This window comes from Quercus robur, chromosome 9 (genome assembly GCF_932294415.1).
Source record: "Quercus robur chromosome 9, dhQueRobu3.1, whole genome shotgun sequence".
Taxonomy (NCBI): Eukaryota; Viridiplantae; Streptophyta; class Magnoliopsida; order Fagales; family Fagaceae; genus Quercus; species Quercus robur.
In genome coordinates, this window is record NC_065542.1 from 22,369,388 (window position 1) to 22,441,476 (window position 72,089).

General features: G+C 34.9%; 5 protein-coding genes and 1 long non-coding RNA gene across 6 annotated transcripts; 5 read left to right on the forward strand and 1 right to left on the reverse strand.

The window, feature by feature from the left end:
* Positions 1-4,822: 4,822 nt before the first annotated feature.
* Positions 4,823-9,106, reverse strand: LOC126700851 (uncharacterized). Its single transcript, XM_050399030.1, has 7 exons — positions 8,915-9,106; positions 8,013-8,828; positions 6,787-7,008; positions 6,408-6,575; positions 5,866-6,219; positions 5,078-5,266; positions 4,823-4,978 (listed from the first exon to the last, which is right to left on the reverse strand). The coding sequence occupies exons 1-7, from the start codon at positions 9,104-9,106 to the stop codon at positions 4,823-4,825; spliced, it is 2,097 nt and encodes a 698-aa protein (XP_050254987.1).
* Positions 9,107-12,805: 3,699 nt separating this feature from the next.
* Positions 12,806-19,080, forward strand: LOC126699608 (protein ALP1-like). The gene is made up of 5 exons (XM_050397531.1): positions 12,806-12,892; positions 12,978-13,022; positions 17,552-18,105; positions 18,189-18,420; positions 18,492-19,080. Exons 3-5 carry the CDS (start codon positions 17,563-17,565, stop codon positions 18,941-18,943), a joined length of 1,227 nt encoding a protein of 408 aa, XP_050253488.1. The 5' UTR covers positions 12,806-12,892; positions 12,978-13,022; positions 17,552-17,562; the 3' UTR covers positions 18,944-19,080.
* Positions 19,081-22,597: 3,517 nt separating this feature from the next.
* LOC126700852 (MDIS1-interacting receptor like kinase 2-like) lies at positions 22,598-23,647 on the forward strand. The gene is made up of 3 exons (XM_050399031.1): positions 22,598-22,739; positions 22,870-23,148; positions 23,229-23,647. Exons 1-3 carry the CDS (start codon positions 22,598-22,600, stop codon positions 23,645-23,647), a joined length of 840 nt encoding a protein of 279 aa, XP_050254988.1.
* Positions 23,648-32,052: 8,405 nt separating this feature from the next.
* LOC126699607 (cytochrome P450 89A2-like) lies at positions 32,053-34,028 on the forward strand. The gene has a single exon (XM_050397530.1). It carries the CDS (start codon positions 32,158-32,160, stop codon positions 33,685-33,687), a length of 1,530 nt encoding a protein of 509 aa, XP_050253487.1. The 5' UTR covers positions 32,053-32,157; the 3' UTR covers positions 33,688-34,028.
* Positions 34,029-45,849: 11,821 nt separating this feature from the next.
* On the forward strand, positions 45,850-63,916 carry LOC126699611 (uncharacterized). The gene is made up of 2 exons (XR_007646836.1): positions 45,850-46,015; positions 63,338-63,916. It is a non-coding gene; the product is annotated as an uncharacterized LOC126699611 (long non-coding RNA).
* LOC126699609 (F-box/kelch-repeat protein At3g23880-like) lies at positions 51,299-53,337 on the forward strand. The gene is made up of 2 exons (XM_050397532.1): positions 51,299-52,598; positions 52,761-53,337. Exon 1 carries the CDS (start codon positions 51,358-51,360, stop codon positions 52,555-52,557), a length of 1,200 nt encoding a protein of 399 aa, XP_050253489.1. The 5' UTR covers positions 51,299-51,357; the 3' UTR covers positions 52,558-52,598; positions 52,761-53,337.
* Positions 63,917-72,089: the final 8,173 nt, after the last annotated feature.

Below are 72,089 nucleotides of genomic sequence, written 5' to 3' on the forward strand. Positions count from 1 at the left end.
TTTTTAAAGAATATGAAATTGGTAATGACTATTTTTGTAAGATTACTAAAGGTGAGTATATGCAAATTTGGTTGAGGTTAGTATTGTTGGCATTTCATACGCAAAGTTTTGTGATTGATGTTGATTGAGCGTTATAAATTTGTCACTAACACAATTGCACTTGATGATCTATAGGTTGACAATGATCCATATAAACTAACCCTTATGATGGAGTCTCATTTCAAGGTCCGGGTATCCAGTGCTGCTATATGATGATAAGTCGTAAGTTAAAGACCCTGAATGAGCTGAAAGTAAAAATTATGGAAGAGTTGCAAGTGAACCCTGCTTTGCATGAGATACATATTACTTTCCGTTCTCCATATAAAGTCCTCAATCAATGCATTAATTACAGATATATGGCGATAACAGAGGACAAACATGTGAAATTCATGTTTAGTAAGATGGAGAAATGGGAACAAGCAGCAGATTTTGAGTTGTACGTCACTTTGGAGCTGCGTGCGGAAGTTGGCGTAGAGGAAGAAATTGTACAAACAACTACATCTCTACAGTTTGCAGTCCTAGATGATCGATGCACCACATTGGGAGGCTATACACCCCCTTTTCAAGAGACACCAACAACAATTGAGAGCGAACCTGAAAATAGATATGAAGATCAATTTTGTATACATCGAGGTGAATCCTTTACAGTTCCAGTAGTTGAAGATGAAGATGAAGACGAAGACTGTTTTGGGGAAGATGTTGATGATAGAGATGAGTACGAAGAGAGGATTGACGATGACGACTTTGACAGGGGTGTTGATGACCATGAAATTACTCCCATTCCTCATGTTGATGATATGGCTGAATGTGATGAAGATGATGCGGACGCTAATGTTAGAGTTCAGCATATTACAAATACGACCCCCGTTTATGAACCTCCTGCCTCATCATTTTATGAAAATACTTGGGAAAATATGGTTGATCCTGAAGTTGTTCAGCAAGCATTTCGTTCTTCTTGGAATGCGGACATGAATTTTACGAAAGGGTTGATTTTTGCGAATAAAGAGGCGGTGAAACGTGCATTAACAATTTACGCCGTAAAGCATAACAGAAACATTATGACTAGTAGGTCGACCACAAGTAGACTGTCTGTGAAATGCAGCGATGAATCATGCATGTGGTACATTGGGGCAGTCACGAAGCCTAAACTCAAACTATGGATGGTCACATCTTATAGGGGTCCTCATAGTTGTATGCCCCTTGCCACGGCTCTTGATGGTAGAATGATGGATTGTAATTTTCTTGCAGCAGAATTTGTTCCATTGTTGCAAGAGAAACACACGGCAACAATTTATCACCTCAGACATTTCATTAAAGGGAAGTATTATGGGCATAATCTTTCTTACTATAAGATATGGGATGCGAAACAACGAGTTATTGCAAAGATATTCGGGGATTGGGAGTTGAGAAAGTTATTGTTGGCATATTGGGATCAAGAACCTGGCACCCGGTTCTGGTGTCACACCATACCCAGGGACAAGTTCGATGATACAATATTGCGCTATGTATTTTGGGCTTTCGCTCCATGCATTGCAGGATTCAGACATTGTAAGCCAGTGATTAGTATTAATGGGACCCATTTGTATGGTAAATATTGAGGGGTGTTGTTGATTGCAATGGCCACCGATGTCAACAACAAGGTTTTGCCTCTCGCCTTTGCCGTTGTGGACAAAGAGTCAGGGCCTAGTTGGGGGTGGTTTTTAGAACGCCTTAAGAATGCATTGGGGGATGTGATAGCAAATAAGGACATCTGCATAATTTCTGACCGACATAAGGGTATTCAAAACGCAATTGCAAACTGGCCTAGAGATGATGATGGATGACAACGAGTAGTTCACAGATATTGCCTTCAACATGTTGCTAGCAACTTCAACACGCATTTTCAGGACGCCACTTTAAAATCATTAGCCCTGAAAGCGAGGTATGCTACTCAGGAAGCTAAATTTGAGTTGTACATGCAACTTATCAAGGAAGCCAAGATCGAGGCCCTTAGGAAGAAACGGAGAACCAAGTGGCAGGAAAGTGAACCCGACTCATCCATCATGCCATACACATATCTAATACAAGAGGATCTAGACATATGGACCCAGCTACATGATGGTGGATACCATTATGAGGCTATGACAACCAATGTCTCGGAGTGCTTCAATGGAGTACTCAAAGGTGCCCGTGGCCTACCCATTGCTGCAATGGTTGAATTCACTTGGAGCAAACTTGTTGCGTATTTCCATGATCGACACAAAGAAATTACTCATGATCTCTCAAAGGACAAGGTATGGAGTAAATATGCCTTAAAAATCTATGGACAAAACCTACAAAAATCAATTTCACACCAAATAAATCCGTTTAATAATCTGAATGGTATATATCAAGTAATTACTACACACAACATCTATAGCTCTGGAGGGGGACACCATAGTTATGAAGTAAACATAATGGCTAGAACATGTGGTTGTGGAAAGTGGCAAATGAGAAAGATCCCTTGTTCACATGCAATTAAAGCTCTTCAGCACTTGGGGCAAGATGCGACTACATATATTGACCCATGTTATAGTTTGGTGAACGCCATTCACACCTACTCACATGCATTTGTGGTGCCAAAGTCAGAGTCATTGTAGAGGGATGTAGATGGTTCAAAGTGGGTGCCTGACCCAAAATTGTTACGGGGCAAAGGTCGACCTGTGGCGTCTAGGATACGAAATGAGATGGATGGGGTCCGGCGAGAACCGAGAAGCCGGAAGCCAGATTCTGACTTGAGGGAGATTCAACAAAAGCAGAGCTGTGGACTGTGTCATCAACATGGGCATAACCGTAGAAGATGTCCGCTTTCCCGTAGGGCTTCGACAAGCAGTAATAATCCAAACTAGGTAAGTGATGCTTTTATATAAAATGCCATGATTGTATCAATTAGCCAAGTTGCGTAGATTAGCACGTATGTTTTGGGTTTTGGTATCTAACGACAATATTTGAATTTTTGTTAGGCATGCAAATACTCGATTTTGGAATGGCATTGTAGATGTAAATTGGGGTTCTCTTTATTACGTATTTGAACTTACTACTGGGTTATATCGGCACAATTATTATTTTGTTTGTTACTGAATGAACTTGTAATCGAAGTATTCTATATCCAATGTACCTGTTTCTAGATTGTGATATTATGACTGTTTAATTTTGTCTTTCAATTTTAAATCCCCACAATTTTGTAGTTTATATTGCTTACTACTCACTAGATCACAACAATTTTAAGCAATGAAAGAAATGTCCTCTCTTGGTCTTCCAGTTATTGTAGCAAGGGCAGAATTCCTTGTTCCCATAAGTTCCTGGAGGAACACATATAAGCATTTAGCACAGAACTTTTGGCAGAAGAACATGCATGGCTTTTTGAATGCTGTTTTTGAGCATCTCTGGGTGCAACATGGGCAGCCAAAGCCCATGCTCCGTGTCTATATATATATGTACACACATGTTCATTTTCTATTTTTCTACAATAGTACCGCAAATGGCATAAAATTGAACTAAATTTCTTAAATTTGAATATTAATTCTTTATTTATTTTTTTTAGGGGAGAATATTACTTGTAAGGGTTCTTTTGCTCCCCCCCCACCCCCCCCCCCAAAAAAAAAGCCTTTATTGAACCCAATGTTCACAATTTTTAACTATGATTTTTCCTGAATGCTATAGACACACACACATCCGATGTTCTTTTCTAAGTGGATATTTCTTTTTGTAAATCTGAGTTAGCTCAACGGTTCTTCCCTTCCCCTTGAAGCAACAATATATATTGTCAATGAATTATCAGCCCTTTAATCATTTGTGCTTTGAGCATTGATGTTGCAATTTCCAATTGAAGTTTGGTCACTACCATCAGTGCAGCGGTGAAAGTAGCTTCTGTTAAAGAAAATGGGGACAAAATTGGGCACAAGAACCATGGCCTCCTAAGTAAAATTGCTACGGCATGGTAAATGAATTCTAATACTTCCAGGATTAAGAGCATCAACAAAAGATAAAGAAACTGAAGAAGCTTAATTGAGCCTCATTTCTGTCTAATCATGTGCACCAATAATTGAAACAGAAACATCACATTCAAAAAGAAAAAGATATGAGATGGTCATAATAAAAATACATGGGGAGTGCCAAATCTCTCTAGCATTTATTGGACACGTCCAATAATGGAGCAATTTTTTGTTTTTTGTTTTCCTAATACAAAATCTCGAGCTCTTACTATGGTTGTCTCAGCCTATCATCTGGTTCCTTCTTAAGTCTTTGCCAGTAATGCACTGTCTTCCTTATTACGTGCACAAGTTACATCAGCTTGAGAAACTCGATAACATAACTTGGTTGTCTCATACATTATTGCATATGCGAAATCATCCAAGCAATCCGGCTGAAATAATAAGATAGCAAACCAAAAATAATAAAAATCAGATATCTGTGACAATGCATTTTTTTATAAAAAAATTGAAAGGGTCATATATACATGACTATGCAACAAACTTGCAGTTGCTGATTGAAAGGTACAGAATACACACAATAGCAGCATCTCTTCTAAATACCACTTAAAATATCAACATATACACATACAAAAAGGCACGTCCAGGGACAAAACAACCAGACGAGCAGTCATCACAACCTCAAACTGAATCTTACATCAGTAGTCACTATATTTGTTACAAACGAAAGCAAAATTTGAAGGGATAAATTGAAAAACCACTGATAACAAAAGACCCAAAAAAGAAATATGACAAAATAGGAATCAAAAAGGTGTTTAATTCTCAAAAAGAGCTCACCCCATGTGCTTTCCTCCACTGGCACTTTTGTTCCATGAACCCAACATAGCCTGCATGACCATCAGAGCAATGGAATTTGGATCTGTCCAAGATGCTCCGCTAAAAGCAACCGCGAATTGTGCCAAAGGAATATCATCATCAATTATCCTAACCTGGTTTTTACAACATTAATAAAGTTTAATATATTAAAGAAATAATTGTTATTGGGAATAAGAAGAGATTACAGTGTACTTAAGATATGTCTCCCCCACCTCGGAACCAGTAAAATCCGTTGGTTCTTCTGCAACAAACTGAGTAGCTGTGGTGGGATCTGATGACAACTTTGTGAACAATTTTTTTACTTGCTCAACAATTTCGTCATGCTTCACAGCTCCAGAAGCAGCAATGACCTGATGGATCCCAAATAAAACACCCATTAGCATAAGTTCCCAAAGCATGCCCTGCATATCAATGCAAAATCCAATAGAACTAAACCGAAGACAACATCTTCACCAATTATGCCACAAACAACTTAAAATGTATATTTATCAGCGCTTATCAAAAAAATGAAATTTATCAGCAAATGTAAAGCATATAAAAGAGTTGTTCCTAAATGCCTCTACCTGTCCTATGTGCCTAATGAATGAGCATTTTCATTGATGATACAAATCTTAAGATATGATTAGTAGGACATCTAACCGGTGAATACATATCAGAGATAAATAAATTTTGAGACTCCAACAGCATGCATGAACAAAAATACCATTATAAATATTCTTTTAAAGGCTGACCTCATAACTGCCTATAAATAAACCAACAGCAAAAATTCCAAGCAAAACAACCCAAAAATGAATGGGCCAACCATCTCTACTACACCAAACAAGGTGGCTTATTTTTGGCACCAACATTAATGAATAAGTGAAGATGAAAGGAAAATTTCTTTAGCCAGTCCTAATATCCCTTTGTGCATCAGAACTGAACTTCCCTCAATGAGTAAAATGTTCCATGTTAAGACACATCAATAATATTAAAGTTGTGACCTCAATGATGCCGTTCTCACCATTGGGGTCATAATTCCTGAATAAATAAAAATGAAAATAAACCATGCTAAAATACTTCCCCCAACACTAATGTAATGCCACCTAGTAATCAAATTACACATCAGAAGAAGTCGCAAGTTGACTGTTACTACAACACATGTGAAGGTCATTGTGCTGACATCCCAGAGACCAAACACCTTCCCTGATGAACTTTTAGCACCTTTACTGGAAGTGGTCACAAAGCAATAAAAGACAAGAGATTGGTAGAAAGAAAAGAAAGCCCATACTGCCACAACCCTCCATTTAAAAAAGACAGTTCTTATTCCCTCCATATACAGTTCAGGGTACTTCTTAGAAAGGGTTGCACTGACATCCTGGAAAAGAACAAAAGTAAATAATCAAAAAACATTTCCCTACAAAATAGTAAAAATACAGTGCACCTAGTAAATTATATTTGAGATATGGAATGGCCTTCTGATACAAGTTTTCCTAACATAAGTGATGAACCAAACCAATTGCATTGGCATCAACAGAGCTGCAGTTGTCTGAAAGAATACAGTACCTTATCAAAAAGCCCAACAATGATCACAGGCAGAGCTGTAAATATGACATTATACAGGGACTGAAACCATTCATCATAGAATCTCTGACCAGAGAATCCAGTATGAAAGGTGAACCAAAATTGAGTCAATGTGAACGTAAGATTCTTGTAAAAGAAGTATGTCACAACCTGCAATGAAAAAATTATATATAAGTAACCTCAAATTAGATATTAAATCTTTTTTTTAATTTTTTAATAGTTGGTAAACTACACACGCACTCAGCCGATCTTGAACTTACTATCTCATCCCCTACCCTCCCAAAAAGAAGGAAGAGGAGCCATTTGAGTAGGGATCATTCACAAATATTAACGAAGTTTTGAAGTTATAGAAAATCCATACCTTGCATAATCTAAGATAAGACCACCGCCCATGCACAAGAAGCAAATCCGTAAGAAAGCGAAACTGGGCTATTGCAAAATCACTAGCCATCACTGCTTGCATCCCTTCCATCCCGTTTATTCCAATGCCAATATGAGCAGCTTGAATCATGCTAACATCATTGGCACCATCACCAATACTCAGTGTAATTTTCCGAGCACCTTTCTTGACCAGAGTTGTTACCTGTTAGGCACCGTTGGTTAGTGCCATAAGAATTACATTATGCTTTTAGAAGCAAAAATGTGCAATCATTACTTTTACTTCACAAGAAAAGATCAAGCTTAGAAGCACAAGGTCCAACCAAATAGACTTAAATTTAAAACTCAAGACTTGTCAAACAACTGATCAAGATTCTCTCAATTTTTCAAGGAACTCCAATGTGAGGAGTTTGGCCAATCGTAATCTATGAAGCACGGGTGCATTTCTGGATTCGGGTACGGGTGCGAGACTTGGCAATTTTTGAAAAAATAGGGTGCAGGTGCAGTGAGGTGTAGCGAATAAAAAAATATCAAAAAAATTTATATTTATATTTTCTATATATTTTTACTATTAAAATATTCTTAGAAACCACATTAGAATCACAAAACAAAGAAAGAAGAAGGCCGAAAACACAAAACAAAAAAGAAATGTCCTACACTCTCACCTAATCATGCCACGTATCAACAATATCAAATCATGCACTGAGAATCTGCCATGTAAAACAGCATGTCCAAGTAAAACAAAACAATTCCTTTGGAAGGGGATGCGAGTGAGATTGAATAAACAAAAAAAAAATCAAATATAGCTTGTCCAAGTAAAACAGCATTAAAATTTCAATCCATTTATCCAAGTATCCAGAGATAGGACCTTTTCTTATGGGACAGTTGCCAATAACATTTCAAGCTGTACAAAGACATACTATATTTTCTGTATACTTATCAATGCACGGTTCTAAAATAAACAAATTGAAAACCCAATAACAAAATTCACATACACATTCAGATGGGGTGCTAATCCTAATGCATTTTACGCTTATGCTGTCTCGTATAGTGTCTGGTATGTGGGGGAGGGGGTATTGCATCTCCTTGGTGAGGCTCCTCGCGTTGTTGCAAAGATGAAGTTACAACCAAACAATGGATTACATGAATTCCAATACCAACCATAACAGTAGTTACTCAATATTCATTACATTAAATGACTTGTCATACCGTGGGGTCAGCCTTGTGTCCTACTTTGTGACCACCTGTCCCACAAGGAGGTGCTTTTGTTGTGCGTTTAGGTTGACCTTGTGGGGGTGACTGTAACCCAACTACCTGCTCATTCTCAACATGCACATCTTGCTGTTTTGCTTGACTTCCAACAACTGAAGATCCTACAATTGCGGGGGAGGATGGTGTAGCAGATGAAATGTGAGTGCGGCCCGTAGTCATGGGATTTGTATGCAATCTAGGAGTGGGCATGAATGACATGGACTGACTATGGGGTGGTACATGGTCTATATGACCAATGCTGTACGAGGGGGATTGAGTGTGCATGACAGGAGGGGTTTGACTGAAATCATAGTCGAGATCAAAGAATGGCGGGGTAAATGAAAGATGAGCAGAGTCAAAAAATGTATGTGGGGTGTGTGAAGGGATCTCGGGGTGAAAAGATGCATGAGCAGTAGGTAGAGGGATCTCTAGGTCAGGAATTGCATGAGCAGTACATGGAGGGATCTCTGGGGCAGGAGATGCATGTGGGGGTGGAGGGAACTCTGGTGCATGTAGGGGTGGAGGGGGACCCAACCTACTGACAACCTGATGGGGTGCAGCACGTTGACCATGGCTATGGCTAGCACGAGTTGAGCCCGTGCTTGGTAGTCCAGTATCTTTTGGCGCTTCTTGATTTGCCCCATCGGTCTCTTCCAAGGGATGTTGGGCAGTTACACGGCGAAGGCGTTCCACTACCTTAAGTACAGCTATAATCTGCTTGTACTCAGGACTACCTACTACATGACGCATCAACAACTGCTTGTGACTGGCAACCTGCAAGTAAATAAATACAATTAGTACATCTAACACTAAAATGGTGATACGCAACAAAATTTGAAAAGAAAGGTCGAAGCAATTACCATAATAAGAAGTGACGCGGAAGTGTGGTCGACGAACCTCCAAGTCACCTTATCGTACCAATCGAAGTATGGATAAGCAGGCGACATAGCACCCTCTAGTCGTACTCCATGACATAGAGATCGTGCTCGACTATTCCACACTTGGATATGGCCATAATGTTTGTCCCTCCAGTTCACCACAATCTTCCCCATCAGGTCTATGTCATGAAGGGCGTTGTCAGTATCAACATATGGGGGGATTTCTTATACCATCTCAAATTGACAAAGAACACGGTCCGGTGTATGTTTCTCTACTAGCCAGAAACATACAAGCGGCACCTTCGTCGTCCATACGTCCCTTCCTGCGACACAGAACTCAGGCAGGTGGGCTAATTCAGCTTCATATGGTTGCCACACCACCTGAAGTAGCCAAATAAAAGGTCAGCACATTATGCAATATTCCATTATTTTCGACTATGAGCTATTTTACAGTTATAAATACAATAGTCATAAACAATAGAAGAAACACAATTTGGGTACCTGCTTGGGATGCATAGAATCTAAAAGCTGATGGTACCGGACCAGATAGATTTCTTGGGGGCTATTTTTCATGCTCACGACCCACACAGTCCTACAATTAAGAAAGAGGGAGTCAATACTTGGAATTGAGAATTTGAAGTAATCAACAACAATAAATGATGGGCAATCATAAATTTAACATTACATACGACTAAGTTTATACCAATAAATGATTATCTAAACATATGATTAGTGGTGGAGCTAGAAATTAATAACACTTGTATTATACATCAATCATAACATATGACCTCAGTGGTTGTAAAACGATATATAAAAATAAATAAAAATCCTATTAACTTTCAAAATTTAAGGAATATCAAGGTTAAAATTTATTCTCTATGTATAACAATGTGTCATGTCGTTTAAAATTATGAATCTATTTCCAATAGAGACAATCGGTCAAGGAAGAGACTTACTTAATGGACAGTGGAGAAGGTGCAAATGGTGGGCCATATGCATCATCTGGTGGGAGGTCCTTCCTTGGGCACAAAAAAGGGAATCTGAACCATGCCCAATACTGAACCAGTAGCAAAGCCCCACCAATCTGACTGGCACCTCTGTCGGTTGCCCTGCATAACTCTCTGTACAACCATGCAAGGCAAGCGCTCCCCCAACTGTACTGAGGTGGATTGTGAAGGTTTCTCAACATCTGCAACCACATCGTATGCACCCTATCGCCAGACTTGTCGGCGAAAATTGTGTTTGCCAGCAGTGCTAGAATATAACACCGTGCATATTGATGCACAACCACCTCTGCTGCACCATGGGGCAACCCTTGGTCAATTTCTTCTAATAGCTTATTAATTAGGATCCTTTGTCCTTTTAGCACCACAGCATTAGTAGCAATTCCAAGTAGACTTTGACATTCAGCAGCCCATGTCAAGTCAGTTTTTCCAACAATTGCCTCACCATCGATTGGAATCCCCAAAAGAACCTCCACATCTTGTAATGTGATCGTTGTCTCATCATGTGGCAGGTGGAAGGTGTGGGTTTCAGGCCGCCATCGCTCAACAAAGGCCGTTATCAAGTTATGACCAATCTCTCTACATGGGATACTATACAGCCCCTCTAATCCAACTCTCTTGACAATGTCGAGGACGCGATCATCCACCACTATCGGGCGTCATTTTCGCAACTCATCATTACGACCACGGCATTTCAGTGCCCCCGAATCCTGCACATGATAGAACCATGATGATGAGATGCAATATGTCATAAGGGTGTAACCTTTATATAAGGGTGTGCAACGGTCTGCCAATCTAACTTAAGCTAACTAATGGGCATGACTATGCATTCAAAGCTAGTAATACCATTGACAAACTTAGAATTTTAGAAATGGAAAGAAAAAAAAAATCAACATAATTTAAAAGGATAAGAAGAGAATATTCAGCAGGTGGTCGGTTTAATTTTACCTTGCCTTCCCAAACAACACACGATCGATGATCTTTTAGAAACCTTAACATCGAATCCTCAATGGGACCAGGACCGAACTCATCAGGGATTTGAGTAGGAACAATAGCCATACTGCACGAAGTTTAGGGAGCCAAGAGTAATATAAGCACATGTTGAAGATAAATTCGCAATGATCTCAATGTATAGCCTAATTTCTTCAACAACAAATTACTATTAATTCTAGTTCAACAACAACAATCACAAATCATTAAAATCATAATAGTTAAAACTATGATGCTTTTCTCCCATCACATATTCAATGGAAGATGGACTGAGAAGTTTCAGTTTTGGTTTCAGATCACCAAAATTACTATAAATTACTACACACAGGCACACTTCAATCCAGAAAACACTTATGCATCCCAGTTGTTAATAGACCCAATGGAAAATGTCTTGAAGTGGTTGCTTAAATCAAGAAATGAAAATTGGAGATAGAGTCTCAAGAGATTATCACAGTGCATGTAACAGCCCCAAATTTCCAATAATTGTGCAGTTCTTTTTCTTTTTTTGATAAGTAATAATTGTGCAGTTCTAAAATTCTAATACCAACCTAGCACGGAGTTCAAGAAACCAAAAGAACAACTACCACTGCAAAATCACTAAACAAGCTTTATAATGAATTCTGAAAAAAAAAAAAATGATTAAATAAATATATAATATGACATAAATAGTTTTGGAAATTTGCAGTTACAAAATGTAAAAGAACAAACTAAATTGCATATGAAATGCATTAGAAATTTTGTAGAATCCTAATAATCATGTCTAAAAGTTCTTTCTCAAGCATAAAATTCTATATTACTATTATCATTTCAACAGTTCTGAATGGAGACCTAAGAGCAGAGCAGAAGCAGCACTGAGGTGAGGGCCCATGCATGCATGGCCCTTACATAAATGCACTAAGGTGATGAAATTTTGAATGTTCTGTCACTTATCAAAAAATTAAAAAAGCAGGTATGGCCCTTACATAAATGCAATTCCACAAAATTGAATTAATCGATAATTACACCTTAAAAAATGATGAACACATCAACTTTCTCTATGATCCCAATCTGTATACAGTTAATACCTCGTGGATGCTATTAACATTTTGGACAGACTATGGTGATAATTATATGCAAGCTTGTTCCTGACATGAAGATGTCTTTAAAATCTTATTAAATTGCATTTTGGTACTAGAATATACTTAATATTTTCGCACTTCTTTTATAAAAAGAAATAAACAGTGGTTTTCTGGATCTGAAAGTAGTAGCATATATTAACATTTTCTATTAATTATGGTAAACTCCTTCTAACTTCTACATTCCCCTTTTATGACTTTGAATATTTTATCATCAGAACACCCTTCATTTCAATTCCCCAGATTTCCTATTTCAATAATTCAGTCCAAATACTAGCCCCATATGCAGTATTTGCATTCAAATTCAAAAATGCTACAGTTTTACATGCTCAGATCACACTTTTTTTCCTTAACAAGTTACACGCTGAGATAAACATAAAATTAGCTTTCTACATGCAAACACCACCATAGTCTTTGATAGTTTTTAGACCCATTAAAACCAATTGATTTAACCTAGTTAATTAGCCAAGTTGTTACTTAGGGCCCGTTTGTTTAGGCGTTTACATTGCACAGAACGGCAGTTTCGCGAATCGCGATTCTAGGATTGCATTTGGCTAGGCGATATCTGTGGGATTGCGTTTTCAATTCCGCAGATTTTCGCGATTCCGAAAATGAAATTTTCTACTGCTTTTTCAGCATCGCGCGGTTGGGACGATTGGGTTGCCGCTAATTGTTTCGCGCGGTTCAGGAAAGTTTTTACCGAAATCCCAGCTTATCCCTTCTCCATATATATATATCTCATCAGTCTTGGTTCTCTCCACACCAATTTCACGTTATTCACTTCTTTCTCCTCTGTTATTGCTCAGTTGCTCTCTTTGATTGGCGTCGTTGTTCTGCATCACGATTTCCAGGTAAACATTCTCATATCTCAACAGTCTTGGTTCTCTCCACATCAATTTCACGTGATTCACTTCTTTCTTCTCTGTTATTGCTCAGTTGCTCTCTCCGATTGCCATCGTTGTTCTGCATCACAATTTCCAGGTAAACATTCTCCATTACCCATCTCTGAAATAATTCTATTGATTTGGGCTTTTGCATGTTAGTTTAGATGACTGAATAAACTCAAAATATTAGAACTTACATGACTAAGGAAATTAAATATTGATTAAAACCATTTGGGTTGGATGGGATTCGTTTTTTCTTATTGAAAAATATATGGGTTTGAAGAATATTTCAGGTTTTTGTTCATGCGGCTGTTTATTTACTGGTTGTGAAGTTTTTAAAACAATTTTAGACAGATGAGGTTGATCAAAACCATTTGGATTGGATGGGATTCGTTTTTTCTTGTTGAAATGTATATGGGTTTGAAGAATATTTCAGGTTTTTGTTCATGCTGCTGTTTATTTACTGGTTGTGAAGTTTTTAAAACTATTTCAGATAGATGAGGTTGATCAAAACCATTTGGATTGGATGGGATTCGTTTTTTCTTGTTGAAAAGTATATGGGTTTGAAGAATATTTCAGGTTTTTGTTCATGTTGTCATTTATTTACTGGTTGTGAAGTTTAAAAAATAAATTCAGATAGATGGGGTTGATGGAAAATTTCAGGTTGTTGTTCTAATGTGCTTTTGCAATTTAAAAGTGTTTTGTAGTGCTTTTACTTTTGCAGTTAAGAGTGTTTTTGCAGTTAAAAGTGTATTACTCAAAACATTTGAAGATGCTTGATGTTGTTTGCTTTTCTATTATAATGTTGTTCTGAAGTGGTGTCTATTATAATATGTCCTTTTTGCATGTGTTTTTTTTTATTATCATCAATTAAATTTATGATTCATTAAAAAATTTAGGCATTTGTTTCATCCACTTTATTCTTGCTGCCTTTTAAATTGAACCTACACTTAAGCTGAACTTAGAATGCGGTGATATTAGAATTTAGCTTTCTATGATGACTAGGCAGGGGAATGTGGTTGCTCACACACTTGTTAAGTGGGGTAAATTCTCACACACTTGAATAGGCAGGGGAATGTGGCTGCCTTTTTAATTTTGTTTGTTCTTATGTCTTTTGTTTTTGCCTTTTGCTTTGGGCAGCTAGTTTATTTTGTTGTTGTTTCTTTTCAATTTTACGATTCAGCCAAAAAAAGAATAAAAAACAAAGATTGGTTCACGCATGCCCATCTACAAAAACAATGAGAAACAACAAGATGGTTCTCAAACACATGCAGCACCAGTCAATCATGAGTCATGATGCTTCAAATCATCTTATTTCTGACCCAAAAAATTTATTTATATAGTCTTACTTAATAGAAGGCTCCAACCACCGACTTATTCTATTGCTAGTTTTGCCATTTACTAATTTTTAACTAAAATGTATTGCTAGTTTATTACGTGTGAAACTGTTTTACCTATAAGAGTATTGTTTGTAAGAGCATTGGAATTTTTACATATTTGGTTGAACATTGTTATTAATAAACCTATATTTTGTTTAGATGGTTAAGAATAAGGAGAATTCAAATCCCAACACCAAACAATCCCAAAATAGCTCAAATGTTAGAGTTCAATGGCCATCAAGAGTAACGACTATCTTTTGTGAAGCTTGTGTGGATGAGGTATTTAAGGGTAATCGACCTAATACCCACTTTAGTAAAAAGGGTTGGGCAAATATTATAGGAACTTTTGAAAAGAAAACTGGAAAGGAATATCCTAGGGCGAAGTATAAGCATAAATGGGATAGTTTGAAGAAAGATTGGATACTTTGGAATAAGTTGAAGGGAAGTGAAACTGGATTGGGATGGGATGCAGCCAAAGGAACAATAGCTGCAACTGATGAGTGGTGGGAAAGGAAACTAATGGTATGTTATGTATAACTCATTATACATATTTTGTATTAGTAGATAAACCATGCTATTTGAGTTATTGATGAAAATATTCAAAATTGTAGGAGGTTCCTGAAGCTGCACAATTTCAAGATAAAGGTTTAGAGAATGTTGACTTATTAGACATTATGTTTAAGGACATTGCGGCCACAGGAGATTTAGCATGGGCCCCCACTTCAGGTGTGTTACCAGATGATCTTGAGACACCTAAGGAGGGGTTAGGTGATATTTCTACTGACTCATCTTCTCCAAATGATGATGATGACGTTCATGAAGATGAGACTCCTAACCACACACAACCACCTAACCCAACACAAAACAAAGGAAAGAAGCGAGTTTTACCATCATCCACACAGAGCAAAGGGAAGAAAGGAGGAACGGCATTACAGTTGACACAACAACTTAGTCGTATCTGTGATGTTGTGGAGTTAAGGAACTCAGCTTTTTCAGTGGAGCCAAGTAGTACTATTCGTAATGTCATGGAACGCGTGTGCACCTTAGATGGCATTGAGAAGGGTTCCGAACTCTACCTCATGGCAGCACGTATTTTTCAGAAACGAGAGAAAAGAGAGATGTTTGTCGTGATGGAAGAACCATATTTACAACTTCAGTTTTTGCAAGAGGAGGCAAGATTGTTAGGAGGGCACTACTTTGGCATTTAGGGTGTTTTATATTTTATCGTATGAATAATGTTTTATGGAAGAGAGATGTTTAATGTTTTATTATTTTATCCTTTGAATAATGTGGCTGTTAGGGAGGTCACTACTTTGGCACTTAGTGTTTTATGTTTTATCGTTTGAATAATGTTTTATGGAAGAGAGAGATGTTTTTAATAATTTATTGTTTTATCCTTTGAATAATTTATTGTTTTATTCTAGATGGCATTTTTTTGGGTAAAATCTTTATAGTGGTCCAATTGACCTTTTTTCTCATAATTGTTAACACATAGCAACTTCAGCTTTGTAGACAGTATTGAAAAAATGATATAGTTGGTTGTTTCTAGTGGAAATCAAGAAAGAAGAAGGTTATGAAAAAAGGGTAAAGTTGGACCCAATTGTTACTGGTATATCTTGTTTTAATTGTAGCTCTTAAATTTATTGTACTAAACTTGAACCTCTAGTCTCTAACTGACTGATGCCATTGTTTCTGCAAGTGTGAATTATTGTCCTACATGTATTTCACTTTCTGCTAGAATTGGTGTTGGTTTTAATTTTGAATATAAAGCTAGAAGTTAATTCTTTTTCTTTTTCTTTTTTCAATTAGTTGTTCTTAACAGGGGTGATTGATTGTGACCAACACAGCATATTTTTTTTTTCAATTAGTTGTCCAATTGATGCTGGGTGCATTATAAGTGAATACTCTCTCTTTATGTAAATCACTGGTGTTTTGCATTGAATTTCTTTATAATACCTTTCTTGAACATAAAAGTACCCATTGTCAAAAAGTTTTATGTGTTTTTATGAACTTTAGAACAACTTTCTATGATCTTTTTGTCCGTCACTTGCAAAACTTTCTTGTGGACGTAAAAGGACCTGGATTGGCATTTTTGCATGTGCTTGCATTTGAAGGAGGAACTACAAGAAACATACCAAAGTTTGAGGTGTGTGAAAGTCTAAGGTCATGGTTATATGTTAATTGCAAAGACAAGGTTGTCCATTCTTTAGTTTAATTATGGATACATCATGTACCCATGCATCATCATATGCATATTGCCTGGGAAGCCAATTCGTTGTGTTCTCCTACTTCTTATATTATTTTTTCTTTAGATTGTAACACATAGGGGGAGAAGGCTGAGAGGTATTCTAAACTCAAAGTTGCTTCTTCTAGGTCTTTCTGTTGGAAAATAAGAGAAAGAAAACCAATATTTCTCACTCATACCACTGAAGGCAACCTGAATAGTGGTCTTGATTTTGTTGCCAATGAGCTCTAGCTCAGTTGGTCCAGATATTGTGAGTTAAAGGCTCACTGGGTGTATATGTTACTTACCAATCCAAGGAAAGCAGAGTAGTTAGTCTTCATTTTGCTGCCGGTGGCATGCCTGCAATATATGGATGATGTCATGGATCTTCTTGAACTAGTTAAAAGTATAAACATCTTCAACTCTGTGTAGATCTTTTAGAAATAGTTTTACACGTCTCTTGACTATTGGAAACATGGTTCCACTTCTTGTGGTATTTGCCCCTTTGATTTCACAGAATCCTTTTTACAACAGATAAGATTGTTGAAGCTGTAAACTAGATATGGCTTCTACATCTTATACTTGCTGGATTCATTTCTTTCAACACTATCCTGGTTCCTTCTAAAAAGAAATTAATCTTCTTAATTTTGAAATTAAAGGAAAAAGCTACACTTTTATTTTGAATCGTATTTGGTAATAAGTTAATAGCATGAACAGTTTTTTTCCTTGTTTGACTGCTGTAAGAGCTAGCCGTACACCATAGTCAATTCTTTGTTGTGGATTAAAAGATATACTCTTTAAAAATTTTTTAATTAAGAAGGGTGATTGTAGCATTGAAATCATTGACAGTTTCTACTCTAATATTTTTGTCTCTTGATTTTTGCGAAGTGGAAAATGATGATTGACTTATATCAATTATTTGTTTGCTTCTGCAATATTTTTCTGCTATTAATGTGATGTGCTATAGATAGGTATTTTTCTTCTTTATTGTGATTTATCTAATTTATTGCTATAATATTTTAGGTGATATTCCTATGGATTACAATGATCATATTGATAATAGTGATGAAGATCATTCTTATGATGTGGAAAACGATGAATATGATGATGAGGAATTATATGATCTTGCTATTGCTGGATGTCATGTTGCAGTGACATATTATATGAAATATATTGATAAACAACCTTGTAGAGATTCTGAACAAACTGGCTATATGTGGTTGATGGATTATTTGACGGGTAATGAAACGAAATGTTTCGAAATGTTTAGAATGAAGCCACATGTTTTTCTTCAATTGTGTAATGTTTTACAACATACATATGGACTTCAGCACACAAGGCATATTAGGCTTGAAGAGTCAGTAGGTATATGTTTAATGATACTTGGACAAGGAGCTTGTTATAGGATGGCTCAAGAAAGATTCCAACATTCTGGTGAGACTATACACAAACGTTTTCATAGAGTTCTGAAACACCTTAACATAATGTCAATGGATATCTTCAAGCCTTCTGACCCTACATTTAGTGTAGTTCCAAGACATATACAGAAGAATCCATTGTACATGCCACACTTTCAGGTATTCATTTCATACATTCTAATTTGTTTCTAATATTTGTTAGGATTATTTCCTAAGTAACTAAAATTTATATTCTATTTTAGGATTGCATTGGTGCCATTGATGGTACACATATCCAAGTTGTTGTTGGAGACGACAAGAAAGCTCCATATTATAATAGAAAGGCTGTGACATCTTTTAATGTGATGGCAGCATGCGATTTTGATTTACTTTTCACATTTGTTATGGCTGGATGGGAGGGTGCAGCACATGATACACGTATTTTCTTAGATGCTATCCGTCGACAATCTGTCAATTTTCCAAAACCACCACCAGGTATATAAAATTTTTATATATGTATGAAGGATATTATTTATGTACATCTTACATTTTTTTTTTTTTACTAGGAAAATATTATTTAGTTGATGCTGGATACCCCTTAAGGAAAGGATATTTGCCACCTTATAAGGGACAGAAGTATCATCTTTCAGATTTTCGACGAGCTGGTCGAGGGAATCACATAGAAGAGAGGTTTAATTATGTTCACTCATCACTTAGAAGTGCAATTGAGCGAACTTTTGGAGTGTGGAAGAATAAATGGAAAATTTTAAAGCAAATGCCACCTTATGACATTAGGCACCAAAGAAACATTATAGTTGCTACTTGTGTTTTGCATAATTTTATTAGAAAACATGATAGGGAAGATGAGGGATTCAATTGGGATGAACATGACTTGGATAGACCAAGAAGCAATAGTAGTGGAGAAGGTAGTAGCAGACAGGCAAACGTTGAAAATATACAAGATGAGGAGATGAAATTTGTTCGTGACAAAATAGCTCGATCCATTTGTGGGTTGTAAACAATATTTTTATTATTTCTGTTTTGGTGTTTTGGTTTTTAATTTTTTCGGATAAGAACTTTTTTATTATTATAATGGATTGTCTAGTATTGATATTGTTGGCAATTAACATTTTAATATAATTATTTTCCTAATCATTTTAATATCTTTTTCTTGATGAGTTATTTTTAATATTTTAAATTTGATAAACTTCTCTCCATGAATTTCAACAACGAAAACATCATTATTGTTGTTATTATTAATGTAATTGTTAAGCCTAATTACATATTTTCAATAATAAAAAAACACTGATCACAGGAAAAATGACAATATAACCTTCAAAAAATAGTTAAATCCTTTTTTGGAATTTACACTCAAAACAGCTATTTTTAAAACAGCTTATCCAAACGCTTAATATGACTTTAAAAATAGAAAACGCATTTTTTCACATTTTTACCAAACACTTATCTGTGGCTTTTAAAATGGAGTTTTTAAAACGCACGTTTTAAAAACGCTAGTTTTTAAAACGCACTTCTTGAAATAGCTTATCCAAACAGGCCCTTAGTCCAATTTAACAAGTCTAGGTTATCACAATAACAAAGATCAAATCATGCAAAGCAGCAGAAAATAAATAACACAAGATATGATCACCCAGGAAACCAAATCGGTAAAAACCTGGGGAGGATTTGACCTAGCTATCCTCAAGGTAAACTTGAATCCACTATCTTGAAAGAATCGAAGTTCATACAATAAGACTTACAAGCCCCACGCTCGACTTCTTATTGCTACCCACCAGTAGAACTTACTGACACGACCATGTGCAAACTCCGAATCCACGGACTCCTTCTTTCTTTGGCCTTTGCAAAACACAAACACCCCTGTTTGTGACTTTGAGATCCCACTCAAAGGTTTAGCAACACAAACTCTCATGTTTGTGACTCCAAGACCACCCTTGAAGGATTAGATCATCAGCACCTTTGATGACTAGAGAAGGCAGCAACTTCTACAATACCGGATCTTGAGATTCTTCAAGGAATAGCACCGGTAGAAGACATAAGAGAGTTTTTTAGGAACAAAACCCTAAATACAAAAGAGGCACACTCTTTTCTCTCTGAAAAGCCACATAAAAACGTGCTTAGGGTTTCCTTTATATACTGGGAGAAGTAGATTAGAAACCCTAATCCTTAATGGGCTTGAACTGCTGTTTGGGTTTAATTAAAATTCTGCAAATACGACTTTTGATCGATCGAGCCTGTCTTTCGATCGATTGAACCAGACAAATTATGAAATCTTCTTCCTGCAGCTTGTATGTTCTTGAATCTTGACTTGAATCACATTGAGCATTGTCTAATAAAACCTATAGACTCTAAGATCTATATCTAGACAAGTTTGTGTTCACGATTTGCCAATTGTTCTAAACATTTAGAACCTAACAGTCTTCACAATAAATTTTGCTTTATAGGCCAGCTAGAAAGAGCACATTTTATTAAAAAAGCTCTACAAAATCAAAATCCATTGAGCACATTTTATTAAAGGCCAGCTAGATGACCTTGAATTGAATCAAAATCAAAATCCAATATTAAGATAAACCAAGAAGAAGTTTCACACAAATTACTTATGTTTCTAGCAGAAAGTTCTAACATAAAACTATCGAACACCCAATGTTGTCAATTACAACAATCCATTTCAACTTTAAGAGCCTTCGTCCTGTGCTAATCTATATGTCTAGTAAATCGTCAGAACTGGCAATAACATCAAGCCACATATAAGAATTTGGAAAAATCTATCATAGAAGAACAATTATGAAGAACAATTATCGGCATCCGTTGCAAACAATCATTATGCCATCTAGGCTAAAGCGTTCTCGCGAAATTGTCTATAGGTTCAATCAATTTCATTTCAAGAAATAAATAAATCGTCAACAGTTAACAAATAGCTCACAATCAGCTTTTGAAGTTGCCATACACCTCTCAAAGCCATTTCACTTCAAAACCCATACAACAACAACAACAGCATAAACAATACATTCAATATAATTATCTCAACACTTAAAAAAAAAAAAAAAAAGTTTTTTGTGGATTTAAACTGTAATATAGATTTTTAGTTATCATAATAATCATAATATTTCTTTTCTATTACTCCTAAATACAAAAACTTAAACTGAACCTGGTTCTTTAAAATTATTATTCTTTAGTATAAATATTCAAAATCAAAATGTTTAGTGGATTTGAACGGTTTTTTTTGGGGGCGGGGGGGGGGGGGGAGGGGGAACTATCGGCTCTGTTTGGATGCCAGGAAAAGAAATCATTTGCCTCACAGCAGATATGGCAGCAAACTCTGCACCCCCCAAATATCAAGTACAATGCATGCCTCCGTTACCAATAAACCCAGAAAAAAGAGAGAGTCCTTACTTTTGTGAGGTAGTCGGAGCCAACCATTGAGGGAGACAGACTGAGCGAGGCGGAGACGGAGCGACGGGAGCGAGAGGCAGCGACGACGACAGGAGCTGGCAGCGACGGCGACGACGACGGAGCGAGAGGTGAGAGGGAATGAGAGTGTGAGAGTGAGAGAGAGACTTCTCGTGAGACAGAGACGAGAGAGAGACTGAGTGAGAGGGAATGAGAGTGAGAACTATGTGTTTTGAAAGTTTTTGTGTGCTGAACTGTTTTTGTGTTTTTAACTTGGTTTTTTTGTGTGCTTGAACTATTTTTTTTGAGTGCTGCAATGATAGATAGGTGCCCAAAAGGAAACCGAGTACAAGGGACTCGGTTTCCTTTAAATCAAAACCGAGTCCAATGAACTCGGTTTCTACTCCTGCAAACTGAGTTCATTGAACTCGATTTATATGTATAAAAACCAAGTTCATTGAACTCGGTTTCTTGGCCTAGAAACCGAGTCCAATGAACTCGATTTCTATGCTTACAAAACGAGTCCAATGAACTCGATTTCTGGCCTACGTGGACAGTCTGGCTACTAGCAAAACAGGAAACTCGAGTACAATATACTCGATTTTATAACCCAAAAATCGAGTCCTCTGCACTAAATTAGTTTGAAATGTTTCCTAACTAATGATATTGTTTGGATTTTATAGTTATTTTCTAAAAAAATCCGCTGTTTGAAACTAATCTACTTGAATTTAAGCAACAACAATTTTAGCCAAGACATTCCCTTTCTAATATGTAATTTACCTCATTTGTCTCAACTAGATTTGAGTTATAACTTGCCTGAAGGAGAGATACCTTCACAAATTGGCAATCAACAAAGCTTGGAGCTGTTGAACATCTCCCACAATAACCTCTCTGGTTTAATTCCCACTACTTTTGAAGAATGCATGGTCTGTCAAATGTCAACATATCCTATAATCAGTTGGAGGGTCCTTTTCCCAATAGCAAAGCATTTCAAGATGCTCGAATAGAAGCATTAAAAGGGAATAAAGGACTGTGTGGAAATGTTACTGGACTACAACCTTGTGCGGAAGAAAAGCATATTTCGAAAAAGGGACACTGAGTCATTTTCTTAATCATTTCCCCTCTTATGGGAACTCTTCTACTTGTATTGGCATTCCTTGGAATTTTCTTTTTTTTAAAAGGAAAAGGGAATGGTCCATATACAGACCAAACAAATGCTGTGGACATTGAAGAAGTGTTATCAATATCAAATTTCGATGGAAGAGCAATGTACAAAGAAATCATTAAAGCAACCGAGGATTTTGATGCTAAGTTTTGCATTGGAAAGGGAGGGTTTGGAGTTGTTTACAAAGCAAAGTTAACATCTAGAAACATAGTAGCGGTGAAGAAGCTCCTACCCCTTTTTGATGGTGAGATTCAACAGCAAAAAGAGTTGCTAAATGAAATAAGGGCATTAATAGAAATACGTCACTGAAACATTGTAAAATTGCATGGCTTTTGTTCACACTCAAAATACTCATTTTTTATTTGATTACCTAGAAAGGGGTAGCTTGGCCACTATTTTGAGCAATGATGGAGGTGCTAAAGAATTGCACTGGAATAAAGGGGTGAATATTATCAAAAGTGTGGCACATGCTTTGTCTTACATGCATCATGATTGTTCTCCACCAATTGTTCATAGGGACATATCAAGCAAAAATATTTTGCTAGACTCTGAATATGTGGCTCATGTTTCAGACTTTGGCACAGCTAAACTTCTTAATCGAGACTCCTCTAATTGGACTTCACTTGCTGGCACATATGGATATGTTGCACTAGGTAATATATTTAATTTTTTAATCAATGTAGAACATAGAGAGTATATGAGCACATTGTCATGATATTCTATTTATTTGCAGAGCTGGCTTATACAATGATGATAACTCAGAAATGCGACATTTTTAGCTTTGGCGTTTTGGCTATTGAAGTAATCAAAGGAAGGCATCCAGGTGAAATCATCTCCAATCTATCTACTTCATTTGTGGAGGAGAGTTTATTGTTGAAAGATTTGTTAGACATATGCCTATCACATCCCACTCTTGAGGTTGAGAATCAATTGATACTCGTCATAAAGCTGGCAATTGCATGCTTGTGCGCTAATCCAAATTCTAGACCAACTATGCACATGGTTTCTCAGGTGTTGTCAACTCCAAGTGCAATAATTTCCCAGAACCATCCACAGTTTCTGCAAGACAAGCAAGGATATGAATCGAATGGAATGTATAATATTCTTTCAAATTTATGCTTGCTGAAAGAAACTGCAAGTGTAATGCCATGAGTACTACAGCTGTTAATTGCAAATATTTGTATATAATTGCTGGTAACACTAAAATTTCCGGGCACTGTGACTTTGTTAAAAAATAATTACATTATTTTAAGAAAATTTTGAGACTAACACTCATAAGCTTTATTTATTATTTTCATCTATCATTGTTGCCCCAAAGAAGGAAAGGACAAGGACAAGAACAATACCTCTTAAGTCCAAGTGTCCGACCCATCTCAACCCGCATTGCCCTATTGCCACTCGTTGCTAACATTTTGTTCTACTATCAATTGAGTTTTTCAACTTTTATACCTTCAGATCATATGATCTTTAGATCAAAATTTGAAGTTCATCAAAAAAGATCAAAATTTGAAATACCAGTATTTAAACTTGTAATGCACACAAAAGTATTGTAAGTAAAGCATTCCGTAGCCTGCTTAAGATCAGGTTGGTATAAATATGATGCACTAAATAAACAGGGTGTGTATGATAATATTACTGAACATGTTTTATTTTATTTTTCATGTCGGCAACCTTTTTATTTACACGTTTATCTATCAAACTAAAAGTGATGGAATTGAAACATTCTGTCATGCACCTAATGTCTTCAACGTCTAACAAACCTAATCTCTTTGATCTAAAAAACAAACCTAATCTCAGTAAGAGAAGGTTTTCGCGCATGCATATAATGTCTTCTATTTTTTTTTTTTTTTTAACCCGTTATTCTTCCAACCTTTTTCTAACAAGTGCCTTAAAATTCAATCCACCTCGTGATTCAAATGGAATCCGACATTTTCATTCTATGATTTTAGTGGGTGTTGAATATATTTTTTCGCATCCAGTTAAATTTTTTTTTTATTTTTTTTTTTTTATTTTTAACTCTTTCTAATGGTTAATGCTTTATCTCGTACGTAACTGCACCTTTACCTAATATGTGCCTTAAAATTCAATCCACCTCGTGACAAAAAATTTATGAAAACTTAAACTACTAAAGTTTGCTGGAATGAGATAGAATATTAAGGGAAAACTTAATTTGTATATGGGACATTCTTACCTACAAAAGTTTGCTGGAATGAGACAGAAAATTTCGTAAACTAAAATAAGCTCATCAACAATCAAATCACCAATAAAGTTTGCTGAAATGACATAGAAAATTAAGAGAAAACTTTGTGTATGGGACATTCTTACCTCTGAACATAATTTTTTCAACTGAGATGAACTAGCTAGGGCAAGTCAAAAGAGTTACAGCGCAGCATACAAGAAATTTAATTGGTGAGTTTTTATTCCGTATAATCACCTTGATGTTCTACTCGCATAAATTCAAATGGAACTGGTGCATTTTCAATAATTTTGCGGGAATCACATGAAATATACGAGAAAGACTTTTTCCTGTATGTGTGAGGAAAAAGACTTTGAAAGTGGGACATTGGGAAATAAGCATAATTTTCAGTTGACGGGAGTCAAAAGAGCAGAGGCGTTGCATACCTTTATTTTCTAGTGGGACATTTTTTCTTTTTTCAGCGTGACCACGTATCAATTAGTGGAGGGTTTGAATCTGTTAGACCCGTTTTTTTTTTTTTTTTGGCAGCTATGCCCAGAATTCGACACCTACTTTTAAGAAAACCGATAGCTACTAATACACTTTTTAACTTTTAAGTTACAAAATAAGCAAACCCAAAATTTAAGAAAGAGAGTATGAATAATAAAGAAAATTTAAATTATAGGTTCAGTTAGCTTGATTGATAAATTCTCTTGTCATAAACTTCAATCTTCACCTACACCAAAAATTAATTGTTGTCTTGGTATAATGAAGATAGAGAACAATCAAACTCTCTAAAAAAAAAAAAAAGAAAAAAAAAATTGTCGTAGGTTTCAATCCCCATTTATACTAAAAATCAATTATTGTCTTAGTTTAATGAAGATAAAGAATAATCAAATTCTCTTTAAAAAAAAAATTATATGAATCTCCCCCAAGGTGTTATTTATCAACCCCACCCCCCTCCCCTCCAAACAAATGGCTTAGGCCTTTTCGGGGTTAATTGGTCTCCATTGATTGGCATTTTTTTTAAGATTATTTATGTAGGCTTTAGGTACAATATGCCATCACTGCATATACTTTAACCCAAAAGACCTAAGTCTAATGATTTTGAACTCAACTTATATTATACTAGCTTGTAATTCCAAGCATATGCATGGATATACTTAAAAGATACGCATTAAGATGCATAATATAATTCTTACATATATAATTTAAATATTATTGATAATCATTCTTATTTTTTTAACTCTTTAAAAATTCTTGTAAGAATGTTATTAGGTAGAAAATGTCAATTGTCCATTTTTAAAATATGTTTATATCCATTAATTCTAGACTCTTTAGTTTTTGTACACAATAACTCACTTGAATAAAGATTTATAATATGGTCTCACTTTTGATTCCAAAATTAAGAAATAAAACCCTCTCTAAAAATAAATAATTTAGGACTTCAATTGTAGAATCTAATTGGATTTTCTATCAACTTTACCTCTCTCTCTCTCTCTCTCTCTCTCTCTCTCTCTCTCTCTATATATATATATATATATATATACACACACACATAGATGACTTATAAATTTGAATTGTTTTTAGTTATACAAAAAAATGCTCATAAATATAAAATCATTCAAACTCTTTCTTCCTCTAATTTTATATATAGTGTTAGATATATGATTATGTTTTTTATTATTTATTTATATTAGACTCATTGTTTTCTATACTAAATTAACTCATTTGGCACAAAAATTAATTTTTTTTGATTAGATGGGACATATATATATATATATATATATAGATGACTTATAAACTTGAATTTTTTTTAGTTATACAAAAAAAAATGCTCATAAATATAAAATCATTCAAACTCTTTCTTCCTCTAATTTTATATATAGTGTTAGATATATGATTATATTTTTTATGATTTACTTATATTGGATTCATTGTTTTCTATACTAAATTAACTCATTTGGCACAAAAATTAAATTTTTTTTATTAGATGGGACATATATATATAGATGACTTATAAACTTGAATTGTTTTTAGTTCTATAAAAAAAATGCTCATAAATATAAAATCATTTAAAAATTATGTTTTTTTATTATTTACTTATATAGGGGTGTTCGCGGTGCGGTGCGGTGCGGTTTTAGGCCATTTTTAGCATTGCACTTTGCGGTGCAGTTTAGCTAAAACTATAACTGCACCACACCTCATTTTTGCGGTCACATATGCGGTGCGGTGTATAGTTTAGCCAAAATCATAACCGCACCGCACCTCATTTTTGCGGTCATATGTGCTGTGTAAATTGAAATAGAATATCACATTCTATCAATGCTAGCTTCCCAATCTGCCTTTTCCTCTCCTTCCTTCTATAAGCAAAAAGCAAAGTTTATATATATATATATTGAAATAGAATATCACATTCTATCAATGCTAGCTTCCCAATCTGCCTTTTCCTCTCCTTCCTTCTATAAGCAAAAAGCAAAGTTTATATATATATATATATATATATATATCTATATACCTAGATTCAATATCAAACAAAAACGAAGAAAACCCACAAATATTAAACTTAAATATCTAACATAGGACCCATCAATAAACAAATAATATCTAACTTAAATATCTAACATAGGAAGTTCCAAGTACTAGTATACCAACGGCAACACAACAATCAATAAAAAAATAATATAATTAACAACTGGTGCAACGGTAGTGAATTGAACAAAGAAAAACTTTACAATAGATTAACTTTAACAACTTGTCCTGAGTGAATAGTATAATAGGCCAATAGATTAAGTTTAACAAAGAAAAACTTGAATTGAACACATGAATACCTCAATAGTAGAAGCAACTGGTGCAATGGTATTGAGTAGTCTAGGTGGAAGTGTGGCAGCTAGGGTCTGACTTCTGAGGGCTAAAAGAGTGATAAGATTTTTATTTTTTTTTACTAACAGAAGTTACATAACAATGAGATACGACTAGGGACTAGGATATTAAATTATTAATGTATTGATCTTTTGTCCTTATTATATATATATAATATTAAATAAATAAATATATTAATATATATAAAGGGTGCGATGCGGTTTGTGCAGTTTTCATATTATAAAACCGCAAATCACACTGCATCATGCGGTGCGGTGCATTGTTACTTGTGGTGCGGTGTAGTTATGCCATTTTGCGGGCGGTTTTGGTGCGGTTTTTGTGATTTTTGCGGTTTGTGCGGTTTGGTGAACACCCATACTTATATTGGACTCCTTGTTTTTTACACTAAATTAACTCATTTTGTACAAAAATTTAAAAACTTAGATTAGATGGGACACATGACGCAAAATTAGACTCAAATTGAAATCCAATTTTTAGATTGAATTAACTCACTTGGCACAAAAATTTAAAAACTTAGATTAGATGGGAAACATGACGCAAAATTAGACTCTAATTGAATTTTCTCTCAGATTTATCTATTATTATTATTATTATTAAATGCACAAGAAGTACCGATAATTAATTTATTTTTTTCTCCTCTCGCTAGGAGCTTTCCTTCTCACCTAGGATGAGTCGGCTTCCTTCACCACGCTTTCCGTGTGGCTTTTTCTCTCTTTTCTTTCTTTTCCTTCTTCTACATCCCACTATTTCTTCAGAGTTACTAGACCAAGGGGCCGAAACAGATTAATTTAACTTCGGAGGAAGGCGAAGTTATCACAGTAAGGCCAGACCAAAGGGTTCAAACCCTAGAAGAGTTCTCTCTCAGTCTTCTTGGAAAATTCTTAGCACCTCGACCACTAAACCTGAGAGCTACCAAGAACCTCCTTCGTTCAGTGTGGAAGATGGGATCGGACCTTAAGATAATCAAGGTTGGCGACGGTTTGATCCAGTTTAAGTTCGCTTTGGAGAGTCAGGTATCGTGGGTCGTGAACAATGAACCTTGGAGCTTTGGTAATCAGATCCTGGTGCTGAGGCACTAGGAACGAGGCATGACGGCGCGATCAGTCACATTCACTGGATTACCTATTTGGGTACAAATCTGGGGTCTGCCTTTTGATCTCATCAATGCTGAGGCTGGCCTGGTACTGTTTATAAATATATTGTTTAACAAATTAGCACCAAATTGTTATATCTTTATTATATGATGTTTTTGGATGCGTGAGTAATTGTTTTTAAACATTTATGAATATGTTGTATTGCTCATCTTCCTTATCTCATTAGTGTATTTTTGAGATTTTTAAGAAAATAAATTCAATTTCGAGTTTAAAATTATTTATTTATCTATTCATTTTTCACATGTTAGATTAGATGTTGGATTAGCTTATGACAGTATTAACACAATATTTGTCTTGATTACAATCATTATGTATAATAAGTTAAAATTTATGAATTTGATTATGCATTGGATATTTGGCTTGGCTATCGCTTTCACTGGAGTAGTAGTCTATGGAGGCAAATCCTTAGGAGTAGTAGCGGTTCTTCGCTTAGTAGAGCTACTGATCGCCGATTACTTTTTCAGGGCTCCGTGCCCAGGTAGACTTCCTGAGCTCTTGCTCTGCATATCCTCCTACTTATTATTCGTTGATCACATCACATTTCAAATGTTTTACATATTCCGGAGAATTAGTTTGGCTTTGATGTAAGTTTTATTTTTCCCTTCCTTTTTATTTGAATTGTAGTTTTGTTGAATATTATAAATTTTTTATACATTTCTCTGTGTTTTTTATTGTATGGTAGGAAAATTGGGTTTGAATTTTTTTTTTTTAACTAAAAAATAATTTCCAAATTTTAGTTACTTTTTAATGATACAAAAAATGTTATAAATAATTTTTATTAAAAAATTAATATTTTCTCAACCTTTTGAATTTCTGAGAAAAATTGTATTGTTTTTTTTTTTGGTATGACAAAAATTATATATTAAATTTATAAAAATATGATTATGAAATACATTACTATTTATTAGTGTGGGTACCTAAGGCATGCTTAGGCATACTTGGCAATGTCCTAGGCATTCAAGCAACGTCCTTGGCCATCCTCGGCATGCTTTGCAACGTCCTCGGCATACTTTGCAACCTAGGCGTCCCACATCGAAAGAAAACCCTCCCACTTTCTGCTTTATAAGCTGTGAAGCAAAGAGAGTAGTGTACCACCAAGTATCTCTGTGATCACAGAGATACTTGGTGGTACACTACTCCCTTTGCTTCACAGCTTATAAGGCAGAAAGTGGAGGGGTTTTCTTTCGATGTGGGACGCCTAGGTTGCAAAGCATGCCGAGGTCAACCAAGGATGTTGCAAGCATGCCGAGGACGTTGCAAAGCATGCCGAGGATGGCCAAGGACGTTGCTTGAATGCCTAGGACGTTGCCAAGCATGCCTTAGGTACCCACAATTACATTAGTCCAAACTGCAAAAATGAATTCAATAAGACCATTTTAAAAATATTATCACGTGCAACACCCAGGATTCGTGACTAGTTTTAATAATAAGAGAATACTTATTTAATCTTTTTAATCACAATTGAAAAATATCATATTATTTTTAATTAAGATATATTTCAACCCCTTTGAATAATGTTTTAGTCAACATTGCTAGATTCAAAAATTTATTTTTATATTACTAATTGTTAACATAATTATTACTTTGATATATAGTTTGATATGCAATTAAACCATAATCTGACCTTAAAATCTTAAACCTCTTATTCTTTTTTCAAGTTATTACTTAGTTTTTAATATGAGAAAACGTTCTGTCCGGAGCTGGCAAAAAAGGGATTATTTACGCCATCAATCAGGAGCTGCCACGTCATATATTCATTGAGGCCTCAGTACACTCTATCATACAGGATTGTAGCTCAAATAAAACCAAAATCATCAAACACGTTCTGTTCAAAAGTACTTACTTGGAGAAACAACACCCGCACCAACGCCTCCTTTTCTTTGACCAATGGAGCCCCTCCCTGCCGTTGGAGCCGCCGCAGCATAGTTCTAAGCCGACGCCCATGCACCCAGATACTGCGTGGACAACCAAGTGATAATCCTGTTCAACGGTTGGACAACCAGTTCCTGGATCATCAACATTTTTCTAGATAGTCCTTAGTCTGAACGGATATGTGGACATCAACAATTATGTCTGGTTTATGATGTTATCTTGTCTCTGTTCTTGAATGATTTTTTTTTAATTATTATTATTATTACCGATTCAGCTAGCCTGTTGCTGCTATAAAATCTCTTTGTTTAACAAAAAAATAAATAAATGATACATAGCATATTTACTTGATTGCTTCAATTAAATTTCACCAAGAGACTCCTAATATTAATGAGAAATTTCTATTGATATAAAAGAAGATTTACAAAGAGACAATATAACTAACTTCACTATTGAAAGAATTGAATCCACCAGCATTGTAGCTGCTAACAAAGCTTTCTAATGAGTTATGATGTCTTTTTTTTTCTTGTCCAAAGAAACTTAAAAATAAAAATCAGGTAGCACAACAATCAGCTCCCTTCAGTTGGCTGGTTGGCTCCAGGAGGTTGATAGCAGCCCCTATTTAAAATTCATTGAGAACTTTTCTCAAGCACTTGGCGTACATTCCTTTTAAACCCAAAACAGAGCCACCCATTGAAAGAGCAAGCCACCACCATTACAAACAACCAAAGAAATATCATACAAAATCACAAAAATGCAACAAGACTATCCCATATTTTGGTTCTCAACGCAACAAGACTATTAACACTGTTCTGCCATGCATCACAAACTACCCATTGAATTCCAACCACCCAATAAGCTATCAATCCACTCGTGCCACCAGCAGCACTACCAAAATCTGAGAACCAGATTCGGGTCAAGTAGTGCTCCATATCTGCACCGCTGCTCACTTAAAAATGGTCGGAGAAGTCCATGCCCAAAACCCAACTCCGGATACTTGAAGACAACGAGGATTTTGAAATTTTAATGAGGTTATGAGTTTCTATAAAATCTGGGTTTTCAAGTTGAAAGGAGAACCATGATTATGAGAAGGAATAGAGAAATCAATTTGAAAGTCTCTGATTGTGAAATATGGAGGGAAAAAGAACGAAAACCAACTCTGGCTCTGGGTTTTTGCTTTATATTTTTGTTTGTGGTTTTAAATTTTTTTTTTTTTAGTTTCGTTGGTCAGAGGAGAGGAGGCATTGGTGCTGTTTCTCCAGGTAAGGGCTTTTGAAAAGATCGTGTTTGATGATTTTGGTTTTATTTGAGCTACAATCCTGTGTGATATAATGTACTGAATTTTCATTGAATATATAACGTGGCAGCTCTTGATTGGTGGCGTAAATAACGTCTTTTTTGCCAGCTTCAGACAGAACGTTTTCCCTTTTAATATAATAATGTTTACAACTAATGTGAGAAGAGGAAGTATTACTATCAAGCACGTAAGAATTTCCCCATTTTCATGCTCATTTTTTGCCCTCTTCCACCTATATGTATAGGACTAAGGTTGGCCATTGTTAGCTCATATTCAATCAAACATGGAAGTCTGGTTCATCATCGTCATCTCTCTCTGTATCTTAGCACTCCTCAAATACCTCCTTTTCAACAAAGTCTCTGAAAATCACAATAAGCTACCTCCAGGACCCTCACACATCCAAATACTCAGCAACTTCTTATTGCTCCGCAAACCCTTAGAATTGGAACTCACCTTGACCCTCCGCAAACTCCATGCCAAGTACGGATCCATCATCACCATTTACGTAGGTTTCATCCCAGATATCATCATTGCCAACCATTCTCTCGCACACAAAGCTCTTATTCAAAACAGTGCTGTTTTCGCTGACCGACCAGCTACTCTACCTACAGACTTGATCTTATCTAGTAATAAACACAGCATCAACACTTCCTCTTATGGTCCCACATGGCGACTCTTTCGTCGCAATCTCACTTCAAAGATTCTCCACCCTTCGCAAATCAAATCTTACTCTCACGCACGCAAGTGGGTCTTGGATATTCTCCTCAATCGCCTTGGTTCCAACACTAAATCCGTTGTTAAAGACCATTTCCAATACTCCATGTTTTGTTTGTTGGTTCTTATGTGCTTCGGAGACAAACTCGGTGAAACCCAGATTAAGAAAATCGAAGAGGGTGGCCGTCGCTTGATTTTGAGCTCTGGTCGGTTTGCTATACTCAATTCTTTCCCTCGTATTGGAAGGATTTTATTTCGTAAGCGTTGGGAAGAGTTGTTTCAACTTCGGAGAAACCAAGATGATTTGTTAATTCCTTTTATTAAAGCGAGGAAGAAAGTGAAGCAAGAAAGACACAGTAAAATGAAAGAAGTCAAAGAAAATGAAGATGAGTTTGTTGTGCCGTATGTGGATACATTGTTGGATTTGGAGCTACCAGAGGAGAAGAGGAAGCTTTCCGAGGAGGAAATGGTTAGTTTGTGTTCAGAATTTCTCGTCGCGGGTACGGATTCTACGTCAACAGCGTTAGAGTGGATAATGGCGAATATGGTGAAATACCCACAAATCCAAGATAGGCTTTTAGTGGAGATGAAAGGGGTTGTAAGTGATGGAGAGAAAGACGTAAAGGAGGAAGATTTGAACAAGATGCCTTATTTGAAAGCAGTGGTTTTGGAGGGTTTAAGGAGACACCCACCTGCCCATTTTGTGATACCACATGCAGTGACTGAGGATGTGGTTTTGGATGGCTATATAGTACCAAAGAATGGTACTTTGCATTTCAATGTGGCAGAAATGGGGCGGGACCCGAAGGTTTGGGAGGATCCCATGGCGTTTAAGCCCGAGAGATTCTTGAATGGTGGAGGAGAAGCGTTTGATATAACTGGAAGCAAAGAGATTAAGATGATGCCATTTGGTGCGGGGAGGAGGATGTGTCCTGGTTCTGGTTTGGCAATACTGCATTTGGAGTATTTTGTGGCCAATTTGGTTTGGAATTTTGATTGGAAAGCTGTGGAGGGTGATGAGGTTGATTTGACAGAGCAACAGGAGTTCATTGTGGTGATGAAGAATCCACTCAAGGCCCAGTTATCTCCAAGGCTTTGAATGGTTAGGTATCCAAGGACCGAGACTATGACTATGATAGTGTTTTTTGAAAATAAAGTCTACAGCTGTATTTAATAAATTTATACTAAAAATGTTTCTATGGCACCTAAGTATTTTCCTTTGCAAACAGCTGCATAGAGAATTGCTGTTTGCAAAGGGAATCACACAGTTTGTTTCTTTTGCTGGAATTGAATTTCATCTAATAAATTTACACTAAAAATGTTTCTATGGCACTAAAGTATTTTCCTTTGCAAACAGCTGCATAGAGAATTGCTGTTTGCAAAGGGAATCACACAGTTTGTTTCTTTTGCTGGAATTGAATTTCATCTGATATGGAAACAGACTTATGAATCTAGCCAACTTTCCCATTTTGTATTTGATTGAAGTATGCCAACTGATTTAGGAAGTGAATTTCTATTTTGCCAAGTTCTGATGTGTCATGCATACGTTTAATCGTAGGGAAATTGCCTCCATCTCCAATTGATAAACATTATCACATGGTAGGGAAAACCACTTAACTTGCAAGTGCAATGTTAGCTTAGTTGCATGTCATACTCATAATGCAAGGGAAGTTATTTGTTTGTTTGTTTGCTTATTTGGGTAAGTCGGGAATTTTCTGTTATGCACATGTGGAAGGGATTTTTTTGAGAAATTTGAAGAGAATTTCTCTGTTAGTTGTTGACACTTGACCGTGAAACAAGCACAAGTGCTTCCTTTGTTCCCATCGTATATGAGATAATCCACAAACTGTCTTGTGTTAGCCTTCCCATGTATTGGAAATGCTGATTGCCTAAGTACTGGTGTATCAGATGGCTTATTTCATAAGTTGTGGTGAATCTCAGAGTTCTGCTACATTGCTAATGTTATATGTAAAGATTCAGATTGTTGTTATTGTGGTCAGGTGAATAAAATGTATACTCACAGTAGGGGTTATTTGTTAGTGTATATATGCATGCATAGCTGTAGCCATAGGTAGTTGAGTGGGAGACATGTTTTATAGGTGACTATCATTTACCCAACAAAATTATCATTTGTAACATGAAGCACCAAGAAACTTAGGGTCCATTTGGTTTAGAGGTGTCTCAGTTTTCATAACTCAGTACTCAGTTTCATAACTCAAACTCAAAACCCATAACTCATAACTCAAACTCCACTATCACTCAAAAAATCCAACATTTTGTTTGGTCACAAAACTCAGTCATGTATCTCAGTTTTTAACTTCACTTTTTGCCAAAATGATGGACCCACCCATTGACACTGCACAGAAGAATATGGTTGCTACCTGCGTCCCTTTTCTTTTCTGCTCTTCAAACCCAACTTCACCGAAACCCAGCTCCACCACCACCAATGGCAAACCCTTCATCCACCACCACCACCACAAACCCAGAAATCCACAACCACAACCACCACCACCAACAGCCCTCAACACAACCACAACCTCCACCAAAAAATCTGAATGAATCAAAAATCCAAACCCACCAACAGTCCTCAACCAAAACCACAACCTCCACCAAAAAATCCAAGCCTCAAACCACCACAACCACAAAAAAAAAAAAAAAAAAAAAAAAAAAAAAAAAAAAACCAAACCCAAATCCTTAGATCGGAGACCCAAACTCAGCTATCTCTACCATCACCACTTGAAGAAAAAAAAAAAAAAAAAAAGCAGCTAAGAGAAGAAACCAGAGTGAAGAACAAAGAAAGAAAGAAAAGAAAAAAGTAAAGAGAGAAGAAACTAAGAGCAAAAACCCACCTTGAAGAAGAAAAGAAACAAAAGAGAAAAAAGGAAAGAAAAAGAAAGAAGTAAAAGATTCGGCTTGGGCTCAGTCCAATCTCGAGGTCCGCGTGTCTCGAGGCCGGCAAAGCTTCCAATCTATGGTCTTGCTCTTTCTCTTATGCCACACAAAAAAGAAAATGAGAGCTCTGGGTCAGTGAAAAAAGAGAGCTCTGGGTAAAAGAAAAAAAAAATGAAGAAGGAGAAGTGACAAAGAAGAACGGGTTGGAGAGAGATCAAGTAGTGATGGGACAATACAGAAGTTGTGGGCTCCACGAGGTCTTCCATTTTACGGAATTGCCACTGAGTTTAAGTTTGAGAAACAGAAAACAACATTTTCTTGTTTCCGGTTTTCATCACTCTCACTCAATCCAAACTGAGTTTGAGTAATGAAAACAGGGAAAGGAAATCAAGCCAAACACTCAGTTCTCAATGGGTCCCACGCAATTCTCAGTTTGAGTGATGAGAACTAAGTCATATGACTCAAAATAGGACTAATCCAAACAGGGCCTTAAATTTTTTGCTACGGCGAATTTTGAAATAGGCTTTGCTTTGAAAAACCCCAAACAAATAGAAATACCTGGGTCAAAAAGAAGGGGAAATATTTTGGAAATTCCCTTTGGGATGAGTTAACAAATTCTTACCTAATAAGTACTGTACTGCCTATAAACTCCCAAACTCTTTGAGCACTTGTATCAGGTGGTCTAAATGCTAAATTTTTAGCATTTAGAACCTCAAACACAAAAAACTCAAATACATCAGAGGTTGCAAAAGTAAAAAAAAATTTAGGATTTGACTGTAGACTTTTACTATTGGAAGCGTACGGCTACAAATGATAACACTAAATAATATTTTTTATTCAATTTTTTTCTCTCTTCTGAAGGCTCTGTTCTCTTTCTCTACTCTGTCTCTCAATCTTTGCCTCTCTCTTTCTCTCTTTCCTCTCTCTCTCTCTTGTTTGCTGGTTTGCTAGTGGAGATTGGTGTGGTTGCTGCTGGAGATCATTTAAGATAAACTGACTGCTTAGCAAACAGATAAAGAGGCCTAAAACATATTAATAACTAATAAAATCATTTTAAACAGATAAAGAGACCGAAAACATATTAATAACTAATAAAATATGTAATTCAACCAATTACATAATTTTATTTTCTTTCATTTCCAACTTCCCTTTCTTTCTCCTACCCTAACTAAGTACTCAAAGCATATTTAAGGAAATACAATGTTAATCCTTTGTAGTAGTTTTTATTTCCCATTTTTCTAAAATCCACTCGTATTTGGAATGGGTTAATAGGTTTCTAAAGACATAAAGTTTGTGGTGGGGTCACGGTTCTCATATTTGCTTTTGGTTTGATCCATGGTGTGGGGAGGTGATCCTTAAGCAAGTCTTTCCGGCACCTTTTCGAATGGCCTGAAATAAAGAGACTTACATGGTAGCCTATATGTGTTGGAATAACAAAGTTCTTCATTGGGACATTCTCTTTACCAGGTCAGTCCATGATTGGGAGATGGAGATTTTTCAATATTTTCTCGTCCTTCTCTATTCCCATAACATTGGTAGGGTTAGGGATGACTGGATTTGTTGGATTCATGCTAGTAGTAGTATTTTGAAGTTAAGTCCTACTATAAGGCTCTCATAGAACTTAAAAGGAGAATGTCCCCTTTATTTTCAAACTTGAAAAAAGACAAAAATAATAAGCAACAGGAGATTTTTTATGCTTGTGCCCTACTAGCTGGCTGGTATATTTGGTATTATAGTTTTATTGCATATAAATGTGTTTAGCTTCATTCTTTATGTTTCCAGAAAGCAGAATAGGTTAAAGAAATGAAGAGGCTTGTATTGTTTTGTTAGTTTTCCCATCTATCTCTTTTGTGTTTTTTTTTTCAATGTGATTCCTCATGTGGGAAAGTATCTTGTAGGTGATGTAGATTTAAAAAAAAAAAAAAAAAAAAAATTGCCTTCATTTTCAATGTGTTCATCGCCCTTCTTATCTAGATTTTATGAAAAGGAGTGGTAATCTGAATTTGTATCTTTTTGTGCTGCTGCCCATTGTCTATTTTAAATTGATATGTTACTTGTTTGAAAGAGCTGCAAAATTTCATCTTGATGTGCAGTAGTCTATTAATTGGATAAATCAAATACCAGTTTTCACTTTTAATTGTTGCAGAGTTTAAACATCATTACTGCGTAGAGAATTGCTGTCTGAAAGGGGAATCACACAATTTGGTTTCTTTTGCTGGAATTAAATTTCATCTGATATGGAAACGGTCTTATGAATCTAGCCATTTGATTGAAATATGCCAACTTGCCAACTGATTTAGGAAGTGAATTTTTATGTTGCCAAGTTCTGATGTGCCATGCAAAATGCAATGAAAGTTCTTTTTTCTTAAAAAAAGAAAGAAATTTGAAGAGAATCTCTTTGTTAATTGTTGAGCTTGAAACAGCCATGCGTGCTTCCTTTGCTCTTAACATGCAAGAAATAACCCACGAAGTTAGTCCTGTGTCAGCATTTTGATGTATTGGAATTGATGATTCCCTCAGCATTGGTGTATCATATGGCTTATTTCGGAAGTAGTTGTGAATCCAAGAGTCTGCAACATTGGGAATGTTGCATTTATAGTTTGTTGTTAGTTGGCTTATAGATGCTGTCTTGCATATTTGTAGTCGTAGGCAGATGAAGCTTAGGTAGGGACTCGTCTTCTAGGTGCTTAGCCAGTGCCAAAAACATATTAGCAACAACGAACAACTAATAAAATCATTTTGGATAAACTGATTTCTTAGACTTCGTAGTCCGTGCAAGCGATTTTGGGGTGCATCCAATCCAAGAGTTAGCTTTTTTCGTTAATAGTTGTAGCCTGTAGGATCATTATTAGCTTTAACTATATATCCTACAACTTGTAAGACAAAATGTAATGCTTCAATATTTTTCTGATTATAAGTCTGGGACACAATGCCAGAAAAATTGTTTCTCAACGCCCTTTGGGCTAGTTTGCTGCTCCCTGGGCACTGCTTTGAACCTAACAGAAGTTACAACTTGAACTTAAGGTTATATTTGGTAACAGTTTTTGTTTTCGATTCAAAAACTTGTTTTGGAGAATATATATAAAAATAAATAAAAAAAATCTTGTATTTTTGAAATCAAAAACATGTTTGTTAGTTGAAATTAAAAAGATAGTTTCTTGAAGAAAAAAATAGAAAATAATAAAATATGTTGTTATTAAGATATGAACTCTAATGCTAACTCATTAAATTAAATTCCTATTTTTATTGACTTTTGAAAATTAAAAACTGAAAACAGTTTTTTGTATGTTTTCAATTTCATTCACAAATTAAGTTTTGAGAATAGTTTTTGTTTTCTGTCCATTTTGAGTTGTCAAACAAGTTTTTTACTTTCAAAAATAAATTTTTTTTTATGGAAACAAAAAATAAGGGGAAAAACAGTAACCAAATATATCCTAAACTTTCAGCATTTAATTTGAACGTCTTGCAGAATTGTGTACAGCTCCCAACTGGGTAATGGCCTTGGTTTGTGGGCGCATTCATGCAGTTTTTGCTATTTCTTCGTGTGATCAAATTATTTATGCCCACCAGACCTGCTCTCATATTGAATAGCATATGTTTATGCTACTTCTGACAAAGAGGAAAGAGCCTAGTACGCATGCTTTAGTTAGCTCCTTACTGCCAAAGCTATACAGATTCGTTTGATTTGTTTTTCCCCAGTTGCTGTATCACAATTAAGTTCGAAAGATTTTCTTCAAACATTTAGCCATTATATTGGGAATTTGTTGAATGTTTTTCTCCCAAAAACTTTTTGCAGGCCCTTATATCATATGAATGGATGCCTACTTACTTGACACATGTTTTTCGTTTATTAGTGAACTTTTTTGGTTTAGCAAAAATATAAAAGAAAAGCCAAGTAAGCCGAAAAACATTTCCAAATATACACTAGCTCAAAAAATTAAACAAGAAGATTTGGAGTTAAGAATCTTGTTTCTCAATGATACTGTCTAATTTTCCTATGAAAAAGAATTTGAGTTTGCATATCCATTTTCTGACTTTTTGTATAGGAAAAAGAAAAAAGAAAAGAAAAGAGGGAGATGAAAAAAAGTGGTAAATTACATGTTAAGCCCTATAGTTTAAGGGTGTCACAAACTACCATATTAGGTCTTAACACTTGCTTGCCTATGTGAAGAAAGATTCCAAAATCAATTCATTGCAATCGTGATACATCATCTGAGGGAATCATTGGAGATTATTTAAGTCATTAGGTTGTCAGTTTCTCAATTAAAACAGGATATTCAACAAGCATTACTATTAGACTGAGAATTTATGATTTAAGTTCCAAACATTTATTTTTAAAAAAGAAATCAAACAATTTTACTTTTTTTTTTTTTTTAAGAAACAACATTACTTTATTCTACACCATTGTCCCCTCAAAAACAAATCTACTCCATTCATCCTTTTTTTTTTTTTTCATTCATTTTTATTACTTCACATTCCATTCCATTAATTTATCAATAACTCCCAATCCCAAATGAAATGTTTTTTTTTTTTTTTTTTAACAAGATGAAGTGAAGTGTTAGTACTTAGTATATACTCTTTGTAAACATATTTCAATGTTATCCTCACCGTTGTAAGAGCAACTACATCAGTCATTGCAAACTTTCTGTCTATTTTGCACAAAAAAACTATTTTTTCTATTTTACACATTTATTTTTACAAAACACCCAAATTAGTCTATCGATTCTACAAATTTATTCAATAAAATATTCATTTTCTTACAATTTTTTTATTATTTCCTCACTTACTACCCCTCTCTCTCACAGACCCAAAATTATCAAAAAAAAAACTAAAATATTAAATGCACGAGCTACAATAACTGTGCATATATGCACGGTTACTATAGCATTTGTGCATTTATACACAATTTTACACTTACTGATGTAGGTTTTTTTTTTTTTTTTTTTTTTTGTCAAAATGTGTAAAATAAGCTACTTTTTATATTTTGCAAGACTTTGCAAGAGTTGATGGCGTTGATCTAAGTTTAACTAATATAAAACATTTATTTATTTTTTGAAAGTGAAACCAATAAAACATTTATTATATTAATTACAAAAAAAAAAAAAAAAAAAAAAACCCACGTTAGCAACTTGAAAAAGAAAGTCACATTCTAGTGTTGCTCACTGCTTTAACACAAAGCTCACACACTCAGGCCTTTCTCTTCCGTTGGAAAATCAGTGCTTGGAAGGAAAAAAGAACGAGTAGCCCAACCTTACATAGTGAACAAATAAAAATAATTTGTGAACAAATTAAAGATTTGGAGTTATGAAAAGTTGAAATATTTATTGTTAAAAGTCCTCATACAAGTGGACTCCTATCTCTCCCATGTCGTCTCTCATAGGGCTTCTGGAGTATTTAGATTATCTGGGTCTACATTAATCCTTTGTGTATTTTATTCCAAATAAAAGAGATAAACACATATTCTCAAATCATAATTTTATTCCAAATCATACTGTCTTTCACAATTACAAGAACAATAGTTTTGTAGGGACACGATTTGTTTAACGGCCCATGAGTGACGTTGGGCTCGTATGCAAAGGACTCCAACAATATGATTTGTAGAGAGTGGGCTTGAAAGGCATGACCTTGGGCACAGGTGAACGGTTTGATCATGGGGTTTAAGGAAATTCTTATATGGGCGGGCAAGGCTTAACTAGCTAAGCCTTCCATTGGCACGGATTATGGGACTTCAGTCCTCGGACGCTGTCCTAGGACCCTTATATCATTTTCTTTTTCCATTTTTTACCGGGGGAGAGACCTCCCTTTCCTTCTGGGGAGTTCTTCCTTTTATATCCGTGTTTCTTCTCCTCCTTCAAGTTCACGTGTAAGTCTCACCCTTTTTTAGGGGTGCAGACCTGTCCTGTCAACCCATACTCCAGTATGGTTTGGGGTCGCTGGGAAAGTTAAAGGGTATGGTTTAGAGCATGGACTTGTCAGATAAGTGCTTGGTATTATGATTTTGGTAGCTTTTTCTCTTACCCTGCCCCTGAACTCAGTTTCCCCCCTTCCTCAGGCATTTCATGAGGTGCCGAGCAAGAGGTTGTCCTCGGCAATGGTTCTCCTCGGCGTGGGCCCTAGCCCCTGGGCCCCCATGTAGAATGGGCCTGGGCCGTGAATTCACTAGCCCCACAATAGCCCCTCAAAATCCTGCTGCCCGACTTTTAGTTGGGGATGAGGATTTTGATAATGCTGGGCCCACATCACGACTCGCTCAGATTATGTACTTTTTGATGTTTGGGCTTTTCCATTTGCATAGGAGATGCACCGGATTAAGAGGCATTCCTTTAGTCTTTGGTCATGCGGTATCCTTTGATGTTCCAGTGTTCGAGATGCGCCTTCACGAGAATCCTTTAATCTTATGGTTGCAGGTGGCGTTGGGAATTGAGCCGAAACCATTTTGTCTGTAGCGTTCCTTGGGACTCTGCGTGAATTAAATGCCACCTCCTTATCTTTTAAATAAATAGGGTAGGAGGTTGCTCCACTTACACACAAATCCTTCAGTTTCCTCCCAAACCACAATCCTTCAACCATAATCACAACTTCCATATCCGGTGTTATCCTCCCTTAGTATAATATGTTTGAGGCGCAGGTTGGGGTGAAGGAACTCCCTCCGCCACAGAGGCGCCGGGTCCTTCCGAGACTCAAGGTAGCGTGGTCTGGGCATGGGAGGCACAGACTCAAGAAAATACTCCGTCTTAACAAAGGGGAAATGGTGTTTCTCCTTCTTTTAGTCAAAATCCGAAGCAGGTTCTGGTCATGCCAGATTTTTGGTGTGTCAAAAGAAAGATTTTCCGCCATCAGCGCCGTCTGCCTTGTCGCAGGCAAATTTTGGTGTAAGCTCCTCAACTTCCGGTTCCCGGCACCTTCTCTTCAACGGTGTGGGCCTCAAGTTGGGTTCCCTGCACCTTTTCTTCAGTTGCGCTAGCCTGAAGCTGGGCTCTCTCTGCACCTTTTCTTCAATGGTGCAGGCCCCACGTTGGGTTCTTTTGCTGCCTGAGTTATGGGCATGTAAAAGTGTTGAGGAAGAACAAAGTCTTGAAGTAGCAGCCAACCTCTCCTCTGTACTACCTCCTCGGCTTTATCTTATTCTTTTGTATCTTTCTTTTCGATTACGTAGTTAGCTTTGATATAAGCTGATTCCAGCTTTTCATTGTACGCTGTACTATTTCTTTGTTTTAATAAAAAGGGAAATTTATTTACTTGTTTTGAATATTTTTCTTTTTTGCAACACTACTTTGTGAATGGGTGTGCTCCATGTGTGTTTTTCTTCAATGATACTTAGAGCAGGAAACCTTGAAACATAATCCAACTAATTTTAATTTACCGACATTACCAGGCATAATAACGATAATTCATAGTAAGTAAAACTTAGGAAACTAACCGAGATAACAGCTGAATATTCTGTAATAAGTGCGAGGAGACCGTCCGAGAACGATAAACTCTAAATAATTCATCCGAGGGGGTGACCGAGCAGTAAGGGACTCCGATTGTGTTTTTGGCAACATATTGCTCTATATTGCATCAATCCCTTTGGCACTGAGGATCCGAGAGCAGACTTGAGAATCCATGCAGTTTAGGAATTAACCCAATTGTTAATGGAGAGTTCTCCTCGGATAGATTCTAAGGTCCATGTAATGTAGTTTTCCTTTTAAGTAGTTGGTTTCCCCAGAGGCTTGAGTCTGAGGACCATGCAAGGCCTTGGTTCTGTCCAAAACTTGTATATTTTCTTGTAAGTAGTTGGTTTCCCCAGAGGCTTGGGTCCGAGGACCATGCAAGGCCTTGGTTCTGTCCAAAACTTGTATTTTTTTCTTGTAAGTAGTTGGTTTCCCTAGAGGCTTGGGTCCGAGGACCATGCAAGGCCTTGGTTCTGTCCAAAACTTGTATTTTTTCTTGTAAGTAGTTGGTTTCCCCAGAGGCTTGGGTCCGAGGACCATGCAAGGCCTTGGTTCTGTCCAAAACTTGTATTTTTTCTTGTAAGTAGTTGGTTTCCCCGGAGGCTTGGGTCCGAGGACCATGCAAGGCCTTGGTTCTGTCCAAAACTTGTATTTTTTCTTGTAAGTAGTTGGTTTCCCCGGAGGCTTGGGTCCGAGGACCATGCAAGGCCTTGGTTCTGTCCAAAACTTGTATTTTTTCTTGTAAGTAGTTGGTTTCCCCGGAGGCTTGGGTCCGAGGACCATGCAAGGCCTTGGTTCTGTCCAAAACTTGTATTTTTTCTTGTAAGTAGTTGGTTTCCCCAGAGGCTTGGGTCCGAGGACCATGCAAGGCCTTGGTTCTGTCCAAAACTTGTATTTTTTCTTGTAAGTAGTTGGTTTCCCCAGAGGCTTGGGTCCGAGGACCATGCAAGGTCTTGGTTCTGTCCAAAACTTGTATTTTTTCTTGTAAGTAGTTGGTTTCCCCGGAGGCTTGGGTCTAAGGACCATGCAAGGCCTTGGTTCTGTCCAACACTTGTAGTTGTTCATTTATTTATTTATTTTCCGAAAGTTAGCTCCTCGAACAAGGTGGGGGGAGCTAGCTTGATGTTTGAAGCCCCTAGAATTGCCCATGCCATTGGCACTGCGAGGCGTAGCCCCTAGTGGAAATCTATGTCAGAGCAACAACAGCTTGTCGCTGGAAATGGAGAAGCCTTCACAAACGTCGCTGGAAATGTAGGAACCTTCACAGACATTTGCTTGACGGAGGCTCAACTCCACCGCCACCTGTGCGAATGCGCAAGCCTTTCCCACAGACGGCGCCAATTGTAGGGACACGATTTGTTTAACGGCCCATGAGTGACGTTGGGCTCGTATGCAAAGGACCCCAACAATATGATTTGTAGAGAGTGGGCTTGAAAGGCATGACCTTGGGCACAGGTGAGCGGTTTGATCATGGGGTTTATGGAAATTCTTATATGGGCGGGCAAGGCTTAACTAGCTAAGCCTTCCATTAGCATGGATTATGGGACTTCAGTCCTCGGACGCTGTCCTAGGACCCTTATATCATTTTCTTTTTCCATTTTTTACCGGGGGAGAGACCCCCCTTTCCTTCTGGGGAGTTCTTCCTTTTATATCCGTGTTTCTTCTCCTCCTTCAAGTTCACGTGTAAGTCTCACCCTTTTTTAGGGGTGCAGACCTGTCCTGTCAACCCATACTCCAGTATGGTTTGGGGTCGCTGGGAAAGTTAAAGGGTATGGTTTAGAGCATGGACTTGTCAGATACAGTGCTTGGTATTATGATGTTGGTAGCTTTTTCTCTTACCCTGCCCCTGAACTCAGTTTCCCCCCTTCCTCAGGCATTTCGTGAGGTGCCAAGCAGGAGGTTGTCCTCGGCAATGGTTCTCCTCGGCGTGGGCCCTAGCCCTTGGGCCCCCATGTAGAATGGGTCTGGGCCGCGAATTCACTAGCCCCACAAGTTTAATAGGGTTTAGGAATTACACCAATAACAAAAGAGAATTGACTTGCATTAGTAAAGAGAACTTCTAGTTTGTATTCACAACTTTTTTTTTTCTTTTTGTCCATTTACAACAACTAATAATAACTCATCTCTTACAATTTGTTGTAAAAGTGCTGTGAATATAATATTTCTTTTAAAAAAAACGCGAATGTGAGAGTTTATTATATTTATTTTTAGTAAAAGAAATTTTTTTTTAATTTTTAATTTAATTTTTTAAATGGAACATGTGGCTAAAACAAAAATTATGATTTTGAAAAGTGTTAAAGTTAAAAATAACTTAAATTCAGGATTTGGATATTATCTTTCAACTACTTCTTAAAAAATACAAAGAAAAAAAAAAAAAAAAAAGAGAAAATTAACTGGACATGGGTTTTTTTTTTTTTTTTTTTTTTAAGTGAGCTATTTACTTATAAAAAGAGTTTATAAGACTTTGTTATCCTTAATTTAAAGAACTCCATTTGAACTAAGCAAGAGGTGAATCCTGCAATGTTGTGTCCTGCAACTTTAATTTTACTTTGACATTCCCAGTTGTGAGTGGGCGTTTGCATTGGATGATAGAAATGATAGAAGAAGGAGGTGGGCAGGAGGGGCGTTCTACAGCTATGATTTTCTCATTTGATCTCAATAGTGAGAAATTCAAAGAGCTACCACTGCCTGATGAATAAGGAAGTTGTATTAAGAAAGGACTCTCCTCGTTCAAGGAAAAACTCGCTTTGATTAAATTTGGAAGTGGTGTACTACCGCATAGCATGCTTTTATGCTCCAGTTGGGTGATGAGGGAGTATGGTGTGCTTGATTTCTGGAATAAAATTTGTGTTCAACCAATTGAAATTTATACTGATTTCTTCGAAATAGGTCTCGCCTGGTCTCTACCAACAGTGAATTAGAGAGGAAAGTTAAGTCTGTTTTAATTGACCCTGAAGCTATACATGAGGAGGAGATTAGTAATTAAATTTATTATCTTTTAGATGTAGCTACTTACATGGAGAACCTTGCCTTACTTGATGGAGCAAACGTGGTATCTTACTGAGAGGATGGTGCTGTGTATAATAAGCGATTTCATCACAGGTATGGATAAATTGAAACCCTTGTAGTGTTTTTACCGGTTGACCATATTTTTGCTCCAGATTTATTTGATCCTTTTATGGTTGTGGCTATTATATATTCGTATTTGATATTGTTGTTGTTGTTGTTGTTGTTGTTGTTGTTTGTTGTTTTGGTGTGATCAGAAGTATTTGATATTGTTGTTGATTGATTGTTGCACGCATAGTGAACCAATAAAAATATTGAGCTAGCATAACCTTTTGCTTGTGTGTCTGTATTGTAGTGCTAAAAAGAACTCATTAGAGTTATCTTACTCTTTTTTTTTTCTTTTTCTTTTTCTTTTTGCTTAATAGTTAAAAAAGAAATGGCAAAATAGTAGAGGAGGGATAAAAAGGAAAAAAATGGTAGAGGAAATGTTGTCTTCTTGGAGAGGGGGGGGGGTCTGGTGGGAGAAGTAGCAGGGGACTTGGAATGCAGTCCCCTGGTGTCTCATGTGTTATTTATCGAGAGAAAGGAAACCTATTAAAAGAAATTCAAAATAATATAAAATATAATTAATTTTAAAAAAATTTTAATATAATAATATTTTTAAATTATAAAAAATATCGAAGGTTATTAAATAATATAGAATACATAATAAAACTTCTTTTAAATTTGTAGAAAATCTTGGTTATATAATAATAAAATAATCCTATTTAAATTATATAAAATAAATAATGAAGTGATTTTTGTTGTAAATTTTGCTGATGGAAGATGAGATGAGAAAGAGAAGAGCACTCTGTTGAAGGTGAATTTAAGATGTAGGAGAGCTGCAAGTTTGAAAAGAATTTTTTTTGCCAGAGAGAGAAGAAGAGCTGGAATGCTTTGAAGAGGAAGTGGACTCAAAGATGGAAGGTGGTGAAAGCTTTGATAAGATGTAGCAGCAGCACCATAAGAAGTAGAAGAAGCCTTTGCTGGGAAAGTTTGGAAGCCTACTCAAGAAGGATGGCACTAGCAACCATAAGTATAGAGATTGACCAGTTTGGCCTAACTTATTCCTTAATAGCAGGCATGTATAATTGGTATCAATTTGCACCTAAATGTGTTTGCTTCATTTTTTATGCTTCCAGAAAGCAGAATAGGATAAAGAAATGATGAGGCTTTTATTATCATTTTAGTTTTTCCTTCTATCTCTTTTGATTTTTGAAATGTGATTCCTCATGTGGGACAGTATCTTGTATGTGATGGAGATTTTTTTTTTCCTTCATTTTTATTATGTTCATTGCCCTTCTTATCTAGATTTTATGAATAGGAGTGGTAATTTGAATTTCTATCTTTGATGTACTGCTGCTTATTGTCTATTCTAAATGGATATTTTAGTTGTTGCCAAGAGCTGCAAAATTTTATCTTGATGTGCGGTAGTCTATTTAATCGATAAATCACATATCATATCAGTTATCTCTGTTAATTGTTGCAGAGTTTAAACATCATTACTGCATAGAGGCTGTTTGAAAAGGGAATCACAGAATTTGCTTCATTTGTATTGCTGGAATTGAATTTCATCTGATATGGAAACAGTCTTATGAATCTCCAACTTTGCCACTTTGTATTTGATTGAAGTATGCCAACTGAATTAGGAAGTGAAGTTCTGTGTTGCCAAGTTCTGATGTGTCATGCATACGTTTAATTGTAGGGAAATTGCCTTCATCTCCAATTGATTAACATTATCATATGGTAGGATTCGCCCACTTACCTTGCAATTGCAACATCTTAAGATCAGGACTGACTTGAGTTCAGATGGTAGCCTAGTTGCATGTCAGACTCAAAATGCAAGGAAAGCTTTTTATTTTTTTTATGAAATTTGAAGAGAATATCTCTGTCAGTTGTTGGGCATGAAACAAGCATGAGGTTTTCCTTTGTTCCCAACATATATGAGATATTCCACAACCTTGTCTTTTTGTAAGCCTTTCCATGTTTTGGAAATGCTGATTGCTTAAGTATTGGTGTATCAAATGGCTTATTTCATAAGTTGTGAATCTAAGAGTTCTGCAACATCGGCACTTAACCTAGCAGAATTTACAACTTGATATCTTTGACTTTAAGCATTTAATTTTAACATCTTGAATAATTGTGTCCAGCTCCCAACTGGGTGATGGTCTTGGTTTGTGTGTGCATTTATGCAGTTATTTTGTTCTATGGTCAAATTATCTAAGCCCACTTCATAGGTTCTCAGCATGGCCCATTGAACTGCATTTGTTTCTACTTCTTCTGTCTTGCATACAGGAAAGAGCCTAATGCTAGTACAAATGCTTCAATCAGCTCCTTACCCAGTTACCCCCAAAGCTATGCAGGTTCGTTTTCCCCAATTGCTGCATCATAGGGAATTTGCTTAATGCTTTTCTCCCAAAAAGCTTTTTGAAAGTCCTAACATCATATGATTATATTCCTACTTGATATGTATTTTTCGATTGGTAGTGAATTTTTTCTGGTTCAGCTAAAATATAAAATACAAAAAGAAAAAGCCAGGTAAATTGAAAAACAATTCCCTAATATACACTAGTGCAAAAAATTTTAAACAACAAAGATTTGGAGTTAAAAATCTTATAGGTCAATGACAACTTCAAATGAAACAATGATTCTTTAAAATGTAAAAGAGCTGAAATTTAAACATTTCCAAAGTTCATTATTTATTTTTGCTCTTTGGAACATTTGGCTAGATCGCAATAAATTTATTTTCCAATAATTAAGCACCTCAATATCTCAAATTGTTCACAACATTATTGATTATACTTGTGAATTTTACTATTATGCTTATAACACAAATGTTCTACATAGAAACAATTAAGTTGGATTTCATGGTCTCCTTCTTATATATGGCCATCGGAAGTGTTAAGTTGAATATATATGACAGATCCAAAGAAACCATGATTCTTTGGGAGTTGGCAGTATCATTAGAGATCATTTAGGTCATTAAATTGTCGTTTTTCTGATTAACATAGGATATTCAACAAGCATTGTTGTTAGCCCAACAATTTTAGAGAGATTGGCCAAGGACATGGTGAAAATGATTGGCTGTGGAACAATGCCATGTGTAACATACACCTTTGGATAAATGGGGTTTATTTTGATACATAAGTGTATTGATAATTATGGAATAATCTTTGTCTAATTATAAAAGAACTCTCCATCTAGTAACTGTAAGGGTTTTTTTTTTTTTTTTTTTTGTTTTAAGATATGATAAGTTTCCAATTGATAATGTCTGCTCCATAATGATTACTTTAATTCAAGAGATAAAATAAAATAAAATAAAATAAAAAAATACTCATGGAATAAACTGGAACTCATGCAATTATAAAGGATTTATTTGGTATAGATTATTTTTATTGATTTATTTTATTAAAGAAAAAGCTAGATAAAACTTATAAGTTTAATATCTATGGGAGGCAAAAAGGCATTCTTAATTTTTTTTAAAAAAATCTAGGCTTAATTATGCTTTTGGTCCTCAACTCACGATCAGTTTAATCCTAGTCCCTCAGAAGTTTTTGTGTCATAAAGTTCTTACTCTTTTTAAGTAACTAGTCATGGTCCCATGCAATGCGTGGATAATGCTTTAAGCTGTTATATGAAAAACCTTTATAGAATATCTAAAATATTTTAAAGTAATAACATGAAGTAATGTTGCAATAACATGAAGAGATTTTTGTTAAATTAATGATATAATACAAAATTAAGGGGATGGAGAATTTAAACTATAGAGAAAAAGTTACATAAATTATAAATTAGTTATTATGTGGTGTAACATCTTCTTAAAAAAAAAAAAAAAAAGTAGTGTAATAAGTTGATTGTTTGTTTAATCATAATTTTTGTTTCTACATTGGCTTGGAGTTAGCATAAAATATTTGTAATTTCATGTAAATGTTTAGTTGGCTTATGGAAATATCATCTAAAATTTATGATGTCATGTTTATGTTATTGAAGTATGATAGTAGTCAGTTAAACACTCACTGAGAATAGTGATATCCTATTAATAGAATTTTATTGTAATCCAAAATATGTAAAGAAGTTGAGGTGTAAAGTTAAATGAAAAATTACTCTTACAAAGCACCACATGACGAAATCGCATGGTCTCTCATGTGAGAAAATACACCCTGTAATGGGTGTATGTTTCTCTCCTCTCACAGTTAGTGGGATCCACTAGCTATGGGTCCCACCAACTTGTGCTAGTGGGTCCCACCAGCTTGTGAGAGGGAGGAAGCATACACTCGTAACAGAGTATACTTCCTCCTCTTACGTGATGTTTTTTCTTTCTTATATAATTTTTTTAAGAAAAACCATATAAAATTCTTATATATATATATATATATATATAATTAGTGCATTCTTATAGACAATTAATGTGTATTCACTTCATTGACATATTTAACGAACTAAAAGTTTTACATAAATGTAAACTTTGATGGGATGGAAGCTTAAATGAGAGAGACTCATCGAATGTGCCATTTGGCGGAACCGCATGCTCTCCTACATGAGGTCTCTACTTATATATACATATATATATATATATATATATATTAGTTGGTCCCACCAGCTTGTGAGATGGAGAAAGCATGCTTCTCTTACGTGATGTTTTTTCTTTCTTATATAATTTCTAGAGAAAAACCATATAAAATTCTTATATATATAAATATATATATATATATATATAATTAGTGCATTCTTATAAATAATTAACGTGTATTCGCTTCATTGACACATTTAATAAACTAAAATTTTTACAAAAATGTAAATTTTGATGAGATGGAAACTTAAATGAGAGAGGCTCAACAAATCAACGAATGTGCCCACTAGCAGAATCTCATGTTTTCTCATATGAGGTCTATGCTTATATATATATATATATATATATATATATTGATGATTGATGATTTTCCATATTAAAATTATAATCATATATTAAAAAAAGAACTAATCTCATTTTTTTTCCTTTATTTATTTATTTTTTTTACAACCAAACAATTTGAAAAACATTTAAGATGAGATCAAAGCTCCAAAAATTCAGCCAATTTGTATATTTTCTTTCATTTTTTTTTTCACTTTTTTCAATGTACTACAATCATAGATTATTTTACAATATTTTTCATCTAAACCCACAATTAATATCAATTTTTTTATTTACTAATAATTAGTCATCACATTAACAATTTTTTAAATTTTTTAATAAAAGAGCTTCTATCTCTAGCGTTGCCCCAAATTGGTTATTACTAAAAAGCCTATTAAAGGGATCCCACAGGTGCTCACAAGAGTCACAAGTCACAATTCATAAAAAAAAAAAAAAAAAAGTCACAAGTCACAACACACACTTACAACATCTTCTCTTCCGTTGGAAAATGTCACAGTCAACGGTTTTCCGACGTAGGACGAGCCTTCATCTCCCAGACGAGATAGTGTTGGAAATTCTGACAAGGCTACCAGTGAACTCACTCCTAAGATTCAGGTGTGTTTGCAAAACCTGGTACTCTTACATCACCAACCCCAATTTCATCTCCACCCACCTTAGTAGCTTGTTGTCCCACAATCATGGTTGTGTAATATACATGCGCAGGACTTTTCCCTGGAATTATTCTTCTTCTCCACCCACCTTAGTAGCTTGCGACCGCACGTTTGAAAGGGTATCTGAGTTTAGAATTCCTTTCACTTTTCAATCTGCGAGTTCCAGATTAGTGGGTTCATGTAATGGAATATTGTGTCTCACTGATTATATTGTATCAGAATTTAATGGTGTATACTTGTGGAACCCCAGTATTAGAAAATTTAAGAAGTTGCCCGATACTTGCTTGAGCTGGTTACATCATCCTAAACTCGGGTTTGGGTATGATTCCCTGAATAATGACTACAAGGTTGTCAGGATTTCACGGTCCCGTGTCAAAGATATGATGCCTCCCCTTGAGGTTGAGGTGTACACATTAAGTTCGGATTCATGGAAAAGAATTGGATTTGGAATTCCATGGAGACCCAACGTTGTGTTCTGGGAAATAAAATGTTTTTTGCCATCCCCATTTGTTAGTGGACATTTGCATTGGATGATTCTGTATGCAGAAGATAGAGGTGGACGCGATAGGCATTCTACTCATATGATTTTGTCTTTTGATGTCAATAGTGAGAAATTCAAAGAGCTACCACTGCCTGCTGATGAAGGAAGTTGTTGTGTGATATATCTCACATCATTCAAGGGGAAACTGGCTTTGATTAAATTAAGATATGGTGTACAATCACGTGACACACTATGCTCCATCTGGGTGATGAGGGAGTATGGTTTGTTTGATTCCTGGAATAAACTCTGTGTTTTACCATTTGAAAGCACTAGTAATATCATTGGTTTTACCAAGTATGATTTACTTCTAATTCGAAAGAGGCCCCGGCTGGTCTCCACCAACAGTGAATTAGAGAGGGAAGATAAGTCTGTTTTAATTGACCCCGAAACTCTACATGAGAATGAAATTAGTATTCCAGTTGATATCTATTTAGATTTAGCTACTCACATGGAGAGCCTTGCTTTACTTGCTGGAGAAAATGTGGCCTCTTACTAAGATGATGGTGCTATGTTGTATAAGAAGTGATATCATTACGGGTATGGATAAATTGAATCCCTTCTCTTGCTCTTCTTTGTTGCAGTAGGCTAGGTAGCATTGTTAAAACCATAATTTTTTCCCCAGATTTATACTATCCTTTTGTAGTTGGGGCTGTTTTATATTAGTATTTGATATTGTTGGTGGATGATTTTTGCATGCAGAGTTTAATTTAAGATGTGGGAGAGCTGCAAGATTGAAAAGAAAGAATGTTTTCCGGAGAGAGAAGCAGAACAGGAATGCAACAAAGAGGAAGTGGACTCAAAGATGGAAGGAGGTGAGAACTTTGATCAGATAAATGGGATATCTTCTACAGAAAACATTGATGATGGTGGAAGCCCACCATCAAAGCAGCTGCAACATAAGAAGAAGCAGCCTATGCACTGCTCAGAAATTTTGGACGCCTACTCAAGAAGAAGGGTACTTGCAGCCATAAGTGGAGAAATAGACCAGTTTGGCTTAACTTCTGCCCCACTAGCAGGCAGGTATATTTGGTATTATTGCACCTAAATGTTTTTACTTCATTGTTTATGTTCCCAGAAAGCAGATAGGTTAAAGAAATGAAGAGGCTTGTATTATGTTTTTAGGTTTTTCTTCTATTTCTTTTGCTTTTAATGTGATTCCTCACATGGGACAGTATCTTGTATGTGATGGAGATTTCTTTTTTACCTTCATTTTCATCGTGTTAATTGTTCTTGTCTAGATTTTGTGAAAAGAAGTGGTAATTTTGAATTTTCATCTTGATGTGCTGCTGCCCATTGTCTATTCTAACTGGATATGTTATAGCAAAGAGCTGCAAAATTTTATCTAGGTGTGCAGTAGTCTATTAAATGGATAAATCACATATCAGTTATCACTGTTAGTTGTTGCAGAGTTTAAACATCATTAAAGCATGAAGAATTACTGTTTAGAAAGAGAACCACGTAATTTAGTGTCTTTTGCTGCAATTGAATTTCATCTGATTTGGAAAGTCTTATGAATCTAGCGAATTTTACCATTTCATGTTAGTTAATTGAAGTATACCAACTGATTTAGGAAGTGAATTTCCATTTTGCCAAGTTCTGATGTGCCACGCATAGGTTTGATCATATGGAAATAGGCTCCTCCACCTGCAACTGATTGACATTATCACCTGGTAGGGAACACCCACTTACCTTGCAAGTGCAGTATCTTAAGATCAGTACTGGCTTGAAACTACTTGGTAACCTAGTTGCATCTAACTCAGAAAGCTAGGAAAGTTATTTATTTAACTGTTTGTTTATTTGGGTAAGTCAAAAATTTTCTGTTTTACACTTATGGGAGTGATTTTTTTAGAAATCCAAAGAGAATTTCTCTGTTAGTTGTTGAGCGTGAAACAAGCATGAGCGCTTGCTTTGTTCCCAACATATATGAGATAATCCACAAACTTTGCCTTGTGTCAGCCTTTCTGTGTATTGATTGCCTAAGTATTGGAGAATCAGATGGCTTATTTCATAAGTTGAATCGAAGAGTTCTACATCATTGCTAATGTTACATTGATTTTTTTTTTTTTTTGTTTTTGATTGAGTGTTACATGTACAGTTTGTTGTTTTTATTGTGGTCAGCCGTATAAAAACTATACTGAAAGTAAGTGTTATGTGATAGCATATATATGTGTCTAAGTGAACCCAATGCATACTTGTAGCCGTAGGTAGGTGAAGCTTAGGTGGGAGACATGTTTTATTTGTGTTGAGCATGGTCAATTGAACAACAGTTTTTTTTAGAACGAAACACGCACGCACACACAAAGGAGATGGAATAAGTTCTAACACAAAGGCAGGTTCTGCTTCTTCCGGCTAGTACACATTCTTCAATCCATACTAAAAAAGACTATGAACGTTCATATTTCTGCAATTGTTGCATCACAATTAAGTTCAATAGATGTTCTTCAAAAAATAACATCTGTTGGATTTTCTGAATGTTTTTCCTCCCAAAAAGCTTTCTAAAAGCCCTAATATGAATATTATATGACTGTATGCCTACTTGAATGTATTTTTCATTTCTTAGTGAAGTTTTCCGGTTCAGAAAAAAATAAAAGGAAAGCCTGGTGGTTGGAAAATGTTTCCTAATATACACTAGTGCAAAAACTTTAAAACAAAAAGATTTGGAGTTAAGAATCTTGCGGTTCAATGACATTCTCTAAATTACATTTCAAACCTAAGGGTGTAACAAGTTAAACATAGTGGTGGGATATTTCCAAGGAGTGGATTGTGTGCCTTACTGCCATTGGCCCACCATCAAAGCAGCAGCAACATAAGAATGATGGCACTAGCAACCATAAATTTAGAGATTGACCAATTTGGCCTAACTTGTTCCTTAATAGCAGGCAGTTATATTTGGTATCAATTTGCACCTAAATGTGTATGCTTCATTGTTTATGCTTCCAAAAAGCAGAATAGGTTAAAGAAATGAGGAGGCTTGTATTATCTTTTTAGTTTTTCCTTCTATCTCTTTTGATTTTTGAAATGTGATTCCTCATGTGGGACAGTATCTTGTATGTGATGGATTTTTTTTCCATTCATTTTTATTGTTTACATTGCCTTTCTTATCTAGATTGTATGAATAGGAGTGGTAATTTGAATTTGTATTTGATGTATTGCTGCCCATTGTTATTCTAAATGGATATGTTAATTGTTGCAAAGAGCTGCATAATTTTATCTTGATGTGCAGTAGTCTATTAAATGGATAAATCACATATTAGTTATCACTATTAATTGTTGCACAGTTTTAAACATTATTATAGAGAATTGCTATTTGCAAAGGGAATCACGCAAGAATCTAGTCAACTTTGCAATTTTGTATTTGATTGAAGTATGCCAACTGATTTAGGAAGTGAATTTTTCTATGTTGCCAAGTTCTGATGTATAATGCATATTTCAATTGTTGGGAAATTGCCTCCATCTCCAACTGATTAACATTATCACAAGGTAAGGAACACCCACTTAGCTTGCACTGGCAAGTGCAATGGTAGCCTAGTTGCATGTCAGACTCAAAATGCAAGGGAAGTTATTTGTTTATTTGGGTAAGTCAGGAATTTTCTATTATCCACATATGGAAGGGATTTTTTTTTTTGGAAATTTGAAGAGAATTTCTCTGCTAGTTGACCATGAAACAAGCATGACTACATGAGTGCTTCCTTAATTTGTTCCCATTGTATATGAGATAATCCACAAACTGTCTTGTGTCATGTATTGGAAATGCTGATTGCCTAAGTATTTGTGTATCAGATAGCTTATTTCATTGTTTTAAGGGGGAAAAAGGTTTAATGCTCAACATAGGATAAGGTGGAGGTGATTGGCATAGGATATTTTAAAAGCATTATTGTCAAACTGACAATTTTATAGGGTAGATTAATGGGGATTTATTTTGATATATTAGTGGAGTGATGATATGGAATAATCTTGTTCTAATTATAATAGAGCTTTTTTTTTTTTTTTTTTTTTTTTTTTTTTTTTTTTTTTTATCTAGTAATTGTAAGTTATTTTTTATAGATTATTCTTTTTGATTTATTTTATTTAAAAACAAATTAGATAAAAGTACAACTATACTTATATAAACGGTTAGGTAAAAAGGCTCTTCATCTAAGTAATTGTAAGGGTTTATTTGGTATAGATTATATTTATTGATTTATTTTAACTAAAGATAAGCTAGATAAAAGAACAATTATACTTAAAAATTGTGAGGTAAAAAGGTGTACGTTTTCTTGTAAATGATTTAAAAAAGAAAAAAAAAAGTAGTTTATTTTTTTGAACTTGGTTAGAATCACCTACTAGTACTATCTGAATCTCTGCTCTCCTCTTCAACCCCTTCTCCTCTCCCCATCAACCCTTAGGTACTAGACCATCTCATTGGTCAACTCCTTCAGATGAAAGTAAGCATAGGCTTAAATATAAGATTAGGAAAAAACTAATCTCCTTTATTTTACTAAAAAAATTACTTGAAGATTTACTCAACAAAAACTAAAATTAAATATTAAAAAAAAAAAAAACTAATCTCCTTTATTTTCCTCTATTTTATTGACAACCAAACATTAGGAAACCAATTCAAGATGAGATCAAAAGCTCCAAAAAATTCAACCAATTATATATATTACTTTCCTTTCTTTTTCAACTTCCCTTTCTTTTTCTTCACATTTTTTTTCTGTTACACTAGTTAAGTACTCAAAGTATTATTTAAGGAAATACAATATGTTAATGGGTGTTTGATTGTACTCATTAAGGAGGAATCAAGCATGAGAAATGTCTTCCTTCAATTCATAAAAAACTAATATGTCACGCATGACATTTATTTAATATATAATTGCACCATAGTTGGTAAAATATAGCACACATTTAAGAGGAAATTTTTTTTTTTTTTTTGCTAGGTATATAGGAGGAATTGAGCATGGGAAATGGCTTCCATCGATTCATAGAAACTAATGTGTCACGCATGACATTTATTTAATTTTTAAATGTCACCATAGTTAGTAAAAGATGGCACACGTATAATACAACAAACATACAAATGAATACAATTTAGTATCTTCTAAGAAAGTATATTTAAAAATTTCGGCATAAAAATACAAAGACACCGCCACAAAACATTTATATTTTATAAAAATTCGTATGAAAAGTGAAAACATTTACCATATATATTGTTTTGAGATAAGTACAATAATATTTGTATTTAGGGATAATTACACTAAACCTACTTGTGGTTTGGGTGAAAATCATTTTGCCTACCCGTGGTTTGAAAAGTATCACTTAACCCACCTGAGGTATGATCCGTTTGTTTTCCGTAACCCACCTTTGTTAAAATCAGGGGTAAATAGGTATTTTTGTTCAAATTTTATGTCTCTCTCCTCCCAAAACAAAAAATAGCACAAAAATATAAGAGAAACAAGATCAAAAAGTGGTATTGATCTCTCTCTTACTTCACATAAATCTTGAACATGAAAAACATACCCAAAAAAATAAAACCCAAATCAACTTACACAAATGACCGAACTATACAGTATTGCCCTTCAAAACAGGACTCTTGTTTCCTATATTGCACTGAAGTATACTTCTTTCTTCGGCAGTACCAAGCCCCAGTGTTGCCTGAGTAAACCCAAATAAACATCATCATTCACAATAACAGTCAAAACCCAGTTCAGGAAACCTCAAAATCTCTTCAATACTCACACGGCACAGAAGATTTAAATCACACACATCCCATACCATTTCTATGAATCGAAATGAACAAAATTTTCGAAACCTAGTTCAAATAAAACTCAAACTTTTTACAAAAAGCAGCCAATACCAACAAAAAACATCAAATCGGAGCTATAAATCAAAATAAAACCCAAGACATGCCGTGACCTGATCCACCGAGATCTTCCTCTTCTGTGACCCGATCCACCGCAAGAACATGCCGTTGGGGTACAGGAAACCCTAATAACCCCTCACTTCCAATGACTTCAACTCCCTCCGTGACCGCACCAAGGACATCTTGAGTGTCGTCGTCGCTCTCCTCTTCGGTGTTGGCTGCGGATCCCTTACCGCCACCACCATGTACCTTGCTTGGTCTCTTTTCTCCCACTGCTTCTCCTCCTTCAACTACTTCGCTTTCCCCTCTTCTTTCTGCCTTTTTGGCCTCCGTAATTTACAACTTGTGGCCTGCCACTAACGCTCAAGATCTTCGTTCTCTACCCACCCTTGATTTTCCTGATCTCCCCGGATCACCCTCCTTTAAGCAGGACCATCTTCCCTCGGCGTGGCACCTCTATAACGAATCCAACCCCGAGACCCACTTCATCAAAGATGTAAAATTTTGAGAAAATTTTACAAACCCTAACTACGTGGGTGGGTCGCGATAAAAAAAATGCCATTAACAACCTAAATGTAGATCAATAGTAGTCACACATACCTTCCTTAGTTTCGATGTTGCGAAACTTGTGTTTTCTCCCCATCCAGACACTCCAAACCACGAAGAACACCAAAGGTCTCTCTCTCAAAAAGTTTTTGAGTTTTGGGTGTTTTGATTTGCATTATGTTGTGTTTTGGAGTTAAGAAGTGTTTTTGTAACGGCTGGGCTTGAGGTGGGTTACGGAAATTGACGAAAACATATCACAGGTGGGTTAAGTGATACTTTTCAAACCACGGGTAGGCAAAGTGATTTTTGCCCAAACCACAAATGGGTTATGTGTAATTATCTCTTGTATTTATTTGCTTGCTTGTTTCAGCCGAATCAACTCTTTAGCCCAGTTCATCAGTTTTGGGTAGTAATGGGTTGGTTTGGAAGAAAATTTGAAAGATGAAGGTGCCTCCGAAGATTCGACACTTTATTTGGCGTGCTGCAAAGGATGCTCTGCCCACAAAACAGAATTTACAGGCTCGGCACATCCCTGTTGGAGTGGTATGTGATGGCTGTGGAGATCACACGGAGTCGATAATTCATTGTTTATGGATGTGCGATCAAGCGAGGTCGGTGTGGATGTCGCTCCTGGAGTTTCGCTCACTGGTGCAGAAGAAATGTCGGACGTTCTGTGACTTATTGGAGGAAGTCTTCAGTGTTGGGCCAGCTAGGAAGGTAGCTTTGTTCGCTACTGTGGCATGGTGCTTATGGCAGCGTCATAACCGATTAAGGGAAAACCAGTCAACGTGGAAGCTGCATGAACTTGGTGATAACGCCCAACAGTTGGTGGATGAATTTTGGAGCGTGAATTCTCATGAGTGTGGCGCGCCTATTCCTCGCCACAGGGTGCGCTAGTCTCCTCCGCCAGAGGACTGCTTCAAAGTTAATTTTGATGCTGCATTTTGTGAGGATTCAGGATTGGCTGGTATCGGGGTGGTTTGCCAGGATAATTCTGGTCAAGTTATCGCGGCTCTTAGGCAGAATCTGGGTCAGGTGCAGTCAGTAGAGATGGCTGAAGCTCTGGCGGCGCGAAGGGCTGTGGTCTTCGCCGGGGAAATGAGTTAATTTCATATCATTGTTGAAGGTGATTGCCTGTCAGTTATTCAGGCCTTGCGTCAAAGTGGTCTTTGTCCTCTGTTATATGGTCATATTGTGGATGAGACTAAGCGTCTGGGATCCGTTTTAAGAAGTTGTAAGTTTCAACATGTTAGGCGGGAGGGGAATAGATTAGCTCATAGCTTAGCTAAAAAAGCAGTTCTATCTGCAGATCTTGAGGTTTGGGTAGAAGAATTACCCGAGGACGTGGATGGTGTTTTCCAGTCGAATCTTCCTTGAGTTAGGTTTTTGTTTTTGCTTTGTAGTTCGTTTTTTTCTTCAATAAAATTTCGCTTACCTTTTTCTCAAAAAAAAAATCTCTTGTATTTATTTGATTCATCCGATTTCAACCAAAACAAAAAAAAAAAAAAAAAAAAAAAAAAAAAAAACAAAACAAAAAACAAAAGGCAGCTTGAATAGTAAAATATTATTTAAACCCAAAATTAGCGTTGCTCACTGTTTAAAACACACACTCTTTGGTTCTTCACATTCTAGCGACCAATTCTGTACTCTCGCTTGCGACCGCACCTTTGAAACCATATCCGAGTTTAGAGTTCCCTTCGCCTTTCAATCTGGGTTTCCCCACGTTGTGGGTTCATGTAATGGAATATTGTGTTTCACTAATTATAATGCATGAGGGTTTAATATCTCTAATGTTGTTTACTTGTGGAACCCCAGTATTAGAAAATTTAAGAGGTTTCCCGATAACCAGTTTCCCATTATGATATTCGGAATTGGGTATGATTCCCAGAATAATGACTTCTAGGTTGTTGGGATTTCATGGACTTTTGCCAAGTCTAAGCCTCCCCCTGAGGTTGGGGTGTACTCATTAAATTCGGATTAATGGAAAAGAGTTGAACTTGGAATCTCCTCGTTGAGACCCAGTGTTTTATACTACGATGGGAATTATTTTAAGGCATTACCATTTGTTAGTGGGCATTTACATTGGATGTTTAAAATGTCAGGTGGACAGGAGAGGCATTCTACTCATATGCTTTTGTCATTTGATGTCAATAGTGAGAAATTCAAACAGCTACCACTGCCTGATGATGAAGAAAGAGGAAGTTGTTTTGTGAAATTCATTACATCATTCAAGGGGAAACTGGCTTTGATTGAATTTGAAAGTGGTGCCCAACCACATAGCACGATATGCCCAATTTGGGTGATGAGGGAGTATGGTGTGATTGATTCCTGGAATAAACTTCATATTCTATCAATTGAAAATTTTCTTGATTTCATTAGTTTCACCAAGTTTGGCTTACTTCTAGTTCAAACAGGGACTCTGCTGGTTTCTACCAACAGTGAATTAGAGAGGAAATATAAGTCTGTTTTAATTGATCCTGAAACTCTACATGAGAAGGAGATTCAAGTTGATTATTGTTTTGATGTAGTTGCTTACATGGAGAACCTTATTTTACTTGATGGAGCAAATGTGGTATCTTACTAGGAAGATGGTGCTATGTGTCTGAGAAGGAATGTCATAAGAGGTATGGATGAATTGAAACACTTGTCATGCTTTTACTGGTTGCAGTAGGCATGTTAGTATTGTTAAAACCATAATTTTTTCTCCCGATTTATATTACCTTTTATAATTGTGGCCGTTATTATTAGTACTAACTGCAAACCCGTGCGTTGCGCGTGATAATTATTTTTATGATCGTTTTATTAAAAAAAAATTTTATAATTTAAACTAATCTAATAATGAGTAATGTATTTCGTAATTATATTTTTATTTATTATAGGAACAATCATAAATGTAATATAGGAACAATCCAAAACACCAAAAAAACGTAAACTAAAAAAAAATTAATAAAACTTAACAATGATTAATTGAACCAATATTAGGATAAAATTTTGTTTTTAATAATCTATTAAGGTTATTTTCTTTGTAGAAATTATAATTTCGGCCGCCCAAAATATATTATCAAATAAACAATTATTAGCAAAATCTAAGAATTAAATTTCTATACATGCATTATTATAAAATAATAATAATAATAATAAAAATTGCAAAAGTTAAAATTTGTCACCTATCCAATTATTTTCGTTTGGCTAACCTTTGCTTTTCTTTAAATAAATGGCATTATAGAATACTTCTAATACAACTATTAAGAGTACTTTGTCCACCACAACGGATTAGAAAATAAACAAAAATTAGTAAAGTCTCATAGTTTAACATCTAAATTGAGCACTATAAAAAATCATGCTATGTAACAGAATAAATACCAAATTATCCAAATCATGCTATGTAATATAATAATATTATATTTTTATATGCTATATTTAATTCTTTAGAACGCAATAGGATAACATTTAACAATCAAAGAGAATAAAAAATAATAAAAAAAACAACAACAATTTAAAAAACAAAACTAAATCACAATTTTAAAAACAAAACTAAATCGCATTAACCCAAAATAGAGTTTTAAAAAATATAAAAAATTATCAACCTAAAGTAGAGATGCAAGAAAAATAAAAAAAATCCACCAAAAAATTTAGAGAGAGAGGGAGAGAGAGAGAGAGAGAGAGAGGGGACCTTTTTTTGTGAGGGAAAACTATGCATAGAATAGAAGAGATAGTGACAAATTTATAGTAAGAGGGTGTGAATAAGAAGAGACAAAAATAAAGGAAGATGAAGAGAAAGAGGAAGAATGATATTAATGTAGAGGGTAGTGGGAAGATGAAAAGATAAGAGAGGGAGAAAGATTGAAGTAGTGGGGAGATGAAATGGTAAGGGAGAGAGAAATGTTGGAGAAGTGTAAATATTAAAAGAATAAATGTTAAAAACAATTATAAGAAAATTGGAAAAAAAAACCCCTAAAGCTTGAAAGGCTTCAACGTTGTTTTTTTTTTTTTTAATTTTTTTTTAAGCTGAAAAGGCTCACACAAAACCTTAAAGCTGAATTGAAAAGGTTTTGGGTTAGGCTTGATTACGGAACTAAATAAATAAGAGGTGGGCTAGATTAATTATACAGATTTATTATAGAGTGATAGTGGAAGTAAATAAATAAATAAGTGGACTGGATTTATTATAGGGTGATAGTGGAAGTAAATAAATAAGTAGTGGGTTACATTTATAGGGCTGAAAATTGTAAAAACCATTTTAAAATTGTAGGACAAATTATATTTTAAAAAAGAAAAGGAAAAAAAGAATGACGTGGCAACTGATGTGGCGCAACGTGAGAGTAGCAGCATTAAATGCTACGCTTCAGCTTTTTGTAATATATAGATTTGATATTGTTGTTGTTGTTGAGTTATTTTATTCTATTTATTTATTTTTTGTGACCAGAAGTATTTGATATTTTTTTGTGATTGATTGTTGCACACATAGTGAACCAATAAAAATAATGAGTCAACATAACCTTGTTTGCTTCTGTGTCTGTGTTGTGTGCTAAAAAGAACTCATTAGAGTCATCCTACTAGATAATTGGTATATACAAATCTGTATGTGCTATTGTTTAGTTGTATATTTTGCTCGTAATCAGTGTAAACCTGGAAAAAGAAGAAAAAGAAACCTATTAAAGGAGATTCAAAATAATACAAAATATAATTAATTAAAAAAAAATATAATGATATTTTTAAATTAGTATTATTTAAAAAAAAAATTGGTAGGTTATTAAATAATATAGAATACATAATAAAACCTCTTTTAAATTAGTAGAAACTCTTGGTTGTATAATAAGAAAATAATCCTATTTAAATTATATAAAATAAATAATAAAGTGATTTTTGTTGTATATTTTGCTGATGGAAGATGAGATAAGAAAGAGAAGAGCACTCTGTTGAAGTTGAATTTAAGATGTAGGAGAGCTGCAAGATTGAAAAGAAATTTTTTTGCCAGAGAGAGAAGAAGAGCTGGAATGCCTTGAAGAGGAAGTGGACTCAAAGATGGAAGGTGGTGAGAGCTTTGATAAGATGTAGCAGCAGCACCTTAAGAAGTAGAAGAAGCCCTTTGCTTGGAAAGTTTGGAAGCCTACTCAAGAAGGATGGCACTAGCAACCATAAGTATAGAGATTGAGCAGTTTGGCCTAACTTATTCCTTAATAGCAGGCATGTATAATTGGTATCAATTTGCACCTAAATGTGTTTGCTTCATTGTTTATGTTTCCAGAAAGCAGAATAGGATAAAGAAATGATGAGGCTTCTATTATCATTTTAGTTTTTCCTTGTATCTCTTTTGATTTTTGAAATGTGATTCCTCATATGGGACAGTATCTTGTACGTGATGGAGATTTTTTTTTTCCTTCATTTTTATTATGTTCATTGCCCTTCTTATCTAGATTGTATGAATAGGAGTGGTAATTTGAATTTCTATCTTTGATGTACTGCTGCTCATTGTCTATTCTAAATGGATATCTTAGTTGTTGCAAAGAGCTGCAAAATTTTATCTTGATGTGCGGTAGTCTATTTAATGGATGAATCACATATCATATCAGTTATCTCTGTTAATTGTTCCAGAGTTTAAACATCATTACTGCATAGAGGCTGTTTGCAAAGGGAATCACAGAATTTGCTTCATTTGCGTTGCTGGAATTGAATTTCATCTGATATGGAAACAGTCTTAAGAATCTCCAACTTTGCCATTTTGTATTTGATTGAAGCATGCCAACTGATTTAGGAAGTGAATTTCTGTGTTGCCAAGTTCTGATGTGTCATGCATACGTTTAATTGTAGGGAAATTGCCTTCATCTCCAATTGATTAACAATATCATATGGTAGGGAACGCACACTTACCTTGCAATTGCTACATCTTAAGATCAGGACTGACTTGAGTTCAGATGGTAGCCTAGTTGCATGTCAGGCTCAAAATGCAAGGAAAGATTTTTATTTTTGTATGAAATTTGAAGAGAATATCTCTGTCAGTTGTTGAGCATGAGGTTTTCCTTTGTTCCCAACGTATATGAGATATTCCACAACCTTGTCTTTTGTAAGCCTTTCCATGTATTGGAAATGCTGATTGCCTAAGTATTGGTGTATCAAATGGCTTATTTCATAAGTTGTGAATCCAAGAGTTCTGCAACATCGGCACTTAACCTGGTAGAAGTTACAACTTAATATCTTTGACTTTAAGCATTTAATTTTAACATCTTGAATTGTGTCCAGCTCCCAACTGGGTAATGGTCTTGGTTTGTGTGTGCATTTATGCAATTTTTTTGTTCTATTGTCAAATTATCTAAGCCCACTTCATAGGTTCTCAGCATGGCCCATTGAACTGCATTTGTTTCTACGTCTTCTGTCTTGCAAACAGGAAAGAGCCTAATACTAGTACAAATGATTTAATCAGCTCCTTACCCAGTTACCCCCAAAGCTATGCAGGTTCGTTTTCCCCAGTTGCTGCATCATAGGGATTTTGCTTAATGCTTTTCTCCCAAAAAGCTTTTTGAAAGTCCTAATATCATATGAATATATTCCTACTTGACATGTATTTTTCGTTTGTTAGTGAAGTCTTCAGGTTCAGCTAAAATATAAAATACAAAAAGAAAAAACCAGGTAAGTTGAAAAAAATTCCCTAATATACACTAGCGCAAAAAAAATTTAAACAAAGATTTGGAGTTAAAAATCTTATAGGTCAATGATAACTTCAAATGAAACGATGATTCTTTAAAATGTAAAAGAGCTGAAATTTAAACATTTCCAAAGTTCATTATTTATTTTTTCACTTAGGAACATTTGGCTAGATCTCAATAAATTTATTTTCCAATAATTAAGCACCTCAATATCTCAACTTGTTCATGACATTATCGATTATACTTGTGAATTTTACTATTATGCTTATAACACAAATGTTCTACCTAGAAACAATCAAGTTGGATTTCATGGTCTCCTTATATATGGCCAAAGAAACCATGATTATTTGGGAGTTGACTCTATCATTAGAGATCATTTAGGTCATTAAATTGTTTTTTTCCGATTAACATAGGATATTCAACGAGCATTATTGCTAGCCCAACAATTTTAGAGAGATTGGCAGAGGACATGGTGAAGATGAATGGTTGTGGAACAATGCCATGTGTAACACACACCTTTGGATTAATGGAGTTTATTTTGATACAAAAGTGTATTGATAATTATGGAATAATCTTTGTCTAATTATAAAAGAACTCTCCATCTAGTAACTCTAAGGGTTTATTTTTTTATTTTTTTAAAGATATGATAAGTTTCCAATTGATGATGTTTGCTCCATGATGATTACTTTAATTCAAGAGATAAAAAAATTTACTCATTGAGTAAACTCAAACTCATGCAATTATAAAGGGTTTATTTGGTATAGATTATTTTTATTGATTTATTTTATTTAAAAAAAGAAAAAGAAAAAAAGAAGCTAGTTAAAACTTATCAGTATAATATCTATGGTAGGAAAAAGGCATTCTAAATTGTTTTAAAAAAAAATCTAGGCTTAATTATGCTTTTGGTCCTTGACTCGCAATCAGTTTAATCCTAGTCCCTTAGAAATTTTTGTGTCATAAAGTTCTTACTCTTTTTAAGTAACTAGTCATGGTCCCGCGCGATGCGTGGATAATGCTTTAAGCTGTTATATGAAAAACTTATATAAAATATCCAAAATATTTTAAAATAATAACATGAAGTAATGTTGCGAGAGATTTTTGTTAAATTAATGATATAATACAAAATTAAGGGGATGGAGAATTTATACTATAGAGAAGAAGTTACATAATTAGAAATTAGTTATTATGTGGTGTAATATCTTCTTAAGAAAAATGTGGTATAATAAGTTGATTGTTTATTTAATCATTTATTTTTTTGCTGAAATTTTTAATCATAATTTTTATTTCTACATTGGCTTGGAGTTAGCATAAAAAATTTGTAATTTCATGTAAATGTTTAGTTGGCTTATGGAAATATCATCTAAAATTTATGATGTCACTTTTATGTTATTGAAGTATGATAGTGGTCAATTAAACACTAAGTGAAAATAGTGATATCCTATTAATAGAATTTTATTATAATCCAAAATATGTAAAGAAGTTGAGGTGTAAAGTTAAATGAAAAATTACTCTTACAAAGCACCACATGACAGAATCGCATGGTTTCTCACGTGACAAAAAATATACCCTGTTATGGGTGTATGTTTCTCTCCTCTCACAGTTGGTGGGACCCACCAGCTGTGGGTTCCACCCGCTTGTGAGAGGGAGGAAGCATACACCCATAACATGGAGAAATTATAAAGTCTTTTGGTGGACCACGTCACTTGTCCACCTTTCCACTAAAAAACTTCAACTTGTTTAAAATTGCTGAGTCAGTAATTAATTTCTGTTTAAAAAAATTTTCTAACTAACAATTTTAAATAGGTGGAAGTTTTTTAGTGGAATGTTGAACCACATCACTTGTCCACCATGTGGATCTTATAATTACTCCATAACATGATATACTTCCTCCTCTTCCATGATCTTTTTTCTTTCTTATATAATTTTTTTAAAGAAAAACCATACAAAATTCGTATATATATAAATAAATAGTTCATACTTATAGATAATTAATGTGTCTTCACTTCATTGACACATTGAATGAACTAAAAGTTTTACATAAATGTGAACTTTGATGAGATGGAAGCTTTAATGAGAGAGGATTAATGAATGTGCCACTTGGCAGCACCTTATGCTCTCCCACATAAGGTCTCAGCTTATATATATATATATATATATATATTAATGGGTCCCACCAACTTGTGATAGGGAGAAAGCATACACCCAGGGTATACTTCCTCCTCTTACGTGATGTTTCTTCTTTCTTATATGATTTTTTTTTTAAAGAAAAACCATATAAAATTTTTATATATAGTGTGCATACTTATAGATAATTAATGTGTATTCACTTCATTGACACATTCAATGAACTAAAAGTTTTACATAAATGTAAACTTTGATGAGATGAAAGCTTAAATGAGAGAGGCTTAACGAATGTACCACTTGGCAGAACCTCATGTTTTTCCATACTGGTGGGTTCCACCAGTTTGTGAGAGAGAGAAAGCATACACCCATAACAAGCTATACTACCTCCTCTTATGTGATATTTTTCCTTTCTTATATAATTTTTTTTAAGAAAAATCATATAAAATTCTTATATATATATATATATATATAATTAGTGCATATTTATAGATAATTAATGTGTATTCACTTCATTGACACATTCAATGAACTAAAAGTTTTACATAAATGTAAATTCTGATGAGAAGGAAACTTAAATGAGAGAGGCTCAACTAATGTGCCACTTGGCAGAATCTCTTGCTCTCCCACATGAGGTTTCTGTTTATATATATATATATATATATACCTGTTTGTGAGAGGGAGGAAGCATACACCAGTTTTTTATTTCTTATATGATTTTTTTTAAAGAAAAACCATATAAAATTCTTTATATATATATATATATATATTAGTGCATACTTATAGATAATTGAAGTGTATTCACTTCATTGACACATTCAATGAACTAAAAATTTTACATAAATGTAAACTTTGATGAGATGAAAGCTTAAATGAGAGAGGCTTAACGAATGTGCCACTTGGCAGAACCTCATGTTTTTCCATGCTGGTGGGTTCCACCAGCTTTTGAGATGAAAGAAGCATACACCCATAACAGGGTATACTTCCTCCTCTTACGTGATATTTTTTCTTTCTTATATAATTTTTTTTTAAGAAAAACCATATGAAATAGGTTCAAGTTACACTTAGTGTAACTCTTTAGAGTTACACATTTTTTAAACTATTGGATTTAAGTAGATCCAACGGTTAAAAAAAAAACTATAATTATTACAAATATTCTGATTAGAATCTAATTAATTACTCTCATTTATTACTTTCTAAACCTATTTCTAAACCCAAAAATAGTTTGACTTCTGACTCTCTCTCTCATTTACGTTTCTCTCTCTCTCTCTCTCTCCATTTCTCTCTCTCTACGTTTCTCTCTCTTTCTCCTCCACCACATCCACAGGTTGCCGGCAGAAAGAAGAAAAAAAATTCCCACTCATTAACAAGTATATAAAGCAGAAAAGGCGTAGATGAATAATTTTTTTACATTTTAAAAGGAGGAATTAGCTATAATTGGGTTAGATTGATAGCCGGCTGGATTGGAGGAAAAGGGCAAAGATGGTTTCCAACTCGTTGAATAATTAATTGAAAGCCTAAAGTAAAAAATATTTCTAGACTTTATCATCAAACAAACTTGAATCCATATATTAGACTAACATGTCCTGTAGTCTCATGCATTTGGTTTTCCCTACTTCAGTGGAAGAGAAACGGTTCAACTTCAACTTGATGTGGAAATTGTATATTCACAATGGCCGACTACAAGATAATACAAGATAGAAGTATATCCCTTTCCTCCATCTCCATGCAAAGAGGAGGACCCCCAAAACAATATTTGTGCACACGACAAAACATTGCTCTACTGATATGTAAAGAAAACCTTGAGTAGATGATATTTCATATATGATTGTCAACGTCCCCATTTCGCTTTGCAACTTGTTAATGTAAAACGTCCTCATTTTTTTTTTCTTCTGCCGGCAAACAGTGGAGGTGGTGGAGGAGAAAGAGAGAGAAATGTAGAGAGAGAAAGAGAGAGAGAGAGAGAGAGAGAGTTAGAAGTCAAACTTTTTTTGGGGTTTAGAGATAGGTTTAGAAGGTAATAAACGAGGATAATTAATTAGATTCTAATCAGAATATTTGTAATAATTATAGTATTTTTTTAACCGTTGGATCTACTTAAATCCAATGGTTTAAAAAAGGTGTAACTCTTTAAAAAATGTGTAACTCTTTAGAGTTACACCAGGTGTAACTCTCTCTCTCTCTCTCTCTCTCTCTCTATATATATATATATATATATTTATATATATATATATATATTTATATATACAGGGTATACTTCTCTTACGTGATGTTTTTTCTTTCTTATATAATTTTTTTTTAAGAAAAACCATATGAAATTCTTATATATATATATATATATATATAATTAGTGCATACTTATAGATAATTAATGTGCATTCACTTCATTGACACATTCAATGAACTAAAAGTTTTACATGCATAAATGTAATCTTTGATGAGATGGAAGCTTAAATGAGAGAGGTTCAACGAATGTGCCACTTGGCAGAACCTCATGCTCTCCCACATGAGGTCTTTGCTTTTATATATATATATATATATATATATTAGTGGGTCCCACCAGCTTGTGAGAGGGAGAAAGCATACACCCAGGGTATACTTCCTCCTTTTACGTGATGTTTTTTCTTTCTTATATAATTTTTTAAAAAAGAAAATCCATATAAAATTCTTATATATATATATATATATATATATAATTAGTGCATACTTATAGATAATTAATGTGTATTCACTTTATTGACATATTTATGAACTAAAAGTTTTACATAAATGTAAACTTTGATGAGATAGAAGCTTAAATGAGAGAGACTCAACGAATGTGCCACTTCGCAGAATCTCATGCTTTCCCATGCTGATGGGTTCCACCAGCTTGTGAGAGGGAGGAAGCATACACCCATAACAGAGTATACTTCCTACTCTTACGTGATGTCTTTTCTTTCTTATATAATTTTTTTTAAAGAAAAACCATATGAAATTCTTTTATATATATATATATATATATAATTAGTGCATACTTATAGATAATTAATGTGTATTCACTTCATTAACACATTCAATGAACTAAAAGTTTTACATAAATGTAAACTTTGATGAGATGGAAGCTTAAATGAGAGAGGTTCAATGAATGTGCCACTTGGTAGAACCTCATGCTCTCTCAGGTGAGGTTTTTGCTTTTACATACATATATATATATATATATATATATGGTCATGCTAACGAGTACCCTTAGGGCACTCATTAATAATCAATTTTAAAAAAGTTTTGATACCACTTTTATGAGAAATGAAAAAAGTTATCAAAATATTAATTACTTTTTTTCATTTCCCATAACAACTTTCTTTAAATGGATTATTAACTAGTGCCATAAGGGCACTCGTTAGCATTTCCCATATATATATATATATATATATATTAGTGGGTCCCACCAGCTTGTGAGAGTGAGGAACCATACACCCATAACAAGGTATACTTCCTCCTCTCACGTGATATTTTTTATTTCTTATATAATTTTTTAAAAAAGAAAAACCGTATAAAATTCTTATATATATATATATATATACATATATATATAATTAGTGCATACTTATAGATAATTAATGTATATTCACTTCATTGACACATTCAATGAACTAAAAATTTTACATAAATGTAAACTTTGATGAGATGGAAGCTTAAATGAGAGAGGCTCAACGAATCAACGAATGTGCCACTTCGCCGAACCTCATGCTTTTCCACATGAGTTATGTTAAATATATATAACTCATAGAAGATGGTCAAGTGATTTGCATGTAACCACTTTACTATAAAAAAAAATTTATTTTAGAAATAATACAAGCATAGCATATGATCATTTTTTTTTATTATATAAATTATAGTTAATGAAATTAAGATGAATGACTCGATTTGGATAATTATACCTCATGGTCAACAAAACAAAATTGATAGAATGACATATGGGATCAGTTTACAACTAGTTGATCCAAACTCTAGGGATCTTTTTACTATTTTTTTTTTAATATCCAAATATCAATAAATGAGAGATTGGAAGTTCTTAAAATTTTTATAAAATATTATGAGAATAGTATTTATATTTTATATAAGTTGATGGTACGTGGATTGCAATTTAGTGAATTACATACATTAATACACTCTTCATTAATATTATATATACAAAATTAATTAGCTTGCCACTTTTATTGTGCTGTCTAGTTGGTAAAGTATATAATTTCTAGATAATATTAGTAGAAGTGATAAAATATATAATGTGTAGAAAAGTGGAAAAAAATAAATTTACATGGTCGAGCCTACTTTAATTTGTTGAAGATTCGTAATCAATGCAATAAAAATTGGGACTAAGAGTATCAATATCAGTTGTGCTAAACAAATGTCATTTTCACACACTAAAAGGTTATTTTATTTATTTTAACACATTATTTTACAATATGTCATTCATCAGATGTTCTATTTTAATATCACATCACATTAAAATATTATAAATAATACTTCTACAGAATTTTAAAAAAAAAAAAAATTATAAAACCAACACCACCATACACAAGCACAACCCGCCACCATCACTCACAAGTAGGGGTGGCAAAATCTAACACGATCAGTGAATCCAATATGACTAGCTAATTCATTTATAAACATGTAATAGGTTGAGGCTAAACGGGTTAAGGTCATATTTGGATTAACACAACTAACTCGTTTAATAAACAGATTGTGTTTGTATTCAACATGCAAACCTGTTTGACCCATTTAGCTTATAAGAATATTAGTTTTTGTCATTATTATTTTGTTATTATTGCTTAATTTATGGTTTTAAGTATATGTTTATTACTATATTTATGGTTGTAATTGTATTTTAATTTTATATAT

Bases quoted from the DNA above. Each gene is read 5' to 3' on its own strand.
- LOC126700851 (XM_050399030.1), bottom strand. From the start codon at position 9,106: ATGGGGAAGATTGTGGTGAACTGGAGGGACAAACATTATGGCCATATC. The intron at 8,829-8,914 runs GTAATTGCTTCG...ATTTACTTGCAG, and splicing joins CCGCGTCACTTCTTATTATG to GTTGCCAGTCACAAGCAGTT. The intron at 6,576-6,786 runs GTATGGATTTTC...TTTTCATTGCAG, and splicing joins CTTATCTTAGATTATGCAAG to GTTGTGACATACTTCTTTTA.
- LOC126699608 (XM_050397531.1), top strand. From the start codon at position 17,563: ATGGATTACAATGATCATATTGATAATAGTGATGAAGATCATTCTTAT. The intron at 18,106-18,188 runs GTATTCATTTCA...ATTCTATTTTAG, and splicing joins TGTACATGCCACACTTTCAG to GATTGCATTGGTGCCATTGA. The intron at 18,421-18,491 runs GTATATAAAATT...TTTTTTTACTAG, and splicing joins TTTTCCAAAACCACCACCAG to GAAAATATTATTTAGTTGAT.
- LOC126700852 (XM_050399031.1), top strand. From the start codon at position 22,598: ATGTACAAAGAAATCATTAAAGCAACCGAGGATTTTGATGCTAAGTTT. The intron at 22,740-22,869 runs GTGAGATTCAAC...TTGATTACCTAG, and splicing joins GCTCCTACCCCTTTTTGATG to AAAGGGGTAGCTTGGCCACT. The intron at 23,149-23,228 runs GTAATATATTTA...ATTTATTTGCAG, and splicing joins ATATGGATATGTTGCACTAG to AGCTGGCTTATACAATGATG.
- LOC126699607 (XM_050397530.1), top strand. From the start codon at position 32,158: ATGGAAGTCTGGTTCATCATCGTCATCTCTCTCTGTATCTTAGCACTC.
- LOC126699609 (XM_050397532.1), top strand. From the start codon at position 51,358: ATGTCACAGTCAACGGTTTTCCGACGTAGGACGAGCCTTCATCTCCCA.